This window comes from Dendrobates tinctorius, unplaced genomic scaffold (assembly GCF_039654945.1).
Source record: "Dendrobates tinctorius isolate UK_male_01 unplaced genomic scaffold, ASM3965494v1 ptg000127l, whole genome shotgun sequence".
NCBI classification, from domain to species: Eukaryota; Metazoa; Chordata; class Amphibia; order Anura; family Dendrobatidae; genus Dendrobates; species Dendrobates tinctorius.
The window spans coordinates 10,114,063-10,186,151 of NW_027361795.1; the positions used below are offsets into that span (position 1 = coordinate 10,114,063).

The window sequence follows — 72,089 nt, forward strand, 5'->3', positions numbered from 1 at the left end:
ACTTAGCCATACAGAGACTCCGGAGGAACAGAGCGCAATTTGCCTCCTAGAGCGCAGATGTTCCTAGAACAGTTTGAAGACTCCATATACAGAGCCCCTAATTGCTAGAAGAGCAGAAATCCCCCTCAAGTGACCCCACTTTAGAAATTACACTACCGTTCAAAGGTTTAGGGTCACTTAGAAATTTTGTTTTTTTCTTTAAAGAAAAAGCAGTTTTTTCCAATGAAGCTAACATTAAATGACTCAGAAATACACTCTATACATTGTTAATGTGGTAAATGACTATTCTAGCTGCAAACGTCTAATATGTAACATGTAATATGGTCATAAGTGTATAGAGGCCCATTTCCAACAACCATCACTCCAGTGTTCTTATGGTACTTTGTGTTTGCTGTGTAAGAAGGCTAATGGATGGTTAGAAAACCCTTGTGCAAGTATGTTTGCACAGCTGAAAACAGTTTGGCTGATTAGAGAAGCTATAAACCTGACCTTCCGTTGAGCTAGTTGAGAATCTGGAGCATTACATTTGTTGGTTCCATTAAACTCTCAAAATGGCCAGAAAAAAAAACTTTTCATGTGAAACTCGACAATCTATTCTTGTTCTTAGAAATGAAGGCTATTCCATGCGAGGAATTGCCAAGAAACTGAAGATTTCCTACAACAGTGTGTACTACTCCCTTCAGACGACAGCAAACACAGGCTATAACCAGAGTAGAAAGAGAAGTTGGAGGCCCCGCTGCACAACTGAGCAACAAGTACATTAGTCTGTAGTTTGAGAAATTGATACCTCACAGGTCCTCTACTAGCAGCTTCATTAAATATTAAATGCAAAACGCCAGTGTCAACCTCTACAGTGAAGAGGCAACTCGGGGATGCTGGCCTTCAGGGTAGTGGCAAAGACAAAGCCAGATCTGAGACTGGCTAAGAAAAAGATCAATATGGGCAAAAGAACACAGACATTGGACAGAGGAAGACTGGAAAAAAGTGTTATGGAGAGACGAATCCAAGTTTGAGGTGTTTGGATCATACAGAAGAGCATTTGGGAGACGCAGAACTGAAAAGATGCTGGAAGAGTGCCTGATGCCATCTGAAGGTAATGTGATGGTCTGGGGTTGCTTTGGTGCTGGTAAAGTGGGAGATTTGTACAAGGTAAAAGGGATTTTAGTTTCAACGATTTTATTGAAAACATGAATATCTTTTAACATGAAAGACATTGATATCAAGCACAAGGGTCCCCTCGCAGAGGGACATATGTGAGAGGATAAATGGAAAAATATAGAATATCCTTATTATCATAGTCTTAGCTTTATAAAACTATAGAATGACAGTCTTAACACAACTAAGTTAGGGTTATTGGGGAAGGGGGAAAAAAGGGGGATGGACAATGAGTGCTGTTATTAAGAAATTAGTCAATGCGAAATAGTGGAACATTTGTTTCATGTCCTATGTTCAACAGTGATAATAACTATATTTATATGTTACATGGATAGGGATATCATTCTAGGTAGATCATTGTTTTGCGCCTGGATCCAAGGTTCTCATATTCCTCTGAAAACATCAAGAGAGTCAGATCTAGTGGCTTCTATTTTTTCATACAGCATCATTAGGTCAACTCGTTTTTTCACCTGTAATATTGACAACGTATTAGTTTTTCATTTACTGGCTATGTGGTTTCTAGTTGCCATAGTAATAAAATCAATAAGTCGGCACGTTTTGTTATTGGCATGGACTGGTCTGTCCCCTAGAAGTTACACTGTCGGTGATAGTAGTAGTTTCTTATTCAGGACAGTGCTAATTTTATGACATCTTTCCAGAGAGACTTCACTATCGGGCACGTCCACCATATATGGAGTGTGTCTCAGTCATCAGCGCAACCCCTGAAACAATTGCCAGGTACCGTATGGTAAACGCTGTGTAGGAAACTGGGAACATAATGTATTCTATGAAACAATTTAAGGGACGTTTCAGTGAGTGAAACTTGACTACTACCTTTTACTATATTTTCATAGCATTTGTACCACCTTTGTGGTGTAAGCGGAGATTTGTAAATCTTCCTCCCATTGTTCCATAACCTTCATTTTCAAGCACTCCCTAGGTTGTAGAAATATAGAGTAAAGATGGGATATAAGACCATTTCCCAATGGGTCATATAGCCTAAATAATTTATTTTGTTTCCACCATGTGTGATTACTTGACGCTACCCCTGTCGGAAACATGGGATTGTTGAACAATTTTAAAAGTGCAGATGGTTGAGACTGCAGTGCGAATTGAAATCTATTGGTTAGGTAAAAGGAATTTTGAATAAGGAAGGCTATCACTCCATTTTGCAACGCCATGCCATACCCTGTGGACAGCGCTTGGTTGTAGCCAATTTCATCCTACAACAGGACAGTGACCCAAAGCACACCTCCAAATTATGCAAGAACTATTTAGGAAAGAAGCAGGCAGCTGGTATTCTATCTGTAATGGAGTGCCCAGCAGTCACGAGATCTCAACCCCACTGAGGCTAGTTTCACACTAGCGTTTTGGAGCGCAGCGACGGCCTGCGCACGGCCGCCGCTAAGCCCCGCCTCCGCCGGTAGCTCCGCCTACCGGTGCATGACGCTGCGTGCGTCCTGCATCCCCTATCTTTATCACTGGGGGCGCAGGCCGTACGCAGTATGCGTTTGTCGGCGCATGCGTCCTTTTGACGGTGCGCCGACCTGCGCCAAACGCAACCTGCTGCAGTTTGGTTGCGCCGGCGCACCGTCAAAAAGACGCATGCGCCGCCAAACACATACTGTGCACGGCCTGCGCCCCCAGTGATAAAGATAGGGGACGCAGGACGCATGCAGCGTCATGCGCCGGTAGGCGGAGCTACCGGCGGAGGCGCGGCAGGGGCGGGGCTTAGCGGCGGCCGTGCGCAGGCCGTCGCTGCGCTCAAAAACGCTAGTGTGAAACTAGCCTGAGCTGTTGCGGGAGCAGCTTGACCGTATGGTAAGCAAAAAATGCCCATCAAGCCAAACCAACTTGTCGGAGGGACTTCTTGAAACATGGGGTGAAATTTCTCCAGATTACCTCAGCAAATTAACTGCTAGAATGTCAAAGGTCTGCAATCCTGTAATTGCTGCAAAGGGAGCATTCTTTGACAAAAGCAAAGTTTGAAGGAGAAAATTATTTCAAATAAAAATCTTTTTTTTGAACCTTGTCAATGTCTGGACTAGATTTTAAATTCATTTGGAAACTCATTTGATTAATAAAAGTATGAGTTTTCATGGAAAACACAAGATTGGGTGACCCCAAACTTTTGATAGTTAGTGTATACCCCTTGGGGAATTTATCTACAGGTGTAGTGACAATTTTGACACCATGGATATTTTCCAGAAACAAGCAGCAATGAATGCTGCAGAGTGAAAATTGCAAATTGCAGTTATAGTGACTGGTATATTGCAGTCACAAGTTAGGTGGGCTCTCATCGCTTCAGAAATGCCAAACGTGGATGCTATATATGGTTTAGGTCCACTGTGGGGCTCAGAAGGGAGAGGGCATTTGGATTTGGGAGTGGAGAATTTGCTGAATTTCTTTTGGCGGGTGAGGATCCATATCAATTTTCAAGAGCCTTCGTGCTACCAGTAATGTGGAAGCCCCCTATATTTCCATCAACACATGACAGACCTGAGTGAGGGCTTGCTTTTTTTGTGGATTGAGTTGAAGCTTTTATTGGGAACATTTTACATGTTTGTGATCACATTTATCCGGCGCTCTACGCCGATCACTTATTTGGAGTTTCCATCAAAATCTCAGTGTCGTGATTCAGATGAAACCCCAGCAGGATCTATTCACTATGAGGCAGCAAAGTTATTCTGGACTCCGTCTGGCCACTGTTCAGCGGTGTCCTTTTCAGAAGTGCACAGAACTGTGGCCGACGTCACTTTTATACAATCCTAAAATGACGTCTCTGCCAGATCACAGGTCAGACGGCATCCAGAGCGCCTCCATCTGCCTCATTATAGAGAATCTTCCATCAGAAGTTCCATCTCAATCACGTATTTCAGAGATTTACATGGAAACCCCAGCTATAAGCGCTCAGCACAGAGTGCAGGATAAATGTGCCAAGCCTTACTGCGATCTTTGTGAGGCAAACAGAAAAAAAAAATCAACATGTGAATAATTGGTTTTATTTATTTTTCACGTCATTCCTCGTGCAGTATAAGTGATTAGCGACTTTATTCTTCGGGTTGGTGTGATTACAGTGATACCAGATTTATATAGGGTTTTTATGTTTGGCTGCTGTCGCACACTAAAAGACGCTTTATTGCAAAAATAGTTTTTGCATCACCACATTGAGAGCTATAACTTTTTCACAGAGCCATGTGAGTTTTCTTTTGCTGGAAGAGGTTGGCTTTCTGTTGGTACCATTTCCGGGCACATGACATTTTTTGATCGCTTTCTATTCCAATTTTGGGAGACAACATGAAGATTTTTTTTTTTTTAAGCGGGGGGGGGGGGAGTTTGTCGTTCCTTGTGTGGTAAAATTGATAAGGCAGTTTTATTCTTCGGGTCGGTACGATTACAGTGATACCACGTTTGTTACTTTTTTACATTTTGTCGCTTTTACACAATAAAAGCGTTTATAAATAATTTTTTCATCGCTTTATTGAGAGCTATAACTTTATTTTTCCGCTGATGGGATTTTATCGTGACTTGTTTTTTTCGCAGACAAGATGACGTTTTTGCGGTACCATGGTTATTTATATTCTTTTTGATTGAGCTTTTTTCCACCAGTATGATAAAGCATTGTTTTTTGCCCTTTTTATTTTTTATGGTGTTCATTAAAGGGGCTAACTAGTGGGACACTTTTTTAGGTCGGGTCGTTGCGAACCAGGCGATACCAAATATACAGTGGGGAAAAAAAGTATTTAGTCAGTCAGCAATAGTGCAAGTTCCACCACTTAAAAAGATGAGAGGCGTCTGTAATTTACATCATAGGTAGACCTCAACTATGGGAGACAAACTGAGAAAAAAAAATCCAGAAAATCACATTGTCTGTTTTTTTTTTCATTTTATTTGCATATTATGGTGGAAAATAAGTATTTGGTCAGAAACAAAATTTAATCTCAATACTTTGTGATATATCCTTTGTTGGCAATGACAGAGGTCAAACGTTTTCTGTAAGTCTTCACAAGGTTGCCAAACACTGTTGTTGGTATGTTGGCCCATTCCTCCATGCAGATCTCCTCTAGAGCAGTGATGTTTTTGGCTTTTCGCTTGGCAACACGGACTTTCAACTCCCTCCAAAGGTTTTCTATAGGGTTGAGATCTGGAGACTGGCTAGGCCACTCCAGGACCTTGAAATGCTTCTTACGAAGCCACTTCTTCGTTGCCCTGGCTGTGTGATTTGGATCATTGTCATGTTGAAAGACCCAGCCACGTTTCATCTTCAATGCCCTTGCTGATGGAAGGTTTGCACTCAAAATCTCACGATACATGGCCCCATTCATTCTTTCATGTACCCGGATCAGTCGTCCTGGCCCCTTTGCAGAGAAACAGCCCCAAAGCATGATGTTTCCACCACCATGCTTTACAGTAGGTATGGTGTTTGATGGATGCAACTCAGTATTCTTTTTCCTCCAAACACGACAAGTTGTGTTTCTACCAAACAGTTCCAGTTTGGTTTCATCAGACCATAGGACATTCTCCCAAAACTCCTCTGGATCATCCAAATGCTCTCTAGCAAACTTCAGACGGGCCCGGACATGTACAGGCTTAAGCAGTGGGACACGTCTGGCACTGCAGGATCTGAGTCCATGGTGGCGTAGTGTGTTACTTATGGTAGGCCTTGTTACATTGGTCCCAGCTCTCTGCAGTTCATTCATTAGGTCCCCCCGCGTGGTTCTGGGATTTTTGCTCACCGTTCTTGTGATCATTCTGACCCCACGGGGTGGGATTTTGCGTGGAGCACCAGATCGAGGGAGATTATCAGTGGTCTTGTATGTCTTCCATTTTCTAATTATTGCTCCCACAGTTGATTTCTTCACTCCAAGCTGGTTGGCTATTGCAGATTCAGTCTTCCCAGCCTGGTGCAGGGCTACAATTTTGTTTCTGGTGTCCTTTGACAGCTCTTTGGTCTTCACCATAGTGGAGTTTGGAGTCAGACTGTTTGATTGTGTGCACAGGTGTCTTTTTATACTGATAACAAGTTTAAACAGGTGCCATTACTACAGGTAATGAGTGGAGGAAAGAGGAGACTCTTAAAGAAGAAGTTAAAGGTCTGTGAGAGCCAGAAATCTTGATTGCTTGTTTCTGACCAAATACTTATTTTCCACCATAATATGCAAATAAAATGAAAAAAAAAACAGACAATGTGATTTTCTGGATTTTTTTTTCTCAGTTTGTCTCCCATAGTTGAGGTCTACCTATGATGTAAATTACAGACGCCTCTCATCTTTTTAAGTGGTGGAACTTGCACTATTGCTGACTGACTAAATACTTTTTTCCCCACTGTATGTACTTTTGTTTGTTTTTTCATACACATTTATTTATGGATTTAATATCATTTTTTCATTTTAGTTTAAATATTTTTTACAATTAAAACATTTTTATTTTACTTTTTTTTTTACTTTGTCCCATTATGGGACTATTATTTTTTGCAGGCTCATAGCTTGTATAGCATGGGGATGCAGCAGCATCCCCCATACTATGCAAATTGTCAACTCTGCATTGACAGAGAAAGTTGCTGATCATGCAGTGTACATCAAACAACTTTCCTAGCTCTGGTAGTCCGGATGTTGTCATGACGACATTGGGTCACCATGGCAATGATCGAGACCCCAAGTCACGCCGCGTTGTCTCTGATCCAAGGACAGAGGGGCAGTCATCCCTCTGCTGGCTACCGGAATGCTGCAATTGCAGCATTTAGGGGGTTAAAGTGACTTCTCCTGGCACTTCGTGCCGGGCCCAGGGACATATTATTACGAAAAATGTCAGAAATGGGTCAAGGTAAAAATTGGCCCAGTCACTAAGGTGTTAAGGGTTGTTTCTCAAATGTACCAGAGTGCACTGCTCATTTGCTTTTTGTTTGCCATGGAGCAGTGTACTCCTGAAGATCAACTCAGCAACATGGTTGATCAAATTATTACCCTAGTTATATTTGCATCTTTGCCATAAATACTTCCATATATGCAATGCTTTGGAGGCAGATTTGGGCTCCACTTCCACAATGATCATATGTGCTTCAACCATTAATTCCTTAAAACTTATCCTTTTGATATAGTTGGTGTGAGGCAGTGAAGGGGATCATTTGCAGGCGTCGATATGTATCCGCCAGGATGCGGACGGAGTACTATTAGACTCGCTGGAGTGCCTTGTATTCACAGCAGGATGACTGCGAGTCTCACAAACCAAAATAAAAGTGGATCTAGTCAAGCCATTTGGCCAAGGCAACGTTCAGGAAAATCCAATAAGGGCTTTTATTTTTGAAGCGGACTACCAGCTGGTAGTGGGGCGGTCCACTTCCTCCAGGCAAGGTCTTACAAGTGACCCATGGCCACAGATTTCATTTAAAAATCCTGCAGCAAATGGTTGGATGCCAGTTTGGAGTCTGCAAGTTGCAGAGCAGGTGGCTCTGTGAAACCCAGGTCTGTGTGGAGCTACAGTGGGGGAAAAAAAGTATTTAGCCACCAATTGTGCAAGTTCTCCCACTTAAAAAGATGAGAGAGGCCTGTAGTTGACATCATAGGTAGACCACAACTATGAGAAAATGAGAAAACAAATTTTGCAACAGGTTCTGAGTTCAAGACTACGTTTACAGTAACCAGGCTGCGATCCCGAGGACATTATTCCTTTGTGTGAGTTTTTTGGACATTAAAGACATTTGCTTTGAACTTTCCTGTGGTCCCTTGCCCATCTGTCACACTGCACCAACCCCGCTGCACTACATTGGCTTTACCTGTAATTTACAGCATTCCATGTATTTAATACACAGTATTTACCTATAAAACACAAATCAATTGTAATCAGTGGGCTTAAAAATGTTTTATTATTAGCTGGGCAAGGTACACAGTACTTACAAATACAGCTAATTAAAAAAAAGGAAACCAAAAAGACCATCTGAAAAAAAATCATAAAATAAAAAGAAGGTATGTACAAATATTTTGTTAAGTAATAAATGCATAATTTATGTCTGCCCTGATTCTCCAGACATGTCCAATGTCAGAAATATAACATCCCCACATGCAAAGTTAACAGTGACATCTTCACGCACAAAGAAAATCTGCAGTCTGACATGAGTCCCAGGTTTTGTTCAGAAAATAGCAAGTTCTTTGTGTCACATTTCATCAGAAATCATAAAATTACTACTCAACTTGAGGGCCTTAAGATAAAACATGCAGAAATACAGTATAAGATATATTATGCAATAATATATGTGTGATCAATGTCAACAGGAGCCAACACTGGCACAAGATCAATCAATAGTGAACTTCTGCAATTTGGGGGGCTATTAGAAGCACTTTTCAACAAAGCAGTAGGTGTAGATACATCCTCTTAGGGGTTACATACAGAAAAATTGTCAAAATTGATAGATAACAGTCTTAACTATTTTTCTTCCTACTGGCTAACACAGTACAAAGATATATTTTTAGTTACAAATTCAGAACATTTTTCAATTACATGTTTTTACAGTGGATAAAAAAATAAATCGATTATGTTGTGAAGAATATGATGGTAAAAATAGGTTCCCAAATACAGAGTCGGCTTTATTAACAATAAGTGATAAAAGTGGACTGGCTAAAACCATTGCCAACATAGACTCCCAAGCTTTGCTATTTTTTTTTTTTTTTTTTTAAATAAGGTCCTTGTAATTCCTTAATTTTAATCCTATCTGCAATTGAAAGAGCCAGCCCTTCGCTGATCAGAACAGAGGCTCATTTTCGGCCTGGATTACTACTGAAGGCTTGTTGACTGGTAACTGGGAGGAAAGACAACAAAAGCTGTTTCGCCGTGAGCTGCTGTCACTTTACCAGCTGCACATTTGCCCACTCGCGAGTGACAGACGTGATCTTTTATACACTGTGCTGCATTTCATTGGTGATCTTTCCGGATTTTGGATACTTTTAGTCTAAAAAGAAATGTGTTTTGGAACTTAGAAAATTATATACAACTGTGTTTCAGACAGCTCTCTAAACAAAATTAGGACACCCTTGTAGTGAACAATATATCAATTCATTATAAAAAAAAAAGTGGACTCATTAATTAAAGGGGTTGTCCGGGCTTTTCACATAATCTCAGTACATATCTGGGCTGCAGAATTATGACAGTAGGTAATTTACTTTCTGTCACTAGTTTGCACGGTTTTCCAGATATTCTGAACAGAACGTCCAAGGGGGGGGGGTGTTATGGCATTGAAATGAGAACTAGTCGTAACCTCCTACTCTACTCCAAACATGCCCTCTATAGCAACAACCCCACCCTCCATAGCTACAGGCCCTCCCCGTCCACATGAAGCAGCCCTCATCACACAGTAATGAATTCTTCCCCTCCAGCAGCCTCAGTGCAGAGAGCTGCTCCTCCCCCAGACACATGCTGAACAGTTATCTATGGAAAGTGAAACTAGTGAGGAGGAGGGAAAATAGTCCTGTATTCTAATCTGCACAGGGGATGGCAGTCACTGATGTAATCTGTTGTGTGACAAAGCCTCTGATGTGTGAATGAGACAGCTCTGTGTCACTGATGTCTTCACACAGCAGCAGATTTGGTGCAGTGTATGTGCGAAGCTCCACCAAACTCCCAGCAAGCTCCAGTGACCAGCACCACCCACTGTCCACTCATTGGCTGGCAGTAAACTGCACCAGCACTCATCTTTATCATCATTCCAGCATTGGAAAGAACACAGCAGTGATCCTGTATTTGTGAAAGCAGCGCAATACATACATACATACATACCCCAACACTTCACACTGTTACAGCTGCTGATTGGACAGGCTGCTCCCATCAGTATTTGTGTCACTAGAGATACAGTGCTCACACATACACTGCACCAAATCTGCTGCTGTGTGAAGACATCAGTGACACAGAGCTGTCTCATTCACACAGCAGAGGCTTTGTCACACAACAGATTACATCAGTGACTGCCATCTCCTGTGCAGATTAGAATACAGGACGATTTTCCCTCCTCCTCACTAGTTTCACTTTCTATAGATAACTGTGTGTGTCTGGGGGAGGCGCAGCTCTCTGCACCGAGGCTGCTGGAGAAGAATTTGTTACTGTGTGAAGAGGGCTTCTTCATGTGGACGGGGAGGGCCTGTAGCTATGGAGGGTGGGGTTGTTGCTATAGAGGGCATGTTTGGAGTAGAGTAGGAGGTTACGACTAGTTCTCATTTCAATGCCTTAACACCCTCCCCCCCTTGGACGTTCTGTACAGAATATCTAGAAAACCGTGCAAACTAGTGACAGAAAGTAAATTACTTATTGGCATAATTCTGCAGCCCAGATATGCACGGAGATTATGTGAAAAGCCCAGACCACCCCTTTAAAGAAAAAAATGCTTATAGCAAAATTGATGTAGCTGACTAATAAAACTGACTTTCATAACATCAGTTGATAGCTTTACAAACATTTCCTTTATGACAGAAAATCTGAAGCCCATTAAAATATATACAGTGCTTGCCGAAAAGCAGAAATAGAGAACAATCTAATCAAAGGGGAGATCGATTTGTAATGAATTCAAATTCTGTGGACTCATGCAGACAATCTATGACGCTCGGTCCAAGCACAAACTTTAATGCACTGTCTGTTTGCGGGTCTCGCAATCTGAGTTGGGGTCAGGAGACCCATCAACAGTGCCGTTGCAGTCCTTGCTTGGACAGTTTCACAGATGTCTGCATGAGTCCGTAAAAGGCAGCAATAATCAGAAAATGCCATTTTGTTTAAATCAGGGAAGTGTGTTAAAATGTACCCGGGCTTTTTTTTTTTTTTTTTTTTAATTTTTTATTTACACCAACTTACTATTGGATCAGTAAACACATAGCCACACTGAACAGACTCTGACCTTATTTTTTTTATTGAAGCAGTTAATGAGTGGGTGAAAAGGAAGCTTTGAGAAAAGTTCAATTTAACCGATGTATCATCATGCCATATGGGCTGATTAAAGTCCTTTTTATTTTTGTAAATACTTGAGCGTTGCCAGTTTTATTTTCTATACATGTATGCAAAATTGGATTCTTTGCTTGGCAGGTGCTGCACCCATCACTTTTAATATACGTTATGTGCTGTTCTAATTTTCCATATACACACACATAACACAAAAACCTGATTTAAATGGGTTCACAAAGAATGTAATCATATGGCTACATCATATAATTCAAACAGTAGCTGGTCCTAGTCACTGAGTCTAAAGAAACAGCTCCTGAAACCTGTGTCTCAACTGACAGGAGTATCAATAGCACATATACCTTCATTAGCCGAGGAAAAGCGTGTGACAGGATATTTCTCTGTCTTCCGTGCGCAGTGAATTGAAAAAATGTATTTCTTCTTCGGTCACACACTTTTTGGGCAGTTCCAGTATCTTGTTTTTTTTTTTTTTTTTTTTAGTTGAGACAGGATTCTGGAGCTGTTTTTATTTAGACTGCAGCCCATTTGACAAGTGGCTAAGACAGATTTGCTTTTGAATCATGTGACAGGAGACATTTAATTACACTTTTGGAGAATCCCTTTTAACAATAGGTCACTTTCTGATGCTAGCTACCCTTCAAAAGGGGATTTTGCACGTACAGTTACTTACATTGCTGTGCTTCCTTCCACATACTTCTAACTGTATTTACAGGCTGCAGTGATGTCACCACTGCAGTCTGTCAACATAGATAGGAGCCATGGCAAAGGAGTGTCGTTGAAATGGAGGAAGGTGCGTTAAAGCTCCATTCATTATTTGTAACCTTGTGCATTGGCATAAGATTATACAACCCACTCAATTAGAGGTACAGTTCTATCTTGCAAAACCTATGTTGAGGACGGCTATAAATCTGACAAAAAGAGTGGAAGTTCCAATGTCACAACGTTCCAGCTTCAGTTCTGCTGCATTAAGGATGCTTCCAGAACGGTTGCATCATCTGTGTAAACTTCTCTTCCCTGAGATGAATCCTGCAAAAATGGAAAAAATCAGACCGAAGTCCTAAACACAAATATAAAAACAAAAAAACATCTTCCAGAAAGTTTTTACCGTTGTAGCGGCTCCATCTTTTGTTTAATGAAACTCCACATCCTGAATTAAAAAAAAAAAAAAAAAATAGATTATGTATTATATTTTGTTCAGTTTCATCCGTTTGGTTAAGAAATTAAAACTGTTTAAATCAACTGCGCATCCAGAATATGCAGCCTCCTAAATTTCCACATGGTGTGCTGAGGTTTTTAAAAAGGTTCAGTCAGGATAAGTATTCTGTAGACTCCCTTTGCTATAAAATTATACAATTACTGATCACAATAAGGCCTATTTATCAATGTACCAGAATAATGTTATTTCACAAAAAAAACACATGTTTTTTATGACTTTCACCACATTTCTGATGTGTTTAGACACTTTTTACGACTTGCCCGACTAGGGAGAATACCCTCACTGAACATGTCATGTGTATGGCTTATCTGAAAATACACGGGTATTACATACCTGGTAATGTGTTTTTTCATGAGACATGACGGCACCACGAGAGAGAGGGGATCCGCCCTACGAGGACAGGAAACCTTCAAGATAAAAAGGGCGGCTCCTCTCTCCGCATCAGTTCTTTTACAGAGCACGAGAGGAACTCCGCAGGTTAGTGTACACATAAATAATACAACTTTAATACTGTTAAATTTCCAACACCAAGGGAGTGTATAATACTAACGAAACACCCAACTAATGACGTGATAGGGCGGGAATATAAGGGTGCCGTCATGTCTCATGAAAAAACACATTACCAGGTATGTAATACCCGTGTTTTTCCATTCTACATGACGGCACCACGAGAGAGTTACAGAGATTTGTATTCTCTTTTAGGGGGGGGGGGATCACTGCCTGTAACACTCTTCTCCCGAATGTGAGATCAGAGGTAGCAGATAGGTCTAATCTATAATGTTTGAAAAAGGTAGACGGAGAGGACCAAGCGGCCGCCTTACAGATTTGGTCGATGGAGGCGTCCGCTCTCTCCGCCCAGGACGTTGCCATGGCCCTCGTGGAATGGGCTTTTAGGCCCTCTGGAACAGCCCTGCCTGCACTACCATATGCTAGTATGATGGCCTCTCTCACCCATCTAGCTATAGTTTGCTTAGAGGCTTTAAGGCCCTTCCTTGCCCCCTGGTATGAAACAAATAGGGCCCTCTGTTTCCTCCAGGGTTTTGTCATCTCTAAATATTGTAGGATACATCTCCTAACATCTAAGCAATGTAGTCTCTCCTCCTTCTTGTTACCGGGGTTAGGACAAAAGGATGGCAAGACTACTTCCTGAGCTCTGTGGAATTTCGACACTACCTTAGGGAGGTATGCTGGGTCTAATCTTAAGACAACTCTATCGTCCATAACCTGAGTGTATGGCGGGTCTGCTGACAGTGCGTGTAAGTCCCCCACCCTACGTGCCGATGTAAGTGCCACTAATAAGGCTGTTTTTAAAGTTAACACTTTATCTGATGTCATGTCTAGTGGTTCAAATGGACTTTCTGTTAGAGATGATAGGACTAAGTTTAGATCCCAGGGAGGAGGTTTAGGAGATGGGACAGAGTTAGCCCTAGTACAGGCCCGGATAAACCTGGCCACCCATCTATCATTTGCTAGGTCATAGTTGAATAATGCTGCCAGGGCTGAAACGTGTACTTTGAGGGTGCTGACAGCTAAGCCCAAGTCTAAACCCCTTTGCAGAAACTCTAGCACTGCCCTCACCGGTACTTCTCCCTCCCGTATTGGGCCTGAGGTGGACAAAAATTTTCACCATATTCTCCCGTATATTTTTGTAGTCACTGGCTTTCTGCTACTGATTAGGGTGGAAATTAACCTTTGTGAAAACCCTTTTTTCTCTAACAGTGACCTTTCAAATTCCAGGCTGTCAAATGCAACCTGGAGTTCGGAGGGTGATTGAAGGGACCCTGTGTTAGGAGGTCGTGGTCCTCTGGGAGTACCCATGGGTCCGTCACCGACATCACTCTTAGCCAGTAGAACCACGGCCTTTTTGGCCAAAAGGGAGCTATCATAATTACTCTGGCTCGGTCCTCCCTGATCTTCTTCAGGACTAACGGAATGAGGCATATCGGGGGGAAGGCGTACAGGAGACCTGATGTCCATTTTATCCTGAAGGCGTCTACCGCCAGTGGCATGTCTGCTGGACTTAGAGAGCAGAACTTTTGAACCTTTCTGTTGGTTTTTGAGGCGAAGAGATCTATTATGGGTTTCCCCCACATAAGCATAATCCGTTGAAAAATGGACTCTTTTAGGCACCATTCGCCTTGCTTCAACCGGTTCCTGCTCAGAAAGTCTGCCTTCAGGTTGTCCACACCTCGGATATGCAGGGCCGATAATGAGAGAAACTGACGTTCCGCTAGAGTCAGTATTCTTCCCGCTATTTTCATTAATGACCGAGAACGGGTGCCCCCCTGATGGTTCACATATGCTACTGCTGTACAATTGTCTGATAGGACTTTCACGTGATGTCCTGACAGGTGTGTCAGTAAACCTTCCAGTGCCCTTTCGATGGCTAGCAGCTCCCACTCGTTTGAGGATAGATCTTTTTCGTTCTGAGCCCAAGGATCTTGAAGCCATAGGGTGTCTAGATGGGCTCCCCAGCCCCAGGGGCTGGCATCTGTCGTGACTACTCTGGAGGCTGTATATGTCCAGGGTACTCCCCTTGGAGAGGACTCTATCTGTAACCACCACCTGAGTGACTGGAGTACAGGGTCCGGGATGGTGAGCTTTTGCTCTAACTGCCCCTGAAGCCTCAGATCGTTTTGTAACACACACCACTGAAGTTCCCTTGTGTGAAACTGAGCCCATTTTATTGCTGGTATGCAGGAAGTTAGGGATCCCAACACTGACATGGCTTTCCTCAGAGTCATTACTGGCTTTCTTAATGTTGTCCTGATTAGGTTTTTGATTTTTTCTTCTTTTTCCTCTGGGAGGCGACATTCCTGCATCACCGAGTCTATTGTTAGGCCCAAAAAATTCTGGATCATAGTTGGTTCCAGTTTGGATTTTTTGAGGTTCAGCTGCCAACCCAGAGTCTGAAGTGTCTCCATCACTATCTTGACTTGTTCCTGACAGTGAGAGAAATCTCTCCCCACTATCAGGAAGTCGTCCAGATATGGTATTACCAGGGCATCTTTTTCCCTGAGATGTGCCGAGACCTCCGCAATTAATTTCGTGAAGACCCGGGGGGCTATTGCTACCCCAAAGGGCAGAGCCCTGTATTGAAAGTGATGCCACTGAGATTTTATCTGGACTGCCACCCTGAGATATTTGCGGTCTTGCTGCCGGATCGGGACATGACAGTAAGCATCCTTGAGATCCAGGACCGCCATGTAACACCGAGGAAAGAGGAGTTTCACTGCAGATCTTATGGTTTCCATCTTGAATGATGGGACTATCAAATATCTGTTGAGGCCTTTCAGATTTATAATTGTCCTCCAGGAATTGTCTGGTTTCTTTATTAGAAATAGGGGGGAGTAAAAGCCTTCCTTTTTTTTCTTTTTCCGGAACTTCTTCCAGTACGAGTTTCTGTATGAGTGACAATACCTCCTCTTCCAGACTCTCTTGTCTTTCTTGAGAAGATTGCACTGGAGTCTGAATGAATTTTTGTGGTGGCCAATGGTGGAACTTTAATTCCAGACCTGACCCTACTATCTGTCGGATCCAGGTGCTGGATGAGATTCTCTTCCAGGCTGGGAGGAAGTGAGAGAGCCTTCCCCCCACCTGAGAAGGACCGTCACTCGGAGGGTTTTTTGGCTTCCCTGGAGGGCTTGCCGAAATAGAAGCCTCTCCCTCCTCTGTATCGCCTGTCAGAATTGTTTTTGTCTTGATCTCTGAATTGTTGCTTTCTGAATTTTCGGCCCCTCTGAAAGGAGCGCCGAAACGCTTGAAATGGTTGTTTTGGAAAATTTTTCTTTGTATCACCCGCTTTTTCCAATACGTCATCCAATGCAGGTCCGAACAAGAAATTTCCCTCACATGGCAGAGAGCACAGTTTCATCTTTGCCTGAGTGTCCCCCGGCCAGCATTTTAGCCATACTGCGCGCCGTCCTACATTGGTTAAGGCTGCTGACTTTGCTGCTAGTCTGGCCGAGTCTGCAGAAGCCTCTGCGAGAAAGTCTGCCGCCGCTCTAATAGCCGGTAATGCTTCCAGAATTGACTCTCTGGGAACTCCACGTTCTAGTTGATCCTCCAAGTTGTCTACCCATATCTTTAGAGACCTAGCCACACACGTAGCTGAGATAGCCGGTCTTAGCGCCCCAGCCGAGGTTTCCCAGGCTGTCTTAAGGCAATTGTCAGTCTTCCGGTCCAGCGGTTCTTTCAGAAACCCCAGATCCTCAAAGGGTAGGGAGGTTTTCCTGGCGACTTTTGATATTGCTACATCGATTTTGGGAGCCCTATCCCAGGATGAGGATGCCACTTCCTCAAAGGGATACCTCCTCTTCAGAGAATTAGATATCTGGGACTTTTTCTCTGGTTTTTCCCATTCGCGTTTTATGAGCTCTTCTATTTGCTCATTAATAGGGAAGGTCTTACGCTTTTTCTTTTGTAGTCCACTGAACATGAGTTCTTGGGCTGTCTTTTTTGCTCGCTCCTCTACCAGCCCCATGGTAGATCTGATTGCTTTAATAAGTTCATCTGTAGATTCTACTGGGAATGTATCTTCCCCATCTGAGCTACTATCTGAATAGTGCGTTTTATCTGAGTCCTCCTCTGATCCTGTATAGTCTTCTTGAGAGACCCTTGAGGGGCTGGATCTACCCCTAGTTTTCCTATCTGCGTCCGCAGATTGTAATGCACTTACTGACTTACAAACCTCTGTTTGAATTAGGGACCTCAGACTATCCGAGAATGAGGGAGTCTCCTCCGCTATTGTTTTGTTAATACACTCCTGGCATAACTTTTTATTCCAGGCTGTTCCTACGGGACTTTTGCATAAAGCACATTCTTTATTCTTAGATTTTCCCCTACTTTTCTTAGGGACTTTCTATACTCCACCCCGCCAATGTATGTAAGAGAGGGAGGAGAGGGAAGAGAGGAGACAAGAGAAAGAGAACAGACATTAGAGTACTGGACTTTCTCGTAGTTCACTCACCACTCGGACGCTTTCACAAAACGGGTACCGGATCTGGAGGCTGACTGGTCTTCTCACTGTCTCCTAAGGAGACTAGGGACCCCTCCTTCTTGCGTTGACGATCCGCCCGTGCGCTGCCCGAGCGGCTTCCACTGCTGCTGCGGCGTGTCTGGCTCTTTTCGTGTGAGCTTGACCGCCTTTCCTTCGCTTCCTGGCGTGGTTGTATATGCTCTGGCGAGGGGCTCTCCATCCTGCCGTATATGTCTGCTGCTATCCTGTGCTGAGAGCAGTCACACCTGACCATGTAATGGTGTAGTGACGCCAGCCACTACCGGTTTAAATAGCAGCCCCCAGCTTCCAGCTGCTTAGCATGAGCCAAATGAGAGCAGTCTCTTTTTTTTTTTTTTTTTTTTTTAGACCAACTGGTCTTGCACCTGCCGCGCCTCTGTGTGGACGTGCGTGCGCGCGCATGCGTGCTCCGTGCCCCTCCCGGGACCGTGCGCACCTTCTGCTTCTCCCAGGCCCCGTGGTGTCGTGCGCGCCGCTCTACTTCCGGGTCGCCGCACTACTTCCGGTTCGTCGGCCATGATGCGCGCTCTCAGTGCGCGCGCCTCCCGGTGCGGCCCGGCCGAGTGAGCGCCTGCATTTCGGGACCCCCGGACACCTCTTACCTGCATGGTGGACCCCATCTCCCTGCTCTGGCGCAGGTATGTGCGGAACGACCTCCGCTGCGGGGTCCGGTGTCTGGTGCTCACAGGGAGGGTACACAATCTGTGGCCTCCGAGGAGCTTTTCTGCCCGGGCACTGATGTGCCTCCCGGGCTGCATGGCCACTATATGTCAACAGGGAGGGACACTATCAGTGGCCTCCCTGGACCTCCTCGCCTCCGTTCGCCTGGGTATGCCCGGCTGTGGCCATGCTCTCGCTCAGGGGGGGCATAGGAATATATGGCCCCCGAGGCGACTATCGGTACCTGGTGACGGGTGTAGCAGACCGGTGCCTGCCAGTAATCACCCGACCCAGGCCCAGGCATCCTCTTCTTTCTTCCATCAAGAGGTTTTCATCTTGAGGGTTCCCCATCGAGGACAGGAAACCAACTGATGCGGAGAGAGGAGCCGCCCTTTTTATCTTGAAGGTTTCCTGTCCTCGTAGGGCGGATCCCCTCTCTCTCGTGGTGCCGTCATGTAGAATGGAAAAAATTGTGGCTTTACATGCAACACTGAAAGTTGTGACACATTTCTGGTACAAAATAAGCCAAAACATCAAGAACCACATTAATATATTTAGCACATTTTAACCCATTAATGAACTCGTAGACATGCACTTTTCCAACACTACAATGATCCTAAACACACAGCTGTTGCATTTTTGAAGAACAGACAACATCTGCAAAGATTTTATATATTCTCCCAGTGTTTACATGGGTTTCCTTCCATACTCCAAAGACATAATGTAACGGGGACAGTGCTGATAAGGTCTGATAAACGCCGTGGAATTAATGCAAGTAAATAAAACAAAGAGGGTGAATGTGAATCAGTGGCCGCTCGGTGTCAATGTGTTGAGGTGGTAGGACAGTCTGAAGAAATGCGTTTTTAGAGCACGCTTAAAACTAAGTATTGGGGATTAATTGAATTATCCTAGGTAGTGCATTCCAAAGAATTGGCGCAGCACGTGAGAAGTCTTGGAGACGGGCGTGGGAGGTTCTGATTATTGAGGATGCTAACCTCAAGTCATTAGCAGAACAGAGGGCACTGGTTGGTTGGTACAGACGAGGGAGGAGATGTAGGGAGGTGCTGAGCTATGGAGGGCTTTGTGGATGAGAGTAATAAGTTTATATTAAATTCTGGAGTGGATGGGTAACAAGTGCAATGACTGGCACAAGGTAGTGGCATCGGTGTAACTGTTGGTGTGGAATGTAATCCTGGCTGCAGCATTCAAGACAGATTAGAGAGGGGAGAGTTTAGTAAGAGGCAAGCCGATTAGTGGAGAGTTACAATAAGTCCAATCGAGAATGAATAAGAGCAACAGTAAGCGTTTTTCCAGTGTTGAAAGTAAGAAAAGGTCAAATTCTAGATATGTTTAAGAGGTGCAGGTAACAAGAGCGAGCCAGTGATTGGATGTGGGGGGATAAATGAAAGCTCTGAATCAAGTATGACCCCAAGACGGTGGGGGCATGCTGCTGGGGAGTAATGGTGGAACCACACACAGAAATGGCAGTGTCGGGCATAGGTAGGTTAGTAGAGGGAGGAAACACACAAGGAGTTCAGTTTCAGATAGAGGGAGGACATGATGTTGTTTAATAACATAGTTGTGTGTATTCTTATAATTGGAGAAAGTACTGGTTACAGAGGCATGTGCTCAAGTTCTACATCGGCTGGCACCACACTTGTAAAAAATAGTTAACTTATAGAGGTTTCTACGATTTATCCCTGAGGAAAACAGACTAAGAGAAATAATGTTACCTATAGTGGTGGCCCTTTCAGCTACTATGGCACAACCAGATTCTGAAGTAAAAAAGTAGAAGAGTAAAGGGTTCTCATATCAGAGGCAAAAGTTTATGAATAGTCGATTTGAAAATAATAAACTGGGAACTTTATTGGCGTGACAAAACAATGTTTGTTTTTTTTTAGCATTATCTAAATGTGGTGTTCCTATTTTTTCGATCAGAACGTTGCTTTTTTTTTAACCACATTATTTGCCCAATCTAAAATCCAGGGGTGATATCCCAGTTTGGGAAATATTTGCTATGATTCCTCACTTTCCCATAGTTTGGCTGCAATTTATTTTAATTCTAGTGAATTGACTGAAGGAATGGTATGTTTTTAATGACTACTGCGCGCCTGTAAGATGGTACTACCTGTAATATGTTTTAAACATGTTACAGTTAAGATAATATGGTTATGTGTACCTGTAAGTCCGGCTTCACATTTGTGTTCCTCAGAGCTGCGGACTTCCTCCGTGAAGCTCCGCCCACTGCCGCACTTCCTCCGGCCAGCTCCGCCTACAGCCTGCGTACCGTATCTTTAACATTGGGTACGCAGGTTGTGCGGATGTATGCGGATGCCTCAGCATGCGTCGTTTTGACGTTGCAGCGACCCCCATCGAACGCAACATGTTGGAATTTGATGCGGTCACCGCATCATCAAAACGACGCATGCGGAGGCATCCACATACATCCGCATGACCTGCATACCCAATGTTAGATATAGGGTACGCAGGCCGCATGCAGAAGTATGCGGACGTAGGCGGAACTGACCGGAGGTGCGGCAGTGGGCGGAGCTTCACGGTTGAAGTCCGCAGCTCCTCCATACGCTAGTGTGAAACTAGCCTAAGATATAAATCAAGCAAGAAGATATGCGAAGCATGAAAGGTAGAGGAAGATTATAGGGGCTGTTACTTCTGTATTCCAAGAAGTCCGGTAAGTCAGATAGACAATCTCTTTATATGGAGGGGCTGTGTATGTCTCTGCCACACCAGACCAACCTGGATGGAAAAAGGGTTGTCCACAGAGTAAAGAAATTCCAGCTTCCAAAATGACATTACTAAATTGGCAAGCTATGGGAGAGTATTTCACACCCATAGAGACGCCTTTGGATTGCAGAAACAAGTTATTAAAGATAAAATTGTCATAGGTCGTGAGTAAATGAGTGACCTCTATTATAAATGCCTGTAAAACAGAAGAATTGTAATAGTTATATGATGATTACATGTGTATAGAGAAATTACACTGCAACTCTACCAGGCACAATCGTTAAACACACATTGCTTGAAAAATTATAAAAGATGCCCCATGAGTCCTTGCTGAAAGCAGAGTCCCTTTGGACTAATGGCTGTATTAATGAATTGAGCCACTCTCGCATGTTCCATGATAGATCCTACCCCCGAGACAATCGGTCTTATGGAAGGAGGATTTATGGCCTTAAGGATTTTCGAAAGAGAATGTAGAATAGGTACAATATGATGTTCTACCACAAGATAATACTTTTTTTTTGTAAGAACGCCCAGCGTGAATTCCTCCTGTATAATTTAGCCTCACTTTGAAAAAAATTAGTGGGATCACATGACAGTTTTATAAGCAATGGTATTCTGTAACATGGCCAATATCTGAAATTTAAAGTCCTGAATCCATAATAACCAATACTCCTTTATCGGACATCTTGATGGCAGCATCTTATGAGAGAAGCAAAATTCATTGCCCGCCCCTGCCTTGGATGATGAAATCCGTCTTGGAGTTGTTGTGTAATCTTTATTTTCAGTTTTATTTTAATGATATTCTCATGCCCTAAGGCGGCATTGATGTAGTTGTGCTCTGATTAGATATTCATAAGGCAGACTGTTGACAGGTCAATCACTGATCCCTCACTGTCCTGTCCCCTAGTTTGCATAACGAATTATGTGTACATAGTGAAGGAAAAAAAAAAAAAAAAAAAGCTTCTGCAGGCGGGCACTGCAGCTTAATCACATGTGTACGCTACACTTAATAGCTTTTGCCGATTTAATTGAGGACAAAAAAAAGAAAATTTGAAAACGGCGCCTGAACACTAGCAGCTATCGGTGTGTATACATTTGATAGCTGCTACTGCGCTGCCATCTTGCTGAAGGAAAAAAAAAAAAATTTCCTCCTCCAAGATGGCACCACCCACGCCGTAGCAGCTCTCGAAGATCATCGATAGCTGCAATTGCGCAGGCTATTGCTTTTACATTTACACAACATTTACCTGCAAATGATGACCCTCTTTTTCTTTTGGAGAAAAGAAGCGTCCTCCGTCTCCTCTCTTTCTAGCCATTGCATGACGATGACGTGATTCATGCAAATATTTCTAGAAGCCAAAAATAAAATAGGATTTAAAAACACAGGTTTAGTATAAAAAAAAACCCACTTTCATAATACATACATATACACACAAAACAAGCATATATATGAATACATAGACATACACACACCAAGAATATAATATAAAATATATATATATATACATATATATATATATATATATATATATATATATATATATATATATATATATATATATATATATATATATACACATACATATATATATATACACATACATATACATATATATATATATATACACATACACACACACACACACACACACCCCAAGAATATAAATATATATATATATATATATATATATATATATATATATACACATACATACACACATACACACACACACGCTTTTTTCCGTTGTGTGCATTGGAACACCACAACAGGAAAAAAAAAAAAAGGCAAATTAAACATCACTTCACACAAAACCCCTAAAGTGGGTAAGAGAAAATTGTTGGTCCAAGTACAACTTTGTTTCAACCATGTGAAGCTTGTTCAAAATCACCTATTACAAGTAACAGGTGTGAGCAATATGAAAGTCACACCCAAAACCAGATAAAAAGGGGAGAAGTTGACTCAATCTTTGCATTCTGTGTCTATGTTTGCGACACTAAGTATGGAGGACAGAAAAAAAAAAAAAAGAAAAGAACTGTCTAAGGACTTCAGAACCAAAATTGTTGAAAAATCTCAAGTCCAACTTCAGAGAACTTGATATTCCTTTGTCTACAGTGCACAACATAATCAGGAAGTTTACATCCCATGTTACTGTAGCTAATCTCCCTGGACGTAATTGGTGGAGAAAAAAAAAAAAATTGTGAAAGGTTACAATGCAGGATAGTACAGATGGTGGATAAGCAGCCCCAAACAAGTTCCAAAGAAATTCAAGATGTCCTGCAAGCTCAGGGTGCATCACTGTCAGCACCAAGTGTCAGCTGACATTTTAATGAAATGAAAAACTATGACAGGAGACCCAGGAGGACCCCACTATTGACACAGACATAAAAAGCTATACGGTTATTTGCCAAAGTGTACTTGCGTAAGCCAAAATCCTTCTGGGAAAGAATATTGTGGACAGATGAGACCATGATAAAGCTTTTTGGCAAAGCACATTATTCTAATGTTACCGAAAACGGACTGAGGTCTATAAAGAAAGAACACAGTACCTACTGTCAAATATGTTGGAGGTTCAAAGATTTTTGGGGGTTGTTTTGCGGTCTATGGCACTGAGTGCTTTGACAGTGCACAAGACATCATGAAATCTAAAGACTGCCAAAGGATTTTGAGTTGTAAGGTAATATCTAGCGTCAAAGTTCAGTTTGAGCCCTAGGTCATGGGTCTTCCAGCAGGACAATGGCCAATAAACATAATTCAGGAGGCACCAACAAATGGATGCAAGCAAAACACAGGAGTTCTGAAGTGGCCAGCAATGATTCTGGATCTAAATGCCATTGAACACCTGTGGAGAGATCTTAAAATTGCTGTTGGGCGAAGACACCCTTCAAATACAATGGCTTACAAAAGTATTCACTCCCATGGCTTTTTACCCATTTTGTTACATTCCAACCTGTGTTTAAAAACTTTTGTAATCCGATTTGTGTGTTATCACTAAATAGTTTAAGTTGGTAAAGTGGGAAAATTATAGGCATGTGATATTTCAGTTTTTATATATTTTTTAATAACTTTGCAAAAATTTCTATATTTCTGATTTTTTTTTTTTCAGTCAAGATGTGATGCAGACTGTACACATTAATGAGAAAAAATTAACTTTTGAATTTATCAAATGGATGCAATGAAACGAAGAGTGAAAAATTTAAAGGGGTCTGAATACTTTCCATACCCACTGTATACACACCTTTTCTGAAAGGCCAGAGGCTGCAACACCATTAAGCAAGAGGGACCACTAACAAAACAACACCATGAAGATCAAGATGGACCAAGCAGATCTCCAAACAAGTCAGGGACAAAGTTGCTGAGAAGTACAAATGTTTAAAAAAAAAAAAAAAAATAGATATCTGATCATCCCTTGGAGCACTATCAAATCCCTTATCAAATGGAAAAACATGGCATCACAAAAACCTGCCAAGAGAGGCCCACCCACCAAAGCTCTCATCCCGGGCAAGGAGGGCATTAGAGAGAAGCAGCAGAGACCAAAGATAGCCCTGAAGGAGCTATAGAATTCCCAAGTAGGGACTGGAGTATCTGTCCATACGAACACAGTTAGCCATACACTCCATAGAGGTGGGATTTATGGAAGATTGGGCAAAAACAAAGCCTTTACTTACACTGAAAACGTTTAAGGCTCATTTGAGTTTGCCAAAACACATGGGGGAGACTAACCAAATATATGGAGGAATGTGCTGTGGTCAGATGAGACCAAAAACAGGATTTTTGGGTTGCTTACCGTAAAATCTGTTTCTCGGAGCCCTCATTGGGGGACGCAGAGACCATGGGTGTACGCTGCTGCCACTAGGAGGCTGACACTATGCACAAAAAAAAGGTTAGCTCCTCCACAGTATACACCCCACCAACCGGCAGGAATTTCCTCAGTTAGTGAGAAAGCAGTAGAAGTAACAGAATAGATTGAAACAGAACAGACAACTCAACTGTACATAACATAAGAACAGGAGTTGTAGAACATGGGAGGGTGCTGTGTCCCCCAATGAAGGTAAGCAACCCAAAAATCCTGTTTTCTCTATCGCTTCATTGGGGGACACAGAGACCATGGGACGTCCCAAAGCAGTCCCTGGGGAGGGAAAACAAACTTCCATCAGGCCAGCGGACTCACCACCGCTGCCTGCAGGATCCTTCTACCTAGGCTGGCATCTGCCGAAGCGTAGGTGTGGACCTTGTAGAATTTCACAAACGTGTGAACAGATGACCAGGTTGCAACTTTGCAAAGTTGCAGCGTGGAAGCTCTGTGGCGCACCGCCCAGGAGGCACCCACTGCCCGGGTAGAGTGAGCTCTAATTCCAGGAGGGGCCACTCGATGCTTGATCCGGTAGGCCTCCAAAATTGCCAATCTGATCCAGCAAGCAATAGTAGCTTTGGAGGCCGGCTGACCTTTCCGCGCCCCATCTGGAATGATGAAAAGAGAGTGACTTCCTCAAAAGGAGTCGTTCTAGTTGGGTAGACCTTCATCGCCCTGACCAAGTCCAGCTTGTTCAAAGAGCGCTCCTGAGGGTGAGTTGGACCCGGACAAAAGGACGGGAGAACAATATCCTCATTCAGGTGGAAAGTGGACACCACCTTAGGAAGGAAAGAAGGCGGAAGCCGTAGAACTACCTTGCCCTGGTGGAGCACCAAGAAAGGGGAACGACAAGAAAGGGCCGCCAATTCCGACACGCGCCGGATGGAGGTGATGGCTACTAGGAAGGTTACTTTCCATGAAAGGAGAGATAGGGAAACTTCTCTGAGAGGTTCAAAGGGAGGACCTTGCAGAACCTCGAGAACCAGATTAAGATCCCATGGATGTACGGGTGCGCGGTATGGAGGAGCCGCATGAGCCACTCCCTGAAGGAAGGTCTTGACCTGAGGACGGGAGGCCAACGTCTTCTGGAACAAAATGGATAGCGCCGAGACTTGACCTTTTAAAAGAGCTGAAGGCAAGGCCCGCATCAAGGCCTGCCTGAAGAAACGCCAGGACAGAAGGGAGAGAAAAGGACATGGGCGGAATGTTATTGGCCTCGCACCAAGTGAAATAGGCTTTCCAAGTACGGTAATAAGTTTTGGAAGACGATGGCTTTCTGGCCCGGATCATGGTATGAATAACCCGATCAGAGAAACCTGATCGTTTCAAAACCTCGGTCTCAACAGCCACGCCGTCAAATTGAGCGGCCGAGAATTGGGGTGGCAAATCGGGCCCTGAGACAGCAGATCTGCCCAGTCTGGAAGCTTCCAGGGGGCGCCCGCGAGAAGGTTGACGATGTCCACGAACCAAGACCTTCTGGGCCAAATCGGGGGCGATGAGGATGACTGGAATTCCTTCTGCTTTGATTTTCTTCAACAGCTTGGGAAGAAGGGGAAGGAACAGGTAGGGGAGCTCGAACTGAGACCAAGGAATGGTCAGAGCGTTGGCACCCACGGCGAGAGGATCTCGAGCCCTGGATACAAACTGTGGGACTTTCCTGTTGAGGCGAGACGCCAGCAGGTCTACGTCCGGAGTTCCAACGACGGCAAAGCTGATGAAATACATCCGGATGTAAGAACCACTCTCCCGCTGCGAGACCCTTGCAGCTGAGAAAATCGGTGGCCCAGTTGTCCACGCCAGGAATATGCACCGCGGATATTGCTGGGACTGAAACCTCTGCCCAGTGAAGAATTTTGGACACTTCCGCTAGGGCTGAGGCACTCTGTGTCCCCCCCTGTTGGTTGACATATGCCACCGCTGTGGCATTGTCTGTCTGAATCCGGATAAGCAGACCCCTGAGAAGTCTCTCCCAGTGAATGAGAGACAGATAGATTGCCCGTATCTCGAGGACGTTGATCGGCAGAGCTGTCTCGAGTCAACCACCGACCCTGAACAGTGTGATTGCGAAACACTGCCCCCCAGCCGAGGAGGCTGGCATCCGTTGTTACAATCTGCCAGTGAATGGGAAGGAATGACCGTCCTAGGGCAATGAGAGGTGACGTCCGCCACCAGATGAGGGACTGCCTGACCCGATATGAAAGGCGAATTGGACGATCTAGGGAAAGAACAGACCTGTTCCACCGAGACAGGATGGCCTGTTGGAGGGGCCTGGAGTGAAATTGAGCAAAGGGAATAGCTTCTGTCGACGCCACCATCTTTCCTAGAACTTTCATTGTTGTCCGGAGAGATGGAAGTCATGTGGTCTGCAGCGATCGTACATCTCGCTGCAGGGAAACTTTCTCCTCCTCTGGGAGAAAAACCCTTGATCGACGAGTGTCAAACAATAGGCCCAGAAACACCAGACGTCAGAACAAGGCAGGACTTTTTTGTTGACGAGCCACCCAAAATTGGACAGGGTGTCGAGGACGATGGTAAGATTTTGGCGAGCCTGGTGAAAAGACGGAGCTTTGATCAGAATGTCGTCGAGGTACAGAAAAAGAACGAGACCTCTGATCCTCAACAAGGCCATCATCGCCGCCATGATCTTTGTAAAAACTCTGGGTGCGGTGGCGAGACCGAACGGCAGTGCAACGAACTGGTAGTGGTCCAGGTGAATCGCAAAACGCAGGAATCTCTGATGCCCGGGAAAGATGGGAACATGTAGATAGGCATCTTGAATGTCTATTGAACACATGAACTCCTGCTCCTCCATGGAAGAGATTACCTACCGACCGAAGAGACTCCATCCTGAAATGACGCATTCGGACTCTCTTGTTCAGTAACTTGAGATCCAGGATGGGACGAACTGCACCGTCTTTTTTCGGCACTACAAACAGGTTTGAATAAAACCCTGTGAAACGTTCTGATTCGGGAATGGGCACAATCACCCCGGAACTGAGACGATGGATGCAAAGAAACCCGGAACTAAGGCAGGGTCTTTTGGAGGTCGGGACTCGAAGAAACAATCCCGGGGATGAGAAACAAACTATCTTGTATCCTGAGGATACAACTTCCCTGACCCAAGCATCCTCTACTGAGCCAAGCCAGACTTCTCTGAAGAAAAGGAGTCGACCGCCCAGTTGAGAAGGACCCTCGGGACTTCGTTGATAGTCATGCTGATGTGGTCCGACCATATCTGGACCTGGAGGATCTGCCCTGGGAGGAGTGAGATCGCCAGGAGGGAGTGGGTCTGAAGGAGACCTTTCTATCCTGGCATGCCTGCGGCCTCTGTTGGTTAGAAAAGTTTTCTGCCGTAGCGAAGCGGCGGAAAGACCGAAAGGGCCAAAACTGACGCCTTAGCGGAGGCCTACGAGGCTTGGACTGAGGGAGGAGGGAACTAGGGAACTTGTGCCTCCAGTGGCGTCCTTAAGAATCTGGTCCAGCTGGGATCCAAAGAGACGTGCTCCCTGAAAAGGCAGATTGGTTAGGGACTTTTTTGAAGACAAACTCGCCTGCCAAGCCTTGAGCCAAATTGTACGCCGGATTGCCACCACGTTGCTGGACGCCTGAGCCGCGCAAGACGCGGCATCCAAGGAGGCAGAGAGCAGATAATCCCCTGCATGGGAGATCTGGTTAGCCAGTTCGACCAATTGCTCCGGTTGGGCTTTATCTAGGATGCCCTTGCGGAGATGTTCCGCCCAAGTAGCTATGGCCTTTGCTACCCAAGATGAAGCGAAGGCTGGGCTTAGCGCCGCCGCAGCCGCTTCGAATGCTGACTTTGCTAAGGATTCTATAATTCTGTCATTAGAATCCTTTAGCGACGCCACACCTGAAATCGGGAGGACTGTGTTGTTAGACAGTCTGGACACGGGAGCGTCTACAGAGGGGGAAGCCGACCAGTTGTTGGTGAGCTCTTTTGAAAATGGATAGAGCACGCCGAGGCGCTTCCCTCTTTGAAAGCGTCTGGTCGGATTTTCTCTCTCCCTGGTAAGGATCTTGCCAAACTCAGAGTGGGAGGCGAAGACTCTGGAAGGTGTTTCTGCCCGTCTGAATGAAACCTCCTGATCTGAGGGTTTCACAGGGGAGTCTGTGATTTCGAAGGTGTGGTTAATCCCAGCAATTAGGTTCTGTACCGTAACCTTCATGTCCGCGTCCTGGTCCAAATCCAGCTCTAAAATCTCTTCGGATGACGCATCCGAGAACGCTTCACCTGACTCGGGTGAGGAGGCACGGGAAGGCGACTGCTGGGAAGGACTCTGTCGAGATACCAGGTCAGGAGAGGATTCCGGCCGGAGATCCTGCCTGGGTCTTTTGCGGCTTCTGCTGGCTGGCTCAGATGGAACCCCTTGCGACCTGCTGGACCCTGCAGAAGTGTCCAGGGGCAACTTATCAAGAATGGCCACTAGGGACTGAGACACCCTGGTGAGGTCCGCCAATGATTGTGATAGAGAAGAGGCCCAGCCAGGAATGGGGTGTTCACTCTCACGTGGCGCAATAGATGGTTCCTGGACGGCATCAGGCTGAATGGGATTACTGCAGTCTAAGCAGAGGGGAGGGGGCTGACCTGAGGGAAGTTTGCGATTACAAGAGGAACATGCAGAACTTGACCAAAGTTCCAGTGGTAGCTGGCGGACGGGCACGTTCCGGCTTGGGGTTAGACATAATGAAAGAAAAGAAGAAAGAACCCCGAGGAGATGCCGGAAGGTTGGGGGACAGAAGGCAGAGGAGGGTGTCAGTCTGCAGTTGCAGAGCTACTCACAGTCCGGTGTCCCGAAAGGCGATGTGCCCAGCTCCTCTGAGATGCAGGACCGCAGTAGAGGATAACGAGGGACCCCTTTCCGCTGTCCGGTGTCCTCAAAGGCGTCCGGCTGACAGGCTGCAAAGATGGCGGCAGCCTGAGGTAAAAGGAACGCGCGGTTCAGCAGAGAAGGGTGGAGCTAGCCGCCTGACCCGAAGAGAAGACCGCCCGCTGCCCAGCTACAGGCTAGGATGGTGGGTGGTCCTAGAACGGGCGGGAGAGCAGCCCGCCTATGAGAGGGCGGGGGGCGTGGCCGCAACGGCCGAGTAGGCCCGAAATGAAGCCGGGAACTAAATTAGTATTGGCGGCCGCCTGTCAGCGCGGGGCGGCGCGGAAGTCCTGCAGCGCTGCCGCGGCCACCCAAGAAAAAACCGCCCAAAAAAAGCCCTCAGGATACGCCCGCATAAGAATGAAGGCGGGGGAACAAGGCCCGCACCGCAGCCGGGGCCTGGCATGTGGCGCAATAGAAAGTGCGGCGGCTGCCGGGAGGCGCAGGCAGCTGAGGACCCTGCGGCACTGCCCTGTGCCGCTCCGAAGAATCCTCCAGTGGTGTCTTCAATAAAGGTACCTTGTAAATCCAACGCTGTATGAGTATTTTCCCCCGTGTCCGTGCCTCGTCCGACCGACAGGCTCTGGTAGGCGAATGGGTGGGAGGTGGGGGGCAAGGACCATCCGTATAGCTGGCACGTACCTGTGCAAAGCTCAAGGTCCTGCTGCGGAGAGCTATGAGGATACGGGGTGGCAGTACACGCCGTACTCAGTCTCTTTGTGGGAGTACAGTTGTGACTGAATACACTGTATCCCTCCGGGACCCTGAAAAGGAACGACGCACACCGAGGTAGATATGGGTCTAATAAAAGATCCGTGTCCACCTCCTACTGACACTAAGCTACACTGAGAAAATTCCTGCCGGTTGGTGGGGTGTATACTGCGGAGGAGGAGCTAACTTTTTTTGTGCATAGTGTCAGCCTCCTAGTGGCAGCAGCATACACCCATGGTCTCTGTGTCCCCCAATGAAGCGATAGAGAAATTGAACTTTTTGGCCACCAAGTTTAACACTATCTCTAGCGACAAAGCAACACAGTTCACTACCTCAAGAACACCATTCGCAAAGTGGTGGCAGCATCATGCTGTCTGTGGGTATATTTTTCGGCGACAGGGAAAATGGTCCGAAAGTTGAGGGGATATTCTTGAGCAAAACCTGTTTGTCTCTCAGTGATTTGAGACTGGGATAGAGGTTGACCTTCCAACAAGACAATGACTCAAAGCATACTGCTAAAGCAACACTTGAGTGGTTTAAGGGGAAACATGTAAATGTTTCGGAGTGGCATACCAGTTGAGAATCTGTTGTCAGACTGGAAGAGTGCTGTTCACCAGAGGAAGCCATCTAACTTGAAGGAGCTGTGCCTTGAGGAATGAGCAAAAATAACAGTAGCCAGAGGTGGAAAGCTCAGAGACTTATCTAAAGCGACTTGCAGCTGTAATTGCTGCAAAAGGAGTCTCCACAAAGTACTGACTTTAGGGGGTGAATAGTTATGCACACTGAAGCTTTCAGTTATGTTGTCCCATTTGTTTTTTGCATCACAATAAGAAAACCAAAACTTCACAGTTGTAGGCATGTTCTTTAAATGAAATCAGACAGTGCAGCAATGACAGGTATAATGCACTGCAGAAAAAAAAAAAAAAAAAAACTTTAAGAAAAAAATTGAAAAACTATTAAAAAATAAAAAAATAAAGATAAAAGTATCATGCCAATAAATACATTTATGTAAAAACAACAAAAACCAAAAAAGTATAAATATTTGGTATAGCCAAGCCGAAAAAGACCCAACCTATAACACTGTAACACTAGATAAACCTTCTGTGAACACCGTATAAGAATAAAAAAAAAGTGGCAACAAACTATGCTTTTTCACCATACCACGATCAAAGATTCGAATGTAAATAAAAACAGCATTGCTGAAAACTTCATCTTGTCCATGATGTAAGTGCTCAGGATAGAGCACAGGATAAATTTTATGTAAAATGTTCCTAATAAAAGCTTCAACTCAATTCACAAAAAAAACAAGTGTCCACTCAGGTCCATCATCTTTCAAAGGAAATATAAGGGACTTCCATGTTACTAGTAGTACAAAGGCTTTGGAAAAGAACTATGGCTCCTCGCCCCTCAAAAGAAATTCAGCAAATTATGAGCTCCCAAATCCAAATGCCCCCCCTCCTTTCTGAGCTCCACAGTAAAACAGCAGTTAGCCTACACATGCTTGGCATTTCTGTAGCGATTAGAGCAAGCCTAATGAACAGGTGCTTCTGGAAACATGCATGAGCTGGGCACAATGTACAACCACCACAATAGCAGATTTGAAATTTTCACTCAACAACATCCACCGCTGCTTGTTTCTGGAAAACACCCATGGAGGCAAAATTGTCACTACACCTGTAGATAAATCCCCAAAGGGGTATAATTTCCAAAATGGTGTCACTTGAGGGGGGGATTCTGCTCTTCTGGCACTTAGGGGTTCTGTATGTGGGGTCCACAAACTATTGTAGTAAAATTTCTTCCCCAGGAGGCAAATCGCGGCTTGTCCCTCTCAAGTCTCGCGGTATGGCTAAGCAGTACTGTACAGCCATATATGGGGTATTGCCACGTTCAGTAGAAATTGTGGGACAAATTTTGGTGACATTTTAACACACTTCCCAGTGAGAAAATGTAAAATCTAGGACTAAAACAAAATTGTGGTAAAAATGTAATTTTTTTTTTTCACTGCCCAATGGAAGAAAATTCTGTGATCCGCCTGTGGTGTCAATATGATCACTGCACCCCTAGATGAATTCATTGAGAGGTGTAGTTTGTAAAATGGGGTCACTTACAGGGGAGTTCTGGCACCTACAAACCATAACAGTAAAATCGACACTATAATCTGGCGCTCCTTCCTTTCTGAGCTTTGCACTGTGCCTGAAAAGTATTTCCTGATATGTATGGTGTGGGGGCACTCAGGAGAAATTGAACAAACTGAAATCCATTTTACCCTATTAGCAATTATAAAATTCAAAAACCTGGGGCTAGTACAACATTTTAGTGGTAAAAATGTAATTATTTTTCTTCATAAACCAAGGTTATAAAATTCGATAAGCAGCTCACTGAATAGACAATGTATATTGAGAGACTGGTGTGGGTGGGGGCAGATTTCTGAACTCTCCTACATTCTACAGCTAAAAACTATGTCACAACGGCTACACTCAGTAGGCCAAGTGGACACATCCCTGGAATCAGGGTCTCTTTCCCTACATAATGCTGCTCTTCGAGGAGGTAGCAAAAAGCTGCTGACAGATCCCTTTAAAACAGTTTCTCCATTTTAGACATGTAAGGAACCACAGTTGTCTGCAGAACTGAAGAAAGCTTGGTACGAAAATACCAGAACTCCCAGAGCTTTCAATGGATAGAGTAAGGTACATATGTATCCAATCTGCATCTGGATATGGCTGACCACCTTGGGTCGGTCCCCAGGGCACTTCGGCATCTTCATTGCCATCCTCGCCCTTCCCCTCCCATGGCTTCACATCCATGTGAACTCTTGAGGCATCCTTTTCTTCATGCGCTAGGCACATGTAGGTAATCCTTGCTTCTACATTTCTTGGAAATATCATGAAGTTATTACCTCATTGGGCATATTCGTACCATTTTTCAATGTGGCCACATCCCATATACATATCCCACTTATGTCCTACATTAAGCATTAAGGGCAACTATGCCGCCTTTATGTTATTCTCTATGGCATAAATGACTACATGCTACTCTTAGGTCACACACATTTCGTGAGTTCATGCCCTCAGGCGCTGCAATTCTATCAATCTCATGGGCATGTGATTGTGTGCATCTATCCACATATAATTATATCTTTAAATTATTGTTTCAAACTTCACGTTGTTATGATTCTCTGGATATGATACTTTAAGCACTCATCCACTTGTCTATTGTGGGGCTTTTTTTTTAGTCTGGGTTACCTGGTTTAACCTTTTTAATTGTTTTTATATTCTATTTGCTCGTTATGTTTTGTGTCTAATAAAATTGCATATTTTTACTTTAATTTGTGAGTGTGCACATGATTACAGGTAGCTTTTTTCTTTCCTTTTTTCTCCATTGTTCTATATCTACCTGATGTGGCACATCCTCCATTAAGCCATTGTTTTTTTTTCAGTTAGCATTTTGTGCATTGTGGTGCACCCTACTTTATAAATACACATGGCTGACCACCTCCTACTTTTGGCAAATGGGACCTGCTTTCTCTCAAAAGGTAGGATTTCTCAAATATTTATGTATGTATCCTGTAGAGGTGAAGATGCAGTATGGGAATATTTGGCCCGATTCATCCAGATCAGCGTTGTTCAAGCTGATCTTGTTGAGGGGATATGCTGGAATCAGACGCTCCAGATTCATGAAGAGGCATGAATCAGGAGCATATGATAAGTGGCATGCGACTCGCCACAAATCCTATTTTTGAGTAGTGAATGCTGCGGCTTGTCGTGAATTTGACGAGGAGTGTTTGCTAGGTCCCCCATTTTACTCGAGCTGCTCCCTTTTTGTAGGAGCGAAGAGAAACTGGCATGAAGACTCCAAAATTTAAGAACACCACTGAGTTGCGCCTAAATTTTGCAACTTTTCAAAGCTTTTTGCACCAGAATCAAGGCATGAAAGCTTTGATGTGTCGGGTCCTAAGAGTTCTGCCATAAAGAATGAGTTGTATGCATAATATTTATACTGTCATTAACAGCCTTCTACATAAAGCTACTCACTCTCCTCTCTTTGGGGATTTTGCCCTCGGCCTCCAATTTGGCACGTGCCTGGCGCCTCTTCAAAATTCGATGATATTGCTTAGCATTTACATATAATGGCTCCTCCTCCAGCATCTCAGCTCCTGGCAGCGGGATCCTTTGCAGAGCTGGCACAGAACCTGCACCAGGAACCATCTAAATTCACAGAAAAATAATAAGACAGATACCAGCAATAGGAAACAAAATTTAATTAAATCCTAATACATACCATAACCATGCCCCCCGAGTTCATCACATTTCCCGTTACTGGCAGAGTAACCGTCACAGTTCCCTGGTTGCTATTTGTTGTATTGGTGTTCCCTCCGGCTTGCACAATCTGGGCCCCTGCCAAGCTGGCGGCTGGTATGGTAATCATTCCTGTAACAGGGACTGTCACTTTAGGAAATAACACAAAACAGAAAACAAAGGGACAGAGAAAGGGAGGTCACAAAAATTAATTCCTGGGAACCTCTAGTGTTCACCATGGACAAGATGACTAGAAGAGATGGCACATTTTGCAGACAGACGGTAACAGTCATTGGCAATTTGTATGGTTAAAGAAGTAAATGTGCACAATCATGGGTGAAAGTGAAAAATACTAAAAGTGGGCACCGGGTTGATAACATTTTTATTACAAAATAAAAAAAGCACTTACCTTGTTGTAGAATTGTGCCATCAGCATTTACAGGCTGGTAAACAATGGTTTGTCCTTCTGCAGTTTGTGCGACCTGCTGACCCTGGACCGCTATCTGCTGCTGAGTCTGGGTGGAAACAAGAATAATTGTAGATGACGTTACAGTTCTAAGACTGCTTACATTAGCGTTTCCCCAATTCCATAGCTCTCTTCAATTACAGGAGTAGAACAACAAGATTAGTGTTGTTAGATCCTTTTCATGCCAGACACCGGGTGCCTGATGAACCCCATTGACTTCAATGGGTCCACATGTTTTGTTTTTTTTATCACAGAGTCTAGTATTTTACCAAACAAAATTGCACAGAATAATGCAATATTTTGTCAGAATCTGCAACAGAGGAACCTCCAATGTAGTGCAAGAACAGTATATGGGCCCTTTGCAGTGCAATAGTTCATCACAATGCATAATTCTATGGGCCCTTTTTGTCTCAGAACTTAGTAGAACTGCAAAAGTTGCACCAATGGCATGTCAACCCCTGTTCCAACACATACAGTGGGTATGGAAGTATTCAGACACCTTTAAATTTTTCACTGTTTCATTGCAGCCATTTGATAAATTCAAAAAAGTTCATTTTTTTTTCCTCATTAATGTACACTCTGCTCCCCATCTTGAATGAAAAAAAAAACAAATGTAGAAGCTTTTGAAAATATATTAAAAATAAAAACTGAATTATCACATGGTCATAAGTATTCAGACCCTTTGCTCAGACACTCATATTTAAGTCACATGTTGTCCATTTCCTTGTGATCCTCCTTGAGAAGGTTCTTCTCCTTCAATGGAGTCCAGCTGAGTTTAATTACACTGATAGGACTTGATTTGTAAAGGCACACACCTGTCTATATAAGACCTCACAGCTCACAGTGCATGTCAGACCAAATGAGAATCATGAAGTCAAAAGGAACTGGCCAAGGACCTCAGAGACAGAATTGTGGCAAGCAACACATCTGGCCAAGGTTACAATAGAATTTCTGTAGTACTCAAGATTCCTAAGAGCACAGTCGCCTCCATAATACTTAAATGGAAGAAGTTTGGGACCACCAGAAGTCTTCCTAGACCTGGCCGTCCAGCCAAACTGAGCAACCGCGGGAGAAGAACCTTGGTGAGAGAGGTAAAGAAGAACCCCAAGATCACTGTGGCTGAGCTCCACAGAAGCAGTAGGGAGATGGTAGAAAGTTCCACAAAGTCAACTATCACTGCAGCCCTCCACCAGTCGGGACTTTATGGCAGAGTGGCCCAACGGAAGCCTCTTCTCAATGCCAGACATATAAAAGCCCACATAGAGTTTGCTTAAAAAAAAAAAAAAAAAACCATGAAGGACTTCCAGACTATGAGAAAAAAAGATTCTCTGGTCTAATGAGATGAAGATAGAACTTTTTGGTGATGATTCTAAGCCTATGTGTGGAGAAAACCAGGCACTGCTCATCACCAGAACAATACAATCCCAACAGTGAAACATGGTGGTGGCAGCATCATACTATGGGAGTTTGTGTCAGCTGCAGGAACAGGACGACTGGTTGCAATTGAAGGCAACATGAATGTGACCAAGTACAGAGATATCCTGAATGAAAACCTCTTCCAGAGTGCTCTGGACCTCAGACTTGGCAGAAGGTTCACCTTCCAACAAGACAATGACCCTAAGCACACAGCTAAAATAACAAAGGAGTAGCTTCAGAACAACTCTGTGACCATTCTTGACTGGCCAGCCAGATCCCTTCCCTAAACGCTATTGAGCATCTCTGGAGAGACCTAAAAATGGCTGTTCATCAGCATTCACCATCCAACCAGATGGAACTGGAGAGGATCTGCAAGGAAGAATGGCAGAGAATCCCCAAATCCAAGTGTGAAAAACTTGTTGAATCATTCCCAAGAAGACTTATGGATGTACTAGCTCAAAAGGGTGCTTCTACTCAATACGGAGCAAAGGGTCTGAATACTTATGACCATGTGATAATTCAGGTTTTTCTTTTTTAATAAATTTGCAAAAGTTTCTACATTTCTGGTTTTTTCTCAGTCAAGATGGGGTGCAGAGTGTACATTTTAATGAGAAAAAAAAGGAACTTTTTTTGAATTTACCAAATGGCTGCAATGAAACAAAGAGAAAAATTTAAAGGGGTCTGAATACTTTCCGTACTCACTGTGTGTGACCAGAGCTCTAGCATAAAAGCAAAACTTCAAAATGAAATCTTATAGACCGTAGTATTAATAAACTCCATACCTGACTCTGTCCTGCTGTAACTGCAGTCTGCGGTTGCTGAATGATTATTTGTTGGGGCTGACCCTGCTGTGTTTGCAACTGAACAGCTTGTCCTCCTTGGATCTGAATCTGCCCCGGCTGGACCAATTGTATCTGTTAGAATAATACATTGTCACAATGAGAACCCCTTTACACCAGATATTTGGCATACAATTGAGGAATATTTTTTCTAAAGGAAAAAAAAAACATTTCTAAGTATCGTTTGTAAATCACAAATTTGCACTCAGCTTTTAATGGTGTGCAAAGATATCCTCATAAATAGCGTGTTAAAACAGCCTAATAATAATGGAACTGTAAAAAAGATGCAGAAAACCAGTCTGTTGCCGGCGCTACCAAAAACTATTTTATGTGGTAAAATGGCTTATTGAAAAAGTTTTTTATTCTATCCATCTATCTTTATATACACACACACACACCAAGTAAAAACAACGCGTTTCGGATAGAAAAGAGCAAAAGCCTTCATCAGGTGATGATACAACCATACTGAAAACAGTCTTTTTATAAAACCTTTTTTGCAAAGGGAAAGGGATGGATGTTTGCTACCAGCACCAATACTCCTCTTGATTTGCTTACTCCTCTTGATTAGTTTAATTCATTAGTACAGGTGGATAAGGGGTGTAGTTCAATTCGAGGCAAGAGAAATATAAATATATGCAAATATGAACCATATATTTTAAAAGGTTAAACTCTGGTGAAAGAAAATCGTACATTATAGGGCCAATACAGTCTACTAGCTGAAGAGCCCGGCATTGCCTGAGCATAGTAACCAACTGTGGTTAGTTATAACAAATTATAATGCACAAAAAAAAGTGCATCTAATCCTATCCTGTGTGATACTGACTGCTGAGCTGCGTATCTAATCCTATCCTGTGTGATACTGTCTGCTGATCCGTGTATCTAATCCTATCCTGTGTGATACTGGGCTCCCCCTGCAGTCTGTGTCAGAGGGTGGTCTGTGTTGGCACGGTAATAGATTGTGTTATTTCCAACTTTACAGAAGGACGATAACACCATAGAAATGATAAGAATAATAGGCCTCAGTTACCACAACTGTCTACAAAGAAAACTGTTGCTGATAGCAACAAATCACAGCTCATTTTTCATCTTTTAAACAGCTATGGGAAAGCATGGCGAGTTTTGAGTGGCGACATTTGTGTTTCGACTTTTATGTGGCGAGGTTGGTGTATGTGTGGTGAAATGTGTGCTGAGGGTAGTATTTGTGTTGAAGCACGTGGTAGTGTGTGGCGCATTTTGTGTGTGTGTTCATATCCCCGTGTGTGGTGAGTATCCCATGTCAGGGCCCCACCTTAGCAACTGTACGGTATATACTCTTTGGCGCCATCGCTCTCATTCTTTAAGTCCCCCTTGTTCACATCTGGCAGCTGTCAATTTGCCTCCAACACTTTTCCTTTCACTTTTTCCCCCATTATGTAGATAGAGGCAAAATTGTTTGGAGAATTGGAACGCGCGGGGTTAAAATTTCGCCTCACAACATAGCCTAGGACGCTCTCGGGGTCCAGGCGTGTGACTGTGCCAAATTTTGTGGCTGTAGCTGCGACGGTGCGGATGCCAATCCCGGACATACACACACACACCCACATTGAGCTTTATATATTAGTTTGCAAATAACTTAAAAAAAAAACAAAAAACAACAAACTGAAATAAAACCATAATAAAGTGACCGAAAATACCTAAACCTACCTGCTGTAATCCCTGGGATCCAGAAACAGGAACTTGCATAAGAGTTTGACCTTGCCCACCCATAGCCTGAACCATAATTGGTTGGCCAGTAGAAGTAATCAATTGTCCCCCACTGACTTGGACCATTAGTGGCTGTCCTTGTACCTGCATGGAGGAAGTAAACAAGGGTTATGAAAGAAAAACAATGCAAACCAATGAGTATAATGCGAAGACTAGCGAAATATATACCGTAACCAAAAATAATGGCACTTTGTTATCTTCATTTGCATAAATACTAGGTCTTTGCCATCATAAGGTGACCAAATATCACAAGTTTTCACAAACAAATAAATTGCCCTCTACCAATTGTATATAAAAACAAAAAAAATAAATAAATAAAAAGGCAAGAGGTAACACTAGTTTCTGCAACAGATCAATCTACATAAAAAAGAAGCTGTACTGTATCTGGACATCACCGGAAACAAGTCAGTCTCTTTACGGAAATACATACATTGAAACATTATAAAGCATTGTACAATGGTAGAGATGAATAGAGCAGAGCAAGTCATGCAAGATCTGAAAGCAAGAGTCTCATAATCCATGCTGCCTGCCATGTACAACTCCATGCACGAGACGAAGTATACGTAGACTGGATAATAAATGGAGACATTATGGCCATGCTTCTACACAAGACCGTGAAGGCAATGACAATTTGCATGAAGCGCTCATGCATTCGTCAGACACAACTACCTGGAGGGTCTGTACTTGCTGTCCAGAGGCTGCTCCCACCTGAGCCTCGGTCTGTAACTGGACAGCAGTAACTGCACCAGGCTGAGAAAAGGGAGAGGAACAAGAGATAGCCTGACCATGAGAGCTTACCAGAGGTCAAGTGCGGAGAAAAACATTTACAACCATACTTGCATTTCTGTCCCACAGGTTTTATACCTCTTTTAATAAATGACCATATTCTGCTGGCCTGATTGACACTGCATGCTGCTAATTAGTCTGATCTACATGTACACTCAGATCCTTCTCTTCAAGTGACTCTCCTAGTTTTTCTCCCCTTAGAACATATGGTGCCAGCAGGTTACACACATGCAAAACTTTACATTTTTCCAGATTGAACTCCATCTGCCACGTGGATGTCAAAATTACCAATTTGACCAAGTCAGCTTGTAACGTATGAACATTTTAAATATGGGACTGCACTATACTACATAGCATGGTGACATCTGTAAAAATGGCACTATTAATCACATGTTCTAAATATTAAATAAGTTGAAAATTAGCATACCCATCCCTGAACCTTGGAGAACATCACTTATAACCAGAGACTACTCAAGAGCAGCAGTCATTCTCCACAACTCTCTGGTTTCAGTGTTTGAGCCAGTTTTTCAATCAAATTATAAACCCTTAATTTCTAAACCTATAGACCGAAAACTAAAGTGCCCAGTTTTTTGCTGCTCACCAGAGTATTCTCCCTTTTTTTTTTTTTTTTTTCAAACTCCATCATACAATTGAAGAGCTATTGGCCATTTTATGTAGTGTACCCAATCCTAACTTTTAAGGTCCTCACAAGGTAATAATGTAGTGCTGCCTGAAGACACTTCCATAGAGACTACTATGAGTAATTCCCATTTTCTCTGAAACACTCCAATGTTTCAGAGAAAATATAATTAAAAGGTCCGACCAGGGACCATAGCCACAGAGGAGACTAGTCCTGCACTGACCCCAGACAGCTTCTCCCAGTGCTGCTAGAGGCAATTGACAGGTCTTTCCCATAGCGAGTTACCTGTCAATCACCTGGAGCTGCACTGGGAGAAGCCAGTAGGGGGATACGTCTGACTATTCTTGTCTCTGGTTATGATCTGGCTGGAATTCTAACTATATTTTTTCTGAAATGCCAAAAGAAAAATACATCTGGCTGCAATCATGCAGCTAGGCAACGATGCAAGGGCAGCATTTATCTTGACAGAGGTCCCCTACAAGCATACTATTCTAGAATTGCCCAGTGAAGACCAAAAGCCCTTTCGGAAATGGGCCGCACATTATATTTGAGCCAGCCATTTGACGCTGTACCAATCACTAGAGAGTCCCTAAAAATTATGTACAGGGGCACAGCAATAACTGAGCTGAGTTCTTGAAAAAGCCCTTGATGTAATTCACGTGTACACAGTGGCTTGTTCACGTTGATTTTATTTGAAAGTTATTAGATCGTTCTAAATAGTTAGACAGCATGACAGTATGAAAACAAGTTTACAATTCACTTGCTTCCTCTATCTGCTGTCAGTCTTCTGCAATGAGATCTTGTATCTTTCATAGTGCCCACACAAACCCTGGCCAAGAGTGCAGCAGTAGTTACATACCAGGAGAGAAGTTAACTCCTAACATACCAGCCACCGCTCTCTAGACCAGGGGTCTCAAACTCGGCAGAGTAAATGGGCCGCACATAAAAAAAAATTTAAGCTGGCAGGCCGCATTCCTTTAAAACTTAATACAGTCACAATTGATAGCGGTATCTAAGGGGTTAAACGGCAGCGATCGGTGCTAATACCGATCGTGGCCGTTCAAATAGGTTGTCAGCTGCGATGTACAGCTTACCTCAGCGGATGATAGTGTCAGCTGTGCATGTGAGCCGGCACTATCATCTCACTGTACACGCACAGCCACCTGCATAATCCAGCAATGGAGGGAAGTCACGCGTCCGCTCTCTGTGCGCTGGCGTGATGTCATTACACAGCGCCAGAGGGATGTCATCACGCAGGGCCACAGCCACCACGGAGCGGCGCACTCCTCCCTTCTAGCGTGAGCAGTGGCGTTAACTACAAAGTTATGGGCCCTGGTGCGAACTTTCAAATGGGCCCCCCCCATGCCAAAATACACGCACATCTCTGCTCTGTACACCTTGTACACACGCGGCTCCGCTCCGTACACCCTGTAAACCCCTTCTGACCCCACACAAACTTACCCGCATCCAGTACCATGGCAACCAGCACAGACAGTGGCCTGCATACACTGAGGCCCCTGATCATGTGACCCCTGACTCCTCCCCCTCCTGTGACCTCATCATAGGTCCTGTGCACACAGAGCAGCCATCGCACGCTCCTGAATGCGTGCTTTCCCCCTTCTACCTGCCTCAGGGGGTGAGACATGTGGTGCACCGAGGGCCATAGATGACTGCCTCAGGGGCCGCATGCGGCCCGCGTGTTTGAGACTTCTGCTCTAGACCATTGATTTCTATACAGCAGTTAGCTGCTCACCTCCCTTCCCATATCTCTCCACTCCTGATGACCTGCTCTTCTCAATGCTGTAGAATCATAATCCCAATATCACAGCTCTTACTGTCCTGAGCTGTACGCTTGTTCTAATAACTTGTTATTGTATATGCAAATATATTGTATAACAATGTATAACATTGATAGCTAAATGTATTACAGCAGATCTTGTGCCAAGGTTATAGTTCTACTAACCATACAGCTCTGCTGCTCACCAGTACTGTCGTTCAAGGAGGTGAGCCCACCCTTCCAGAAATCAGAAGAGACCATTAAGCTGAATGCTACTCAAGTGACAACTTGAGAAGAACCATTTAACTTTGTTGGCTAAATGTAGACCTGGTCCACGTAGACTACATTAGCTGATATATTAAAGACCTTTTCTTAAGTTCTTCAGGAGGTCTTCACAAACCAGCCTCCTGTTTGCAGCAGGGATGACAATATTTTGTCAGACCCCCAGGCAGATTCCTGGGGACCACACAATGCTTGGGCCAAGAAAAAGCCAACCCTTTAGGCTATGTGCCCACAGTGCGTGTTAAAACGCACACCAAAAACCGGACTCCTTCCCAGAAATCGCGCTGTTTTTTCAGCGCGATTTCACCGCGATTATGATCGCAATTTTGCCGCGATTTTCGTAGCACTTTCCAAGCGATTTGAAGCATCGCTTGGAAAGTGATTGACAGGTTGGTCACACTCGTCAAACATAGTGTTTGACAAGTGTGACCAGGTTTTTACTATTGAGGCTGCCTATGCGGCATCAATAGTAAAAGATAGAATGTTAAAATGCTAAAAATAATAAAAAAAAAAATCGGGATATATTTACCTTCCAGCGTCCCGCGCTGCATTCCCCGGCCACAGCGTTCCCAGTAACGCCTTGCGAGACCTGTGATGACGTAGTCTCGCGTTGCTATAGCGATCTCGCGAGACCGCTAGAGTCACGCGAGACTAAGTCATCACTGGACCGTGCCGCAAGGCATTACTGGGAACGCTTAGGCCGGGAATGCAGCGCGGGACGCCAGAAGGTAAATATACCCCGATTTTTTATTCTTTTTTTTTTTTACAGGGATATGGTACCCAGGGCCTGGAGGACAGTCTCCTCTCCTCCACACCATGGGTACCAACCGCACATGAGACGCTTAACTTTCCGCATGGTGGGCATAGCCACATGCGGGAAGTAAGCGATTCTCATGCATTCCTATGGGTGCGGAATCGCGGCAATTCTTTGCGATTCCGCACAAAAGAATGAGCATGCTGCGATTTTTTCCGCGATGCAATTCCGCCACGGAAAAAAGCGCAGCATTAGCACAGTATGTGCGGAATGCCATAGGAATGCATGGGGGGCGTTCTGTACACGATTTTTAAACGTTTTCGCACCGAAAATCGTGGCAAAAACGCTTAAAAATCGCTACATGGGCACACAGCCTTAATTGCTCTTGACACAGAGCATACACATGCAGCGTTCACTACTGAACACTGCAACATGTGCAATGAAGTCTTAAGTCCTGACGTGTACCAGCATCAGGAGGTCCAATGTGGGCGAGGTCAGTGCACACTGTGCTCCCACAGGCGTCTACAACACCAGCAGTGTCAGCTGTGGTCTTTCCTGCAATGCATATGTAACCGGCATCTCCTGTGTAACGTATATCATTCAGTCCCAGCGTCTCCTGTGTAATACATATATGCTCCAGCCCCAGCATCTCCTATGTGATGTATATACTGCAGACGCCCTCACTGCTTGAGTTCTAGAAAGCAGAGTAGACATGAATTTCCCACTGTGAGGAGACCTACAGTGTAACATACATCTGTGTTCAGAAATTACTTCTGCAAGTCCTTTTCAAAATTCATGGCAAAGAGTAGACTGCACTCCAGACTGACAAAAATCTAGAAAAGCAGTTGCGCGTAGCAACATCATTAACCCCTTAACAACCAGAGTTATTTTGGGTTTTGCATTTTCATTTTTGTTCCCCTTCTTCCTACAGCCATAACGTTTTTATTTTTTGGTCAAAATGGCCATGTGAGGGCTTTTGGAGGGACGAGTTGTACTTTTGAATGATACCATTGGTTTTACCATGTCGTGTACTAGAAAACGGGAAAAAAAATTGCAAGTGTGGTGAAATTGCAAAAAAAAGTGCAATCCCACACTTGTTTTTTGTTTGGATTTTTACTAGGTTGACTAAATCCTAAAACTAACCTGCCATTATGATTCTCCAGGTCATTACAAATTCATAGACACCAAACATGTCTAGATTCTTTTTTATTTATGTGGTTAAAAAAGAAAATTCCAAACTTTGCTAACAAAAAAAAAATTGTGCCATTTTCCGATACCCGTAGCGTCTCCATTTTTCGTGATCTCGGGTTGGATGAGGGCTTATTTTTTGTGCACCAAGCTGACGTTTTTAATGATACCATTTTGGTACAGATATGATCTTTTGATCGCCCGTTATTGCATTTTATTGCAATGTCACGGCGACCAAAAAAAAACATAATTCTGGCGTTTTAACTTTTTTCCCGCTATGCCGCGTAGCAATCAGGTTAATCCTTTTTTTTTTTTATTGAAAGATCGGGCAATTCTGAACGCGACGATAGCAAATATGTGAATGTTTTATTTTTTTATTGTTTTATTTTGAATGGGGCGAAACGGGGGTGATTTGAACTTTTATATTTTTTAGTTTTAAAAACATTTTTTTTTTTTTTTTTTTTTTTACTTTTGGGAGACTAGAAGATGCCATAACCCGATCGGCTCTGCTACATAGAGATGATGATCAGATCACCTCGATATAGCAGAATTACTCACTTGCTATGTACAGTTGTGGCCAAAAGTATTGACACCCCTGCAATTTTGTCAGATAATACTCAGTTTCTTCCTGAAAATGATTGCAAACACAAATTCTTTGGTATTATTATCTTCACTTAATATGTCATAAATGAAAAAACACAAAAAGAATTGTCCTAAAGCCAAATTGGATATAATTCCACACCAAACATAAAAAAGAGGGTGGACAAAAGTATTGGCACTGTTCGAAAAATCATGTGATGCTTCTCTAATTTGTGTAATTAACAGCACCTGTAACTTACCTGTGGCACCTAACAGGTGTTGGCAATAACTAAATCACACATGCAGCCAGTTGACATGGATTAAAGTTGACTCAACCTCTGTTCTGTGTCCTTGTGTGTACCACATTGAGCATGGAGAAAAGAAAGAAGACCAAAGAACTGTCTGAGGACTTGAGAAACCAAATTGTGAGGAAGCATGAGCAATCTCAAGGCTACAAGTCCATCTCCAAAGACCTGAATTTTCCTGTGTCTACCGTGTGCAGTGTCATCAAGACGTTTAAAGCCCATGGCACCGTGGCTAACCTCCCTAGATGTGGACGGAAAAGAAAAATTGACAAGAGATTTCAACGCAAGATTGTGCGGATGTTGGATAAAGAACATCGACTGACATCCAAACAAGTTCAAGCTACCCTGCAGTCCGAGGGTACAACAGTGTCAACCCGTACTATACGTCGGCGTCTGAATGAAAAGGGACTGTATGGTAGGAGACCCAGGAAGACCCCACTTCTTACCCCAAGACATAAAAAAGAGGGCTGGAGATTGCCAAAACTTCCCTGAAAAAGCCTAAAACGTTTTGGAAGAATGTTCTCTGGTCCGATGAGACAAAAGTAGAGCTTTTTGGGCAAAGGCATCAACATAGAGTTTACAGGAGAAAAAAAAAAGAGGCATTCAAAGAAAAAAACACGGTCCCTACAGTCAAACATGGCGGAGGTTCCCTGATGTTTTGGGGTTGCTTTGCTGCCTCTGGCACTGGACTGCTTGACCGTGTGCATGGCATTATGAAGTCTGAAGACTACCAACAAATTTTGCAGCATAATGTAGGGCCCAGTGTGAGAAAGCTAGGTCTCCCTCAGAGGTCATGCGTCTTCCAGCAGGACAATGACCCAAAACACACTTCAAAAAGCACTAGAAAATGGTTTGAGAGAAAGCACTGGAGACTTCTAAGGTGGCCAGCAATGAGTCCAGACCTGAATCCCATAGAACACCTGTGGAGAGATCTAAAAATGGCAGTTTGGAGAAGGCACCCTTCAAATATCAGGGACCTGGAGCAGTTTGCCAAAGAAGAATGGTCTAAAATTCCAGCAGAGCATTGTAAGAAACTCATTGATGGTTACCGGTAGCGGTTGGTCGCAGTTATTTTGGCTAAAGGTTGTGCAACCAAGTATTAGGCTGAGGGTGCCAATACTTTTGTCTGTCCCATTTTTGGCGTTTTGTGTGAAATGATCAATGTTTTGCTTTTTGCCTCATTCTCTTTTGTGTTTTGCATTTAAGACAAATTAAATGAAGATAATAATACCAAAGAATTTGTGTTTGCAATCATTTTCAGGAAGAAACTGAGTATTATCTGATAAAATTGCAGGGGTGTCAATACTTTTGGCCACAACTGTACACCGACCACCAGGTGGCGCTCACAGCAATACGCAACTGACAACCATAGACGTCTCCAGGAGACCTCTAGTTGTCATGCCAACAAACCGGTGACCCGCGATCACGTGACGGGGGTCACCGGTGGGCGGATTTCCAGCCCGATGGCTGGAAGCGCGAGTTAAATGCCGATGTCAGCGTTTGACAGCAACATTTAACAGGTTAATAGCCTTAAGGTGGCAAAACAGCTGACATGTCCCAGGAAAGACGTGGGCTCAGCGCCGGAGCCCACAGCAAAGGGTGGTGGTCTGACATCGGCCTAAATTTACGCTCATCATCGGAAAGGGGTAAATAACTTCTAACATTGTGGCACTAAAGAGAAGTTCCAGCAATCAAATTAGGATTGAATGTTTGACCAAATATAGCAGGATAAATTTCAAGTTGATAATTTTGTACTGCTGCCGAGTGATGGTGTAAATATCCAAATTGCCCTTAGCAGAAAAAAAGATTCCCCAATTCTGGCATAGACCTTTGTCCCTTGGATCATTCAACAAATGTTTATACTGTTAGAGCAGTCTAACGTAAAAGGTTTCTGGGATTCATTATCTGGCCAGTGAGAATAAAAGAAAATACACAGGCATAAAATTGCTAAAGAAATGATGAAGAGTCTGTTTACTTACACCCTTCATGAATATAAGCGTACTATGCATACATTTGGGTGTTTCTTACATGATAGCAATTAGCAGAATACAGCTGTATAGTACCGTATTTTTCTAACTATAAGGCGCACTTTTTTCCTCCAAAATAGTGAGAAGTGCGTCTAATACTTCGGAAGTATCTTATGAGGCTGTGGATGAAGGGGGGAGCAGCAGGTCACAGAAGGCAGGAACCGGCGGCTGAGGCCAACGTGTGTGCCCGCAGTAAGGGTGTGTGCACACGCTGCGGATTCTGCTGCGGATCCGCAGCAGTTTTTGCTGCGGTGTACAGTAGCATTCTAACTTATGGAAAAAAAAAACCGCTGTGCAGACGCTGCGGAATTTTCCGCGCGGATTTGCTGCGGATTCAAAACCGCAGAAAGAATTGACATGTCAATTCTTTCTGCGGATTCCGCTGCGGTTTGCCATCTCCTCCAATGTGGAGATGAAAAACCGCAGGTCTTTTGACCTGCGGATTTTACAAAATCCGCGCGGCCAAATCCGCAGAGCATTCCGCAGCGTGTGCACATACCCTGAATGATAAGGAATTATCACTGCTCCCCACGCCCATAGTCCCTACCGCCTCTATGAACTGAAGCCTGCGCAGGGACGTGGGAGGAAATATAGGAGTGGAGAGCAGGGCATATTGATTTTCTTCAATAGCGGGCGCACTGTTAGCCGCAGGCGCCAGCTTCATGCAGAGGCTGGTAGTGATGAGCGAATGTGCTCGGATAACTTACCAGAGCATCTTTGGTGTGCTCAGATAATATGTTTGAGTCCCTGCGGCTGCATGTTTTGCGGCGGTAGACAGTCGCAATATATGCGGGCATTGCCTAAGAAACAGGCAATCCCTGCATGTGTTGTGGCTGTCTACAGCTGCAAATCATGCAGCTGCAGAGACTCCATACCCGAGCAGATACTCGAGATGCTATCCAAGCAAGTTTGAAATATCACTGGCTGGGTGATCACATGTGCCCGCTATTAAAAAGAGTGGATATTGACTGCTCCCCACATCAATATTCCTGAATGTGGGGAACATGGAATATTCCGTCAGCTGACCTCGGCATGTGGGGGAACATGGCAGTGACGTCATGTGTGCTTAAACACTGAAATTTGCTGTGGGCGTCAGCACAGGACGCCGTGCTGAGGGAGCGGAGGGAAAATAAAAAAATTGATGGGGGCCATGTGCAGAACAGTGTCAGAAGATTCCCTCCCCCCATTACAGTGCATCATGATCACACATTTTTTGCATCAATTTTTTTTTTCTAAATTCCTCCTCTTAAACCTTATAGTCTGAAAAACACGGTATGTACAGACACTCCCAGTATTCACCCAACTTAGTCACACCTCAGAAAGTGTTTGTTTTAGTGAATTCTGTGATAATTACCACACTAGGAGATTGGCCTGAAGATATTAACCCCGTCCTTACACTAAAGGCGCCGTTACACATAACGATGTCCCAATGATCCCACCAACGCTAAGACATGATGGGATCGCTGGGACATCGATAGGCTGATCGCTGGTGAGCTGTCACAAGACAGCCGCTCCAGCGATCAGGACCAGCGACGCTGGATGCTGATTTTTAATGTAAACATCGGGTATCCAGGAGCCGCGGATCCTGGGTACCCGCTGTTTACCTTGGAAACTGGCGTACACGCTGGTTTCCAAGGTAAACATCCGGTATCTAAGAGCCGTGTGACTCCTGGATACCCGATGTTTACCTTGGAAACCAGCATGTACGCCGGTTTCCAAGGTAAACAGCGGGTATCCAGGAGCCGCGGCTCCTGGATACCCGATGTTTACATTAGAAACCAGCGTCCAGCGTCGCTGATCTCTCGCTGCCACATGCAGCGATGCGTGATGGCCAGCGGGAGACCAGCGATCGAAAAATGGCCCAGGTCGATCAGCAATAGCCGGCAGGGGGTCGGTCGCTGATCCCCTTCACACACAGCGAGATCGCTGTGTGTGACGGGGCCTTAACAATACCAACATTACACATCCATAAACAAGTTCAAAATCTCACCTGTTGCTGCTGGATCTGCCCAGTCTGGACCACAATCTGTTCTGGTGAGCCATTGCTACTTGTCGTGTATTGTTCCATCTGCAGGCCTGGAGTCTATCAGTATCTATAGCAAAGTGGGAAAAAAAAAAAAAAGCACAATAGAAAATATAATAGTAAAAGTATTAATCTGTGTGGACATGATTAACCCCTTCCCGTCATGGACAATTTTCATTTTTGCTCCCCCACCCCCCTCCAAAAGCTGGAACTCTTGTTTTTCCGTTCACAGAGGCGAAGGCTTGGGTTTTGCGTAATAAGTTGTACTTTTGAATGACTTTAGCAAATAGGATATACAAAAAAAAAAAAAAAAAAAACCACACAATCCCAACATTGTTTTTTGGGGCTTTGTATTTACAGCGCTCACTTTACAGTGTAAATGACCGGATTTCAACAGTGTTCAAAATCAGTGCCATCACAATGACAAAAAAAAAAAAAAAAAAAAGAGCTGGACAAGCTTAGTATTATCTTATGTTCTAATTTTAAGATCCGTGGATATGTGTGATGGATTTTTTTTTTGTGGAAAATCGTTTTGGATACCATTTTGACACTGATATAACGTTCAATTGCTTATTTGATGTATTGCAGCATTGCAGTGACAAAAAAAAGCAGATTTTTTTTCTGTGTACAGTGTTTACCAATGGGGAGAATTAATTTTATAATTTTATAGATCGGACTTTTATTAATGCAGTGATACCAAATGCGTAGTATTTTAATACTTCAATTTGTAATGGGAGAGGGGGGAGTGACGCAATTAAATTTTTTTTCTTTTACACTGATATTTGTATGTCCCCTCAGGGACTTGAACTTGTGATCATCTGTCACCTATGCTATATAAAACAATACTACAGTACTGCTACGTATGGTCTCCTTTAAAGCCCAGCTACAAGCAGAGTTTCAACAAAGTACCATTATGGCAGATAGCTGGGGGAGTTTGCTGAAGACCCCCCTATCATAGGAACCCATCAGCATCCTGCGATAGAATTTTGGTGGGGCAATGAGAAAATAAAACAGTGCACTCCCATGTTGGTGCACTGTAAATGCTGCTAACGGTAGCAGGCAAAGCTTCTCTGCACCTAAAGGCAGATCATGACTGTGAAACCTAACCGTTATCTGCTGGATACGTGGTGGACTCAGCCTCTGATCCTGCTGCATACGCCCACTCCCAACTTGTGCCGTACATGAATAGCTGGGAAGCTGTTAAAGGGAACCAGTCATCAGTTTTGGCCAATATAAGTTATGGCCATCACCTTTCAGGGCTGATATCATTCTATAATGCTGGATATCGGCCCCCAACCCGACCTGTAAGAGTAGAAAAATCTTATACTTAACTGCGGGGCGGTCCGGTACGATGGGTGTCGCTCTTCTTGGTCCAGCGCCACCCCTCTTCATGCGATGCCATCCTCCTGCTTGCTTTGTGTAGTGCTCCTGTGCAGGCGTACTGATCTGCCCTGTTGCTGGGAAAGGTCAGAGAGGTCCAGTGTCTGCGCACAGCAGTACTTTGCTCTGCTCTCAACAGGGCAGAGAAGTACGCCTGCACAGGAGCACGATGCCGAGAAGACTCTGTAGATGAGGCAGGGACACGTTATCCACACGAAGCAAAGAGAATGGCATCACATGAAGATGGGAGGTGCCAGACCAGGACCAGCAACACCCTTAGGAACAGACCGCCCCACAGGTGAGTACAATAAGTTGTTTTTCTACTCTAAGGGTTTGTGCACACGTTGCGGATTCTGCTGCGGATCCACAGTGGATTTGGCCCTGCGGATCAGCAGCAGTTTTCCATGAGGTTTACAGTACATGTAAACCTATGGAAAACCAAATCCGCTTTGCACATGCTGCGGAAAATTCCGCACACATTTCCTGTGTTTTATTTTCCGCAGCATGTCAATAGTTTTTGCGGATCCGCAGCTGCGGTTTCCATTCTCTCTCTCTCTCTCTGATTTAATCAGCTATCATGTGCTATTAAAAGGCACCTGTCACCAGGAATAACGCCATTAACCTGCAGATATGGGGGTATGCTGCAGATTAACAGCATTATGATGCCACTCGGCACCTGCACGCAGCCGAATGCAGCGTGGAGAAAATTATCTTTATTCTCCCTGCCAGCTTTCGGTATTCTGTTATAGGGGCAGCGCCGGTCCAGTCACTGCTCTAATTGTATAGAGAGAGGCCGCTGTAACCCCTTCCCCCCCGGCCCTGACTGACACTGGTGTGGCGCCCCTGAGGCTTCAGTCGCCACAGAGGTACTGCACCTCCTCCTGAGGTGTGGTGCCCCACCATCCAGGTAAGGTGGGAACTCCTGACCACACTCCAACACTCGCATCCCACACAACATGTTAGTTCAGCAAAGCCACATTGCGGCTCCTTGCTTAGAGAGTAGCAGGACGTTTCGGTCCCAGTTGGACCTTCATCAGCCTAACAACAATACATACAAAAAAAGATAAATAAATCTTTAAGAATAAAACGTAGAATCCATCAAGGGGGAATAGGAAAACGGAAAAATAATGCATTTTGTTTGTTGTTTTCCTATTCACCCTTGATGGATTCTGTGTTTTATTCATCTTATTTTTTTGTACGTATTGTTGTCAGGCTGATGAAGGTCTAACTGGGACCGAAACGTCCTGTTATTGTGACTGCCTATTAAAAGTATCTGGATTTCCTTATCATAAGTTCAGTACCAAGTTCTTTATTACTATTGTACTGGCTTGGGAAACTACTTGAGCACCTTCACAGTAGTGCTACGATCTATTCTCTTTGCAGGTTTCTTTTAACAGCCATGGGTGTAGCAAAGCTCTGCCTGCGGTTGTTGACCTGTTAAATGCCACTGTCGATCTCTGACAGTGGCATTTAACATGCACCAGCAGTGTCGTTCCACACTCCCATCGGCGCTCCCGTGACGCGTGTCAATGGGTCTGTTGATGTCCCACCTGTCATTACGATCATCCTGTGAAAGAAAGATCGTGGCTGGTGTTCATAGGAGATTGTGATTTTAGCTATACATAGAGCTTATCTACCCCAAAATAGTATCCATAGAAACATCATCTCAGGGTGCAAAAGATAAGCCCTCACACAGCCCCATATCCCAAAAGATGAAAATGGTACAGGTCTCTCAAAATGAAGACAAAAAAAAAAAAAAAAATAATAATCTCTTATAAAACTTCCAAATTTTTTTCCCACCACTTAAAAAAAAACAAAAAAAAACAAAACACAACATTAAAAAACCTGGAGTTTATAAACTTTTAATGTTTGCCCATAAACCAGTCATATCATTCAATAGAGTTAATATTTCCCACACATCTACTTTATGTTGGCATTGTTTTTTTTTTTGTTTTATACATACAGTTGCTTATTTAGATATTAGACAGTTTATAAATTTAACAGAAATTTTCATATTGGTTTGGTTTTGGATCCCGAATATTAGCAATCCCCAACAAAATACCGTTTTGTTTTTTTTTTTACATTTATTTTTAAACAACCCTTTAAGTATTTAAAATATTATTTAGGAAGTATCGTAACCCATCAATTGCTTCACAGAAATTGAAAGGGGATTGCATCAAAGTATATTTTTGCTTTGATTCAACATGGCAATCAACTAGAATGATGTGACTGTATGTTCCATCTAAAACACCAGAGTGTTTCAAAGTCTTACACATGTTTATTGTACATGTCTATATTTCCCCTTTTCACATGTAAAGCGCCATGGAATAAATGGCGCTATATAAATGCATAATAATAATAATAATAATAATAATAATAATAATAATAATAAATACGTGATTCAGACAGAACCCCTGGCGGAAGATTCCCTATAATGAGGCAGATGGAGGCACTGTGGATGCTGTCTGGCCTGTGATTTGACAGTGTCTGTCTTTTCAGGCGTGCATAAAAGCGTGTTCCGCCACAGCTATGTGTGCCACTGAAAAGACAATGCTGAACAGAGGCCAGACGGAATCCAGAGTAACTCTGCTGCCTCATTCGGGGGTTTGATCTGGATTACGTCATTCAGAGATTTAAATGTAAACCCCAATGTTAGTGCTCAGCATAGAGCGCCGGATAAATGTGAACCCAAACGTTTTGTAAAGTGTCCCCAATAAAAGCATCAAATTAATCCACAAAAAAGCAACTCCATCACCTGTCAGTGGAAATATATAGTCATGGCCAAAAGTTTAGAGAATGACACAAATATTATATTTTCACATGATCTGCTGCCCTCTGGTTTTTATGTGTTTGTCAGATTTTTTATCACATACAGAAATATAATTGCAATCATATTATGAGTAACAAAAGGTTATATTGACAGTTAGAATGAGTTAATGCAGCAAGTCAATATTTGCAGTGTTGACCCTTCTTCTTCAGGACCTCAGCAATTCTCCCTGGCATGCTCTCAATCAACTTCTGGATCAAATCCTGACTGATAGCAGTCCATTCTTGCAAAATCAATGCTTTTATTTTGTCTGAATTTGAAGGTTTTTGTTTGTCCACCCGTCTCTTGATGATTGACCACAAGTTCTCAATGGGATTAAGATCTGGGGAGTTTCCAGGCCATGGTCCCAAAATCTCTATGTTTTGTTCCCTGAGCCATTTAGTTATCACCTTTGCTTTATGGCAAGGTGCTCCATCATGTTGAAAAAGGCATTGTTGATCGCCAAACTGCTCTTGGACGGTTGGGAGAAGTTGCTCTTGGAGGACATTCTGGTACCATTCTTTATTCATGGCTGTGTTTTTAGGCAAGACTGAGAGAGAGCCCATTCCCTTGGCTGAGAAGCAACCCCACACATGAATGGTTTCAGGATGCTTGACAGTTGGCATGAGACAAGACTGGTGGTAGCGCTCACCTGGTCTTCTCCGAATAAGCCGTTTTCCAGATGTCCCAAACAATCGAAAAGGGGATTCATCAGAGAAAATGACTTTACCCCAGTCCTCAGCAGTCCACTCCCTGTACCTCTTGCAGAATATCAGTCTGTCCATGATGTTTTTTCTGGAGAGAAGTGGCTTCTTTGCTGCCCTCCTTGAGACCAGGCCTTGCTCCAAGAGTCTCCGCCTCACAGTGCGTGCAGATGCACTCACACCTGCCTGCTGCCATTCCTGAGCAAGCTCTGCACTGCTGGTAGCCCGATCCCGCAGCTGAAACACTTTTAAGAGACGGTCCTGGCGCTTGCTGGTCTTTCTTGGGCGCCCTGGAGCCTTTTTGGCAACAAGGGAACCTCTCTCCTTGAAGTTCTTGATGATGCGATAGATTGTTGACTGAGATGCAATCTTTCTAGCTGCGATACTCTTCCCAGCTGCGATACTCTTCCCTGTTAGGCCATTTTTGTGCAGTGCAATGATGACTGCACGTGTTTCTTTAGAGATAACCATGGTTAACAGAAGAGAAACAATGATGCCAAGCACCAGCCTCCTTTTAAAGTGTCCAGTGGTGTCATTCTTACTTAATCATGACAGATTGATCTCCAGCCCTGTCCTCATCAACACCCACACCTGTGTTAATGGAGCAATCACTGAAACGATGTTAGCTGGTCCTTTTAAGGCAGGGCTGCAATGATGTTGAAATGTGTTTTGGGGGATAAAGTTCATTTTCTAGGCAAATATTGACTTTGCAAGTAATTGCTGTTAAGCTGATCACTCTTTATAACATTCTGGAGTATATGCAAATTGCCATTAGAAAAAATGAAGCAGTAGACTTTGTAAAAATTAATATTTGTGTCATTCTCTAAACTTTTAGCCATGACTGTAGAGGGCTACTCCCTCATATCAGAGAAGTGGTTTCTCTTCCTGTTGACAGGGCGGGACTACTGGCGTCATGCTGATTGACAGTCGACTATCAATAATGGCAGTGGGTAGCCAGCTGCCAATCAGCATTGTTTGTTGGGCTCTTCATGCATGTCTCATGACTGTCTCCCAGGCGTGAGACATGAAGCTGCAGCGCTGATCAGCCAGAGCAATCCATGCATCTGGGTTCCCTCTGCAGCTTATTCGGTAAGCGCTATAGCTTGCAGAATAAGCCCTGATCCCATCAAATTCACTCATCTCTAGCAAATACCTGTCTGTTCATGCTTATGTACTTTTTTTTTTTTTTACAGTCCCGGATTTCCCCTTTAAGAGTATAGTATAAACTTTGGAACACACGCACATGGCAAATGGGAGGAGTGCATTACAGGTCCAAACTGTACCGCAGTGTGGTTCTATCAGGATCTGAAATTTGTCAAAACTTCTTTTACTAGATGCTACTTTCAGTTATTGGTTTGAGCTGCACAACAGCAAGAATCATTCTGCCACAAGCATTTATGAATACACAGGCAGTGAGTGAAAGTGTAACATTTGGTGAACAATGTGGGAAAAAAGTCACATTTGTTGGTAAAAGTGTGATTCAAGCAGACACTGACACGCACACCACCACCTAAAATTGATAGTACAGGGTTCATACATGCCACATATATCCATGCATGTGGATATGAATATACCTTCCTTCACATATTCTCTAGCTGTAAATTTACCCAAAATCTCTCCAACCCAGATACTCGGAAACATTTTAAACTCTTGAAGCTAAATGATGCATAAATATGTGATAGCTGGGGTGCCAGTGTATAAAAAGTGTGCTTGGGAGCCTAGCTATCACCACTTGCAATGGATGCCAGCTCTTAGGGCCCTGTCACACATAGCCGAGATCGCTGCTGAGTCACAAGTTTTGTGACAACAGCGATCTCACCAGCGAGATCGCTGTGACAGCGATCAGCCCCCCTGCCGGTATCGCTGTAGGAAACCGCTGGACATTTCTTTTGTCGCTGGTCTCCCGCTGGCCAGCACGCATCGCTGCGTGACAGGCGGGAGACCAGCAATCTGCTGGTAACTAACGTACACATCGGGTATCCAAGGGACGTGCGTCCCTTAAATACCCGATGTGTACGTTAGTTACCAGCAAACACAGCGAAGCCGCGCACTCGGCGTCGCTGTGCTGATCGCTGGTGAAGCTGTCTGTGTGACAGCTCACCAGCGATCACATAACGACTCACCAGCGATTAACATACTTGTGGTCACATGCCAACTAGACTCATTCAAGTTCTCTCAATTCCTTTCCATTGAGAGAAGACGAACGGGTTTAGCTGGTACGTTCCTTCTTCTTGAGTTTGTGTTTAGTTATTCCCAATTATTTAAAAAAAAAATTTAATAAATATTTAAATTTTGTCACATTTAATACTTATAGGTTACACGTGACCACAGTGTGCATCTCGCAGACATGTGGTCACTTGACCAGCTGCTCACATCAGGAATAGTGTCCGGCGGTGGGTGCATCGCACATAAAATGACTGCAGATCTGAGCAGAGATCGTGATCTGCAAGTGTTGTCTCCAGCGCCATTTTACTAAAGACCAGACATGTAATCTCACACTGCGCACGCGCCTCCCACCCAATGATGGCGACGTGAAATTTCAAAGCAGAGGCAGGTGACTAAATCAGTAACCTATACAAACACAGGAGTCTGGCGGTGGGGCTGGAGCAGAAGACAACACAACTCCCCCCACCCCCCCAAGCCCGATCCAAAGAAAACTTGAAACCATGATTAAAAAAAGAACCACTGATCGTATTCCTTCAGTGTAAGGGTACGTGCACACGCTGCGGATTCCGCTGCGGATTAATCCGCACGGATTTTGCAAAAACCGCAGATAATCCACAGGTCCAAAGACCTGCGGATTATTTGCGGTTTTGCCTGCGGTTTGGTCCTGCGGATTCACTATCTCCATAATGGTGTAGATAGGTTTCCGCAGAAAGAATTGACATGCAATTCTTTCTGCGGATTCAAAACCGCAGCAAATCCGCGCGGATTTTTCCGCAGCGTCGGCACAGCGGTTTTTATTTCCCATTCATTAGAATGGTACTGTACACCGCAGCTAAACCTGCTGCCAAAACCGCTGCGGAAACGCAGCGGAATCCGCAGCGTGTGCACGTACCCTAAGGCTAATTTTACACTAGCGTATGGAAGCGCTGCGGACTTCCTCCGTGAAGCCCTGCCCACTGCCGTGCCACCTCCGTCAGCATGCGTACCCTATCTTTAGCATTGGGTACGCAGGCTCAGGTCGCCACACCATCAAAAAGACGCATGCGGAGGCATTCGCATAGATCGGCACGGCCTGCGTACCCAATGCTAAAGATAAGGTACGCAGGCCGCATGCCGGAGCCAACAGGAGGAGGCGCAGCAGTGGGCGAGGCTTCACGGAGGAAGTCTGCAGCTCCTCTATACGCTAGTGTGAAACTAGCCTAATAGAGCCATTTTGGCCATACCTTTACTGTATAGTGCTAAATCCTGCTGACAGGTTCTCTTTAAAGGTGTTGTCAACTACTTCAACAAAACTCTTCTTGATCAAAAGACCTGCAGTTTATCTGCAGATTTTCTGCAGTTTAGCCTGCGGGTTTCCCTTGCTGTTTGACACCTGCCATGGAACAGGTGCCAAACCGCAGCGGAATCCGCACAAAGAATTGACATGCTGCGGATTTGAAACCGCGGAAAATTCAGCACCGTGTGCACTGCGGTTTTCATTTCTCATAGACTAAAAGGGTACTGTACAACATAGCAGAAACTGCTGTGGATCCGCAGGGCCAAATCCGCTGCGGATCCACAGCAGAATCCGCAACATGTGCACACACCCTATGTGCCCAGTGTGTGGGGAAGCGCTGCCAGCAGTAATGCACGTCTGCTACCTTCAGCATTCTGCCACTTATCGTTGTGCTTACTTCACAACAACTGTCGCAACCTCCGATATACAGTTGTGCTCAGAAGGAACTGGAGGCTTTTTGCTAAGAGTGGGCAGCGTTATCATCTGAGAAAATAAAGAGCCTCATCCACAACTACCACAAAAGACTACAAACTGTCACTGATGTTAGAGGGGACAATACACGGTATTAAGTGGGGTATGTGAACCTTTGATCAGGGTCATTTGGATGTTTTGGGTTGTCATTATGCTTTAAAAAGAAAACAGTAGTTTGACAATAAATGGCTTCACCCAACCACTAGCCATAAGTGGAGAAAAATTTTTGGTGTTATTCATATTCTCTGAGAAAAGGCCAAGAAAGCAAAAATTCTGCCAGGGTATGTAAACTTTTGAGAAGAACTGTATGCGTTTAGGGAACCTGGACAATGGATTATTGGAGCACTAAAGAGCAGTGAAAAAGCGGCCAGTATTTACCATTTAAAGAATTTTATTTCCATAGCGTCAACATATTCCGCAGCACTTTACATCTGAACAGGGATATGTACAAAGACGACATTACAAAGTAACACGTAGTTTATACGCTTCCTGGCGTATTCTGGGTATTTTTTTATTCCATAGTACTTGTGAGATCGTCTCATTTCACTGTAGACTAGTCGGACACCTCAGCTGACCCGAGCATGAGGTATTTGCTGTCAAGCTCAGGTCAGGAGACTGGACAGCTGGTGTGAAGATAGCCATGTGATCCTGACATGGGTTATACGCCGTCTGAACCCCAAGCGTGGGTCCCCGGGTCACATACTCACCCTCCAGCATCTTCACTGTCAGCACCAGCCGGTCCCGTGATGCCATCTTGTGAGGGCAGCTTCTGACTGCCCGGGAGTCAGAAGCTACGTCTCACGCTCTCATTGCAAGTCGGAGAGCCACAACGAGGCTCAGGTCATTGATTAGTGACCTCCGGCACACACCATGAAACAGTGGAGCAGCCAGCAAGTCACAAACTGCAGGAGACGGACCAGAGCGACAGCAGAAACAGATGAAGACACTGGAAGGGAAGTATCAGACAGGGGACTTGGCGTTTAGGCACTATTCCAGCGGTGAAATGGAGACACACACTGGAGTGGTGCTTTTACCTATTAGTCTGCAGTCACCATGTGAAGACAGCCTTGTGAATTGTGATATGTGCACTGCACACTGGGAGACAATGGCGGTATGCATACTCCCCGCTATATTCTGACTAGAAGGGTGCAGCTTCGCTCAATGCAAGTGTATGCACCAAGGCCAGGCTAGTCAGGAGGTGGCCGGGAGTAAGCATATCGCATACATGAAGTCACATGACCGCCGGCTCCTGGCACCCAGACTCCTCAGGGTACGTGCACACGCTGCAGAATGCTCTGCAGATTTGGCCGTGCGGATTTGGTAAAATCCACAGGTCAAAAGACATGTCAATTCTTTCTGCGGTTTTGAAATCGCAGATAAACAGCGCGGAAAAATCTGCACTGCGGTTTTTAATATCCATAGGATATTATGGTACTGTACACCGCAGCAGAATCCGCAGCGCGTGCACACAGTGTGAGGAGTCACAAGTCTGCAGTCACATAGAGCCTGCAGACTTGTAGGTGGAGTCCACACAACCCCTTTAATGATCCAGCACGTCGGAGGTCTGACTGCCGGTCCCTCTGACAGGTCTGGCATTGGCTCTCGTGGAGATATCCTGTGTATGGAGGGCTCGCAGGGAGCTGCTGGCCTCTGGTTAGACAGCACCAACAATGCCCACCCTGCAGCCTGGACTCAGCAGAAATACGTGTCCTCCGACCACACAGGGTGTCATGGCCGCCCCCCGACAGGTCTCCACAGGCTGCACCTACACAGGGCTCCAGGCCCACGGGGGAACTGCAGAGCCCTCCACAGAGCAGTCAGTGAGGCCTCTCCCCAGCCTGAGGCTGCCAGCCCTCTCCCCCTCAGCATGGCGCCAGCCTCCGCACACTGCAGCCTGACTGCTAGCTAATGGCGCTTCTTCTCCGGGAGACATCGGCTTTGTCTTCCCGGATTGGCTATTTATGTTACTGCCTGATACATTGGCGTTATTGGCTGTGCGGCTTAGGTCATGTTTCTCCCTCCCCGTGGTGTTATTGGCTCTCTCCCCCGGTCCTACTCACCACCTCTCCCGGTCTCGGTTCTCCTCTCCGCTCTGATTGGTTCCAGAACCGGAGCACTGAGCCCAATCAGCGCTTTGGATTCGCAAAATGGCGGAAGGACAAAGACTCGGGAAAGCAGCGCTTCATGCGCCTGCGCTGTAGGCCACGCCCTCCACATCACGCATGCGTACGGGGAAAGCAGCCAGACCCAGCCTTACAGTACGACGTATTCGAGCATGCGCATTGCGCATCAACGCCCGTCTACGGTCTAGGAGAATCGTATATCCGCCGTGGAGGCGGGGCTTATCGGTTCCTTCCTCTAACCATCGCTAACCGTGGTGTAGGAAAAAAGGCGGGAAAACTATTGTGGAGGACGTAGTAGTCTCTGCTATAGTACAAGCGTGCAGAGCGCGCCCTCACAGCCGCCTGAGGGAATAGGAGGTGCAGCTGACATTGTGTTATGGAGAAAGGCTGCAGTGTGCATCCTGCTCGTCTCTAGTTGGGACCTGTGGATTTCATTTGTGTTCCTGCATTCACAGCTGGAGCCACCAGAGCTTTCTGATCTTTACGTAGCTGCGCTATATGGCAAGCGGCTTTTTTGTGTCCATAAGGCCGTGTTCACACGTTGCACAAATATTGTGTTTTTTGTTTTTAGCAGGCTCCACACCAAGCTACACAATAGCAATCTTCTCCTCGTTTGCTGCGTTTTTGGTGCAGATGTGAAGCAACATTTTTAATTTCTTCTTTATAGCGCAGGAAAGCCTTGATTCTGCAGTTTTTACAGGTGTATTCAGGCTGCACATTAGCAGACAGAGGAAAAAAAAGCGCAAACTCCTCACAGTCTGTATACCATAGGGGGCCACAGTTTTCATGAAATCCACTTTGCTTGGACAGTTAAACAGAAGAAGTTTTGTGCAAAAAAAAGAAAATCCAGAGCATTTACGCTACATGTGAACAAGGTGTAAATTTTGGAGCAAAGTGGACGTGATTCCATGAAATCTCTATCCCCTCGGGTCTGAAGACTGCTGAACTCTGCAGTGTTGGTGCGTTTTTTTTCTCTTTAGGCTTCGGAAAGAAAAAACTCCCCTTCGTATCTGCACCAAAATCAACCAGCACGTAATATTAAGACAAGATTGTTATTGCGTCGTCCTGTGCGGACACCTGCAGAAAGAACACAGCATTTACCTTAGGTGTGAACATGGCTTCAGCATTACAGTTTAATTACTTTTTTTTTTTTTTATAACCTTTTCGCGACATGCGCCATATATATACTGCTCTGCAGGAGGTACGTGGCCGCAAACAACAGTATGCACGGAGGCACGATCACAAGGCCTCACGCTGAGTGCCGCATCGATAGGGTGTGGGTGTCAGTTCTGTGTGAGAGCTCACATCCTGCAGCAACGATCGCGGGCATTTTACTCTTCTTGGCATAGAGGAGCATCGCGCAGGGAATGGGTTCCCTGTGTGCTTCCATCAGGACGATGCGATCGTGTTGTCCTGATGGTCTCTATGGAGACCCCTGGCTGCAAGATGGCCTTGAGGTCCTGGAGGGAAAGTGGCCTGTGAGTGCCTGCTGAGAGCAGGATTTGAGACACCTCCTTCCCTGTCTGTCAGATGCTAATGTGATACTCTGCAGTGTAGAAGCATTGCAGAGTATGAGATCAGCGATCTGACACTGTACAGTGATGTCCCAGGATGACACAAAGTAAAATATTAAAAAGTGTAAAAATATTTTTTAACCCCTTTCTGTCGTGTGACGTACTATCCCGTCCATGTGCCCTGGGACTTAATTCCCAGGGACGGGATAGTACGTCACAGCGATCAGCGGCGCCCACGTGGTGAGCGCCGCTGATCGCGGCCGGGTATCAGCTGATTATCACAGCTGACACCCGGCACAATGCATCAGGGGCGGTCACGGACCGCCCCCGACACGTTAAACCCTTGCACACCGCGATCAAACAGGATCGCGGTGTACTGGGGGTTAAAGGGAAGCATCGGCAGGGAGTGGGCTCCCTCCGTGCTTCCCTGAGCCCCCCACAGCAACGCAATGTGCAGTGCTGCCGCAGGGGGCTCCATCCCTGCAGGTCCCCGGATCCAAGATGGCGACGGGGACCTTCGGGGGCCTGCAGGGAGCTGATATCCTCATGCCTGTGTGGCGCCCCGAGGCTCAGTCGCCACAGAGGTACTGCACCTTCCTCTCTAAAGGTGTAGTGCCCCACCATCATGCAGGTAAGGTGGGAACTCCTTTCCCCGCTCCAACACTCGCACCCCACACAACAGGGTAGTTCTGCACAACCACATTGCGGCTCAGTGCTTGGAGAGTAGCAGAGTACCTCCGGTGGTTCCCTGCATGGAACACTGGATGTGCTGGGAAGGTGGAGTGGAGATATATAAAAGAGTAGGAAAGTGTAGGATGACAAATCAGTCAGGGTTCAGTCTGACAGAAGGTCAGTGAAGAAGGAAGCCACTCGGGAGGAGTGGGGATCCCTGGAAGAAGGGATGGAGGAAGGAGTGCTGCAGCTGCCTCAGTGATCTGAGCCAGCCGGCACGGGAAAGGAACAGAAGGAGAAAGACGTAGAACTGCAACCTAAGCTTCCATAAGAGAGAGAAGGATCTGTACTGGTTTGTTAATAAATTATATTTTTTGTATTTATACGTTCTGTGAGATTTTTGTGGTCGTTTTTTCTATATATATTTACCCTTGTGTACCGCAGACTGTCAGTAAAGCTTTGGAACTGCAAGCCTCGGTGTCCTCCACTCATTCTCGCGCCAACCCATTCCACAACTATTACAAATACACTGCCCTGGGACATCAGCCCTGCCTGTGGAGGGCTATACCATCACTGCTGCATCCTGCCATCTGTCCCAGAGGATCTGTCTGCAGCGTCGACTTAACACCTTCCTTGCCGAGCACCACAGGTGGCGTCACAAACTATTCCATTCCACTTAAACTACATCACATACCACCATTACTTGGGTGCCCAGGGCCACGGACCGGGTCACTGCCTCTGTGACACATCCCCCTGACACCGGCCCGGTACCGAGTACCCCACAGCCCTGGGAGGGCAACCCAACTGCAAAGCGCAGGCAAGGAGGAAGCCTTGTGCAGTGCCTGTGACAGATCACTGATCTGTCACAGTGATCTGTGATGTGACAGATCAGCGATCTGTCACAGGACAGTGATGTCCCACCTGGGACAATGTAATAAAGTTAAAAAAAAAAGTGTAAAAATAATTTTAAAAAAATCGCTAAATAAATTAAAAAAATTCCCTAATAAATTCATTTTCTGCAAATAAAAAAAAAAATAAAAGTACACATATTTGGTATCGCCGCGTCCGTAACGACCCGCCCTATAAAACTGTCCCATTAGTTAACCCCTTTAGCAAACCCCTTAAAAAATAAAAAACGAAGCAAAAAATAATGATTTATTATCATACTGTCGAACAAAAAGTGCAATAACGCGCAATCAAAAAGACACATATAAATTTGCATGATACCGCTGAAAGCGTCATCTTGTCCCGCAAAAAATGAGCCACCATACAGCGTCAAAAGCAAAAAAATAAAAAAGTTATAGCTCGCAGAATAAAGCGATGCAAAAATAATTATTTTTCATATAAAATTGTTTTCATTACATAAAAGCGCATAAAACATAAAAAACGACCTAAATGAGGTATCGCTGTAACTGTACCGACCCGAAGAATAAAAGCGCTTTATCAATTTTACTGCACGCGGAACGGTGTGAACGCACCCCCCAAAAGAAATTCATGAAATGCTGGTTTTTGTTCATTCTGCGTCCCAAAAATCGGAATAAAAAGCGATCAAAAAATGTCACATGCCCGAAAATGATATCAATAAAAACGTCAATTTGTCCCGCAAAAAAATAAGACCTCACATGACTCAGTGAATCAAAATATGGAAAAATTATAGCTCTCAATATGTGGTGATGCAAAAACTTTTTCCAATAAAAAGCGTCTTTTAGCGTGTGACAGCTGCCAAACATAAAAACCGCCATAAATAGTAAATCAAACCCCCCATTATCACCCCCTTAGTTAGGGAAAAATAATAAAATAAAAAAAATGTATTTATTTCCATTTTCCCATTAGGGCTAGGGTTAGGGCTGAGATTAGGGTTAGGGGTGTGTTGGGGATAGGGCTGGAGTTAGAATTGGGGGGGGTTTCCACTGTTTGGGCACATCAGGTGCTCTCCAAATGCAACATGGCGTCTGATCTCAATTACAGCCAATTCTGCGTTGAAAAAGTCAAATGGTGCTCCTTCCCTTCCAAGCTCTGCCATGCGCCCAAACAGTGTTTTACCCCCACATATAGGATATCAGCCTACTCAGGACAAATTGCAAAACAACTTTTGGGGTCAAATTTCTCCTGTTACCCTTAGGAAAATAAAAAATTGGGGGCAAAAATATCATTTTTGTGGAAAAAAATGTTTTTTTTTATTTTCACGCCCAGGCGTTATAAACTTCTGTGAAGCACTTGGGGGTTCAAAGTGCTCACCACACATTTAGATAAGTTCCGTGGGGGGTCTAGTTTCCAAAATGGGGTCACTTGTGGGGAGTTTCAATAGTTTAGGTACATCAGGGGCTCTCCAAGCGCACATGACACCCGCAGACCATTCCATCAAAGTCTGCATTCCAAAACGACACTACTTCCCTTCCGAGCCCTGACGTGTGCCCATAGAGTAGTTTTCTCCCACATATGGGGTATCAGCGTACTCAGGACAAATTGGACAACAACTTTTGGGGTCTAATTTCTCCTGGTACCCTTGGGAAAATAAAAAAATTGGGGACTAAATGATCATGTTTGTGGAAAAAATACGTTTTTTTTATTTTCATGCCCAGGCATTATAAACTTCTGTGAAGCCCTTGGGGGTTCAAAGTGCTCACCACACATCTAGATAAGTTCCTTAAGGGGTCTAGTTTCCAAAATGGTGTCACTTATGGGGGGTTTCCACTGTTTAGGTACATTCGGGGCTCTCCAAAGGCAACATGACCCCCGCAGAGCATTCCACCAAAGTCTGCATTCCAAAACGTCACTACTTCCCTTCCGAGCCCTGACGTGTGCCCATAGAGTAGTTTTCTCCCACATTTGGGGTATCAGCGTACTCAGGACAAATTGGACAACATCTTTTGAGGTCCAATTTCTCCTTGTACCCTTGGGAAAATAAAAAAAAATGTGGACTAAAAGATCATGTTTGTTGAAAAAATACGATTTTTTTATTTTCACGCCCGGTCGTTATAAACTTCTGTGAAGCACTGGGGGTTCAAAGTGCTCACCACACATCTAGATAAGTTCCTTAGGGGGTCTAGTTTCCAAAATGGTGTCACTTATGGGGGGTTTCCACTGTTTAGGTACATCAGGGGCTCTCCAAAAGCAATATGACACCCGCAGACCATTCCATCAAAGTCTGCATTGCAAAACGTCACTACTTCCCTTCCGAGCCCCGACGTGTGCCCATAGAGTAGTTTTCTCCCACATATGGGGTATCAGCGTACTCAGGACAAATTGGACAACAACTTTTGGGGTCCAATTTCTCCTGGTACCCTTGGGAAAATAAAAAATTGGTAACTTAAAGATCATGTTTGTTGAAAAAATACGATTTTTTTATTTTCACGCCCGGGCGTTATAAACTTCTGTGAAGCACTGAGGGGTTCATAGTGCTCACCACACATCTAGATAAGTTCCTTGGGGGGTCTAGTTTCTGAAATGGTGTAATATGTGGTGGGTTTTCACTGTTTTGGTACATCAGGGGCTTTCCAATCGCGACATGGTGTCCGATCTCAATTCCAGCCAAAAAAGTCAAATGGCGCTGCTTCCATTCTGAGCTCTGCCATGCGCCTAAATAGTCATTTAAACCCACATATGGGGTATCAGCGTACTCAGGACAAATTGCACAATAACTTTTAGGGTCCTTTTACCCTTGGGAAAATAAAAATTGGGGGTGAAAAGATCATTTTTGTGGAAAAAAATATTTTTTAATTGTACCGCTGTACGTTATAAACTTCTGTGAAGCCCTTGTTGGTTCAAAGTTCTCACCACATATCTAGATAAGTTCCTTGGGGGGTCTAGTTTCCAAAATGGGGTCACTTATGGGGGTTTCCACTGTTTAGGTACATCAGGGACTCTCCAAAAACCAGGGGAAGAGTCTTGAGGAGATCATTTGCATATTCCCAGTGCCTTCTGGGATAAGTGAAGAGTCTCCGCGAGCTCAACGCCTATCGGCGGGCGAAATTTGGCTCATCTTTCATCGTTTTTAAGAAATCTCAAGATGGAAGAGGCCAGGAGCCATTTGGTGAGCTGCATTTCTTGCTACATGTTCACAGATTTACCAGTGGAAAAGCCAAACTTCACATGCCACAAATGCAAGCTTGTGTCCCTGTTGGAGGAAAAGTTGCAAAATCTCGAAGAGAGGTTAGCTACGTTGAAGATCATTAAGGAAGGTGAAGAGTTCTTGGACAGAGCAGAATTATCTCTTCATGTTACAGAAAGAGAAGAAATTCGAAGTGCACCTGAAGAAACAGAGGAATGGAGACATGTGACCCAGAGAAGCAGGAGGATCAGGAGGCAGTCAGCACCCATACTGCTCAGAAACCAGTACCAGGCTCTCACGCAGGAAAACGATTAAGAAATACATCAGGATAAGACTTTGCCAACAAACAGCAACCTTGTACGCCCTCAGAGTCCTCCTGGATGGAGAAAGAAAAATGTTGTGAAGAAGAAACGGAGAGTGGTGGTCATGGGGGATTCCCTGCTGAGAGGAACAGAGGCCGCTATCTGCAGACCGGATATAACTACAAGAGAAATGTGCTGTCTTCCAGGTGCAAAAATTAAAGATGTGTCTGACAGGATATCAGGACTCTTCAGACCTACAGATGATTACCCATTCCTGCTACTACATGTGGGGACAAATGACACCGCAAGAAACGACCTGGAAATCATCTGCAGAGACTTTGAAGACTTAGGCAAGAAAGTGAAAGAACTGGGAGCGCAGGTGGTCTTCTCTTCCATCCTCCCAGTGGATGGCCATGGAACAAGGAGGTGGAATAAGATTCTGCAGGTGAACAACTGGCTACGTCGATGGTGCCGTCAGCAACGATTTGGATTTCTGGATCACGGAGTGAACTACTTATACGATGGACTACTTGCTAGAGATGGGGTGCACCTTACGAAGACTGGAAAGCATGTATTTGGAAGTCGCCTTGCTACACTTGTAAGGAGAGCTTTAAACTAGAACAACATGGGAAGGGAAGCAAAAGACCAGAAAAAGCCATACACCTGACAAATGCTATTGAGAACTCTGCTATTAGAAGTGGAAAGGAAGAACAAAGACGAAAGAATCTAATTAATAAAAATATTGGAGAAAGAGAAACCAATCACAAACTAAAATGTTTCTATACTAATGCACAAAGCATGGGCAACAAACAAGGAGAATTGGAACTACTAACACAGGAAAAGAAATATGATGTAATTGGAATCACTGAAACTTGGTGGGACAATACACATGATTGGAATACAAGACTAGAAGGATACAACTTATTTGCAAGAAACAGACTTGATAAACGAGGAGGGGGTGTCGCATTGTATGTTCGAAACGCGTATATCTGCACAGAGATTGAAGCTTCAGAGACTGGGAGTTCTGTGGAAACTGTTTGGGTAAGAATACAAGGACAGAACAATGGAAAGGACACCATTGTAGGCATTTACTACAGGCCGCCTGTGCAAGCCGAAGATATAGATGAACTCTTTATGCATCAGATGGCCAAGTTCTCCAAAAAATATGACATAGTTGTCATGGGAGATTTCAACTATCCAGACATTTGTTGGGAATCTCTCTCAGGCAAAACTAACAGGTCAAGGAAATTCTTATCCTCTCTTGCTGACAACTTTATCTTCCAAAAGGTAAGGGAGAAAACAAGGGGAACTGCTACCTTGGATCTAATCCTTATAAACAGGGAGGAAATGGTTGAGGAGGTAAAAGTGGCTGGGACCCTAGGAGGTAGCGACCATGCTATTTTAGAATTTTGGATAACTAGAGGTGGAAGACCTGTGAAGACTCAGACGTCAAGGTTAGATTTCAGAAAGGCAGATTTTAAGGGATTCAGAAAGAGAATTGGAGGGATCCAATGGCTGGATATCCTTAAAGACAAAAATGTCCAGGAAGGATGGGAAATCTTGAAAAATGAAATTCTCAAAGCACAGTTGTTAACAATTCCGAAAAGAGGGAAGAATAGGAAGCATTTAAGGAAACCAGGATGGATGAACACAGAACTTAAGCACATGCTAAAAAGGAAGAAAAAAATGTTTATAAAATGGAAAGAGGGAGGCATATCTAAAGAAGAATATAATGCTGTCTGCAGAACCTGCAGGGCACAAATCAGATTATCTAAAGCTGAAAATGAACTGAGGCTTGCAAGAGATGTCAAAAGCAATAATAAAGGATTTTGGGGATATGTCAAAAGTAAAAGAAAAGTCAAAGATGCTATAGGATTTTTACAGGATGAAAATAATGAAATGGTAAGACAGGATGTTGAGAAGGCTGAACTTTTAAATTCCTATTTTGCATCTGTTTTCTCTCAGAAAGGAAATGCAACATCAACTGTTATTCACTGTCCTATTAAGGGAATAGAAGAATCCAGGATATCTATAAACAGAAAGATAGTGAGGAAACACTTAGCTAACCTAAATGAATTCAAGTCTCCAGGTCCAGATGAATTACACCCCAGAGTACTGAAGGAGATAGCAGAAGAAATTTTTGAACCCCTCTCCATAATCTTTGAAAATTCTTGGAGAACAGGAGAAGTGCCAGAAGACTGGAGAAGAGCAAATGTTGTTCCTATCTTCAAAAAGGGGAAGAAGGTGGACCCAGGCAACTATAGGCCGGTGAGTCTGACTTCTATACCAGGAAAGATCTTTGAACAAATTATTAAACAACATGTATGTCAATACCTGGATAAGAATGAAGTGATTAAACAGAGTCAGCATGGGTTTCTAACTAATAAGTCATGTCAGACTAACTTAATTTCCTTCTATGACGGTATCACTGATTGGGTGGATCAAGGAAATGCTGTAGATATAGTATATCTTGACTTCAGCAAAGCATTTGACAAAGTCTCTCATACAATCCTTATTGAAAAAATGACTAAGTATGGAATGGACAAGGCAACTGTTAGGTGGATTCATAACTGGCTTAGTGATCGGACCCAAAGAGTGGTCGTAAATGGCTGCACATCCAGTTGGAAGAATGTCTCAAGTGGGGTACCACAGGGCTCTGTCCTGGGCCCTGTATTATTCAACATCTTTATCAACGATTTAGATGAAGGAATTGAGGGTAAACTGATTAAATTTGCTGATGACACAAAGCTAGGAGGGATAGCTAATACTAGAGAAGAGAGAGAGAGGATTCAAAAAGATTTAAATAAACTGGAGAAGTGGGCAGCAACTAACAGAATGGTTTTTAACAGGGAGAAATGCAAAGTACTACATCTGGGCAATAAAAATGAAAAAAGCATATATAGAATGGGAGGAATAGGGCTAAGTGACAGCACATGTGAAAAAGACTTGGGTATACTAATAGATCACAGACTGAATATGAGTCAACAGTGTGATGCAGCAGCAAAAAAGGCAAATGCAATTCTAGGATGTATTAACAGAAGCATACAGTCTAGATCACGTGAAGTCATTATTTCCCTCTACTCCTCTTTGGTCAGACCTCATCTGGAATATTGTGTCCAGTTTTGGGCACCACATTTTAAAAAAGACATCAACAAACTGGAGCAAGTTCAGAAAAGAGCGACCAGAATGGTGACCGGTCTGCAAACCCTGTCTTATGAGGAAAGGTTGCAGGATTTGGGAATGTTTAGTTTGCAAAAGAGAAGACTGAGAGGAGACTTAATAGCTGTCTACAAATATCTAAAGGGCTGTCACATTGTAGAAGGATCAACTTTATTCTCATTTGCACAAGGAAAGACTAGAAGCAATGGGATGAAACTGAATGGGAAGAGACACAGATTAGATATTAGAAAAAACTTTTTGACAGTTAGAGTGATCAATGAGTGGAACAGGCTGCCACGAGAAGTGGTGAGTTCTCCTTCAATGGAAGTCTTCAAACAGAGGCTGGACAGACATCTGACTGGGATGATTTAGCGAATCCTGCTTTGAGCAGGGGGTTGGACCAGATGGCCCAGGAGGTCCCTTCCAACTCTACGATTCTATGATTCTATGAAATGTGACATGGCGTCCGATCTGAATTCTAGCCTATTTTGCATAGAAAAAGTCAAACGGCGCTCCTTGCCTTCTGAGCTCTGCCATGCGCCGAAACAGTGGTTCCCCCCACATATCAGGTATCAGCGTACTCAGGACAAACTGCACAATAATTTTTGCAGTCCAACTTCTCCTGTTACCCTTGGTAAAATAAAAAAAATTGAACCTGAAGTATTTTTTTTGTGAAAAAAGTTAAATGTTCATTTTTTTTAAATATTCAAAAAATTCCTGTGAAGCACCTGAAGGGTTAATAAACTTCTTGAATGTGGTTTTGAGCACCTTAAGCGGTGCAGTTTTTAGAATGGTGTCACTTTTGGGTATTTTCTATCATATAGACCCCTCAAAGTAGCTTCAAATGTGATGTGGCCCGTAAAAATAAAATAGTGTTGCAAAAATGAGAAATCACTGGTCAACTTTTAACCCTTATAACTTCCTAAGAAGAAAAAATTTGAGTTCCAAAATTGTGCTGATGTAAAGTAAACATGTGGGAAATGTTGCTTATTAAGTTTTTTGTGTGCCGTATCTCTGTGATTTAAGGGCATACAAATTCAAAGTTGGAAAATTGCGAAATTTTCAAAATTTTCGCCAAATTTCCATTTTTTCACAAATAAACGCAAGTTATATGAATTAAATTTTACCACTAACATGAAGTACAATATGTCACGAGAAAACAATGTCAGAATCACCAGGATCCATGGAAGCGTTCCAGAGTTATTACCTCATAAAGGGACAGTGGTCAGAATTGTAAAAATTGGCCCGGTCATGAACGTGCAAACCACCCTTGGGGGTTAAGGGGTTAAAATCCCCAAATAAAGAAAAAAGAAAGAAACACTTTTTTCAATAAATACATTTATTTATGTACACATATTTAGTATCGCCGCATCCATAAGGCTATGTGCACACGCTGCGGATTCACCTGCGGGTTTTCCCACGCGGATCTGCAGGTAAAACCGCAGGTAAAGTGACCTGCGGTTTTCCTGTGGATTAGCCTGCGGTTTTCCCCTGCAGTTTCACACCTCTACTATGTTAAAGGTGTGAAACCGCTGCGGAATCCGCACAAACAATTGACATGCTGCGGTTTATAAACCGCAGCAAAACCACGCGGAAAAAACTGCAGCGTGAGCACAGCGGATTTGAAATGCCATAGGCTAACATGGTACTGTACCATGTCTGCGGAACTGCTGCGTTTCTGCAGGGCCAAAACCGCTGCGGAAACGCAGCAGAATCCGCAACGTGTGCACATAGGCTAACACTGTCCCACAAAAAAAAACCAATGCCTTATCATCATACCGCCGAACAAAAAGTGCAATAAAACGTGATCAAAAAGATGGATATAAATAAACACAGTACCGCTGAAAATGTCATCTTGTCCTGCAAAAAACAAGCTGCAATACAGTTCCATCACCAGAAAAATAAAAAAGTTTTATCTCTCAGAATAAAGCGATGCAAAAAAAAATCTATAAAATAGTTTTTATTGTGTAAAAGCTGCAAAACGTAAAAAACAATATAAATGAGGTATTGCTGTAATCATACTGGCATGAAAAATAAAACTGCTTTATCAATTTTACTACACGCAGAACGGCATAAACCCCCCCCAAAAAAAAAAAATCCTGAATTGCTGGTTTTTGTTTATTCTGCCTCCCAAAAATAAGAATAGAAAGAGATCAAAAATTGTCATGACTCCA

At 44.1% G+C, this 72,089-nt stretch overlaps 1 protein-coding gene across 6 annotated transcripts; it reads right to left on the reverse strand.

Moving 5' to 3' along the window:
* Positions 1-11,022: 11,022 nt before the first annotated feature.
* Positions 11,023-60,363, reverse strand: NFYA (nuclear transcription factor Y subunit alpha). 6 transcript variants are annotated; one of them, XM_073542475.1, is made up of 11 exons: positions 60,155-60,363; positions 49,259-49,361; positions 39,600-39,680; positions 38,871-39,014; positions 37,131-37,262; positions 34,876-34,981; positions 34,450-34,616; positions 34,203-34,376; positions 21,971-22,072; positions 12,194-12,235; positions 11,023-12,114 (listed from the first exon to the last, which is right to left on the reverse strand). In XM_073542475.1, exons 2-10 carry the CDS (start codon positions 49,334-49,336, stop codon positions 12,218-12,220), a joined length of 1,002 nt encoding a protein of 333 aa, XP_073398576.1. In that variant the 5' UTR covers positions 49,337-49,361; positions 60,155-60,363; the 3' UTR covers positions 11,023-12,114; positions 12,194-12,217. The 6 variants fall into 6 exon arrangements, with proteins under 6 accessions (XP_073398576.1, XP_073398575.1, XP_073398577.1 ...); XM_073542474.1 differs by having other exon boundaries at positions 39,597-39,680; positions 60,155-60,362; XM_073542476.1 differs by having other exon boundaries at positions 34,450-34,598; positions 39,597-39,680; positions 60,155-60,358.
* Positions 60,364-72,089: the final 11,726 nt, after the last annotated feature.

Coding starts and splice junctions, on each gene's coding strand:
- NFYA (XM_073542474.1), bottom strand. CDS start 49,336: ATGGAACAATACACGACAAGTAGCAATGGCTCACCAGAACAGATTGTG. Junction 39,015..39,596: donor AAGTACAGACCCTCCAGGTA/GTTGTGTCTGAC, acceptor TCCTCCATGCAG/GTACAAGGACAGCCACTAAT. Junction 34,377..34,449: donor ACTCGGGGGGCATGGTTATG/GTATGTATTAGG, acceptor CTGTGAATTTAG/ATGGTTCCTGGTGCAGGTTC.